The sequence below is a fragment of the Rattus norvegicus genome, chromosome 4 (assembly GCF_036323735.1).
Source record: "Rattus norvegicus strain BN/NHsdMcwi chromosome 4, GRCr8, whole genome shotgun sequence".
NCBI lineage: Eukaryota > Metazoa > Chordata > Mammalia > Rodentia > Muridae > Rattus > Rattus norvegicus.
Window position 1 is genome coordinate 120320151 of NC_086022.1, and position 60948 is coordinate 120381098.

At 46.5% G+C, this 60948-nt stretch overlaps 2 protein-coding genes, 1 long non-coding RNA gene and 1 other non-coding gene across 8 annotated transcripts; 3 read left to right on the forward strand and 1 right to left on the reverse strand.

Moving 5' to 3' along the window:
• Positions 1 to 15919: 15919 nt before the first annotated feature.
• LOC108350725 (uncharacterized) lies at positions 15920 to 30016 on the reverse strand. Of its 2 annotated transcripts, XR_005503690.2 has the most exons (7): positions 29439 to 30016; positions 27236 to 27361; positions 26468 to 26516; positions 22787 to 22885; positions 22298 to 22486; positions 20864 to 21558; positions 15921 to 16434 (listed from the first exon to the last, which is right to left on the reverse strand). It is a non-coding gene; the product is annotated as an uncharacterized LOC108350725 (long non-coding RNA). The 2 variants fall into 2 exon arrangements; XR_005503689.2 differs by having other exon boundaries at positions 15920 to 16434; positions 20864 to 22486.
• Positions 30017 to 42412: 12396 nt separating this feature from the next.
• On the forward strand, positions 42413 to 48329 carry Fam136a (family with sequence similarity 136, member A). The gene is made up of 3 exons (NM_001106605.1): positions 42413 to 42548; positions 43344 to 43484; positions 47000 to 48329. The coding sequence occupies exons 1-3, from the start codon at positions 42462 to 42464 to the stop codon at positions 47186 to 47188; spliced, it is 417 nt and encodes a 138-aa protein (NP_001100075.1). The 5' UTR covers positions 42413 to 42461; the 3' UTR covers positions 47189 to 48329.
• Positions 48330 to 49525: 1196 nt separating this feature from the next.
• On the forward strand, positions 49526 to 57113 carry Snrpg (small nuclear ribonucleoprotein polypeptide G). Of its 4 annotated transcripts, none has more exons than NM_001135085.1 (4): positions 49561 to 49662; positions 53907 to 53929; positions 54749 to 54873; positions 56944 to 57110. In NM_001135085.1, the coding sequence occupies exons 1-4, from the start codon at positions 49631 to 49633 to the stop codon at positions 56992 to 56994; spliced, it is 231 nt and encodes a 76-aa protein (NP_001128557.1). In that variant the 5' UTR covers positions 49561 to 49630; the 3' UTR covers positions 56995 to 57110. The 4 variants fall into 4 exon arrangements, with proteins under 4 accessions (XP_063142753.1, NP_001128557.1, XP_063142751.1 ...); XM_063286681.1 differs by having other exon boundaries at positions 49587 to 49662; positions 53877 to 53929; positions 56944 to 57113; XM_063286682.1 differs by lacking the exon at positions 49561 to 49662 and adding an exon at positions 49669 to 49774 and having other exon boundaries at positions 56944 to 57113.
• On the forward strand, positions 53160 to 53295 carry LOC120102639 (small nucleolar RNA SNORA2/SNORA34 family). Its single transcript, XR_005504264.1, has one exon. It is a non-coding gene; the product is annotated as a small nucleolar RNA SNORA2/SNORA34 family (small nucleolar RNA).
• Positions 57114 to 60948: the final 3835 nt, after the last annotated feature.

Consider the following 60948-nt stretch of genomic DNA (forward strand, 5'->3'; position numbering starts at 1 on the left):
CAAAGGCATCATCGTCCTCTAAACTCGCACACTCAGGAAAGGAGAGCTAAACCTTTGAGATGGTCCAAAGCCTCCTGCCACTTAAGGGTGACTCATTACAACCTCCTACAGACAGGTGGGATGGAGAGCCTGACTCAGTCTTCCTCACGCTGGAAACCAGGCTCCTTGACACGGAAGGACTCCTTGCTTCCCCAGGGCAGTCGGCCAAGGACTCATCTCAGAGGACTGTACTCAGAACCACTGAGCCAAGTCTCCAGCCCCAAACTTCACACCTCAGCTCTCGGCTCTCAGTTTGCTCGCTGTAGAGTTGTGGTTCTCAACCTGTGGGTCACGACCCCTATGATAGTCAAACAACCAACCCTTTCACAGACACCCATTAGCAGATATCCCAGCCATCAGGTCTTTTTTTTTTTTTTTTCTTTTTTTCGGAGCTGGGGACCGAACCCAGGGCCTTGCGCTTGCTAGGCAAGTGCTCTACCACTGAGTTAATCCCCAACCCCCTAGCCATCAGGTCTTTACATTACAATTTGTAACAGTAGCAATATTACAGTAGCGAAGTAGCGGTGGAAATAATTTTATGGTTGGGGGTCATCACAACATGAGGAACTGTATTAAAGGACCCCAGCATTGGGAAGGTTGAGAACCACGGCTGTAGAGTAAGAACTTGAGTAATCATGCCATGATCTGAATGGCATCCTGTCTTGGCATTTCCTCTACCAAAGAAATGAGTGCATCGTTTTCAAATTCTGCCTCAATCGCGTTCTTTTCTTTGCTAAACTAGAATCTGAATGGGGACTCGCCCTGCATCACCTGGTCTTCTTCCCTTCTAAACCTCATGAGCCCTTCCCTCAGTATTCCGGTCTTCACACTTTCAAGGAATGCTCTGTCGACCTCTGCTTATAGCATCGTAGGGTGCTTCTAGCCCACGGCTCCAAACCTGGGCACATTCCTTCCCCAAGTCAGTTCCTAGAGCCTATGCAGCGCATGCTTGTAGGTTGAGGTCTATGCAGGTGAGGGCTGGCACAGGTTAGGTCAAGGCCATGATTGGACAATAAAAAAGTAAGGCAGGGACAAAGTTTTTGTAGGGCAAGAGAGAAGGGAAAGTGGAAGACCAAGATGGAGAGGAGAAGGACGACCCAGATCCGGGTGGTCCCCAATGGCCCTAGGTTTATTTCTTACCGGATGGATTTCTATAGGCCAATTTATCTTATCTAGGTGGGCAACTTATATCTTTATCAGTTGATGGTGAGTTTACTATGTGGCTGTATCGTGGATTGAGAATTTAACACATAACTCTGATTGTTAAATTACAGTTTATTGAGTCCTTATTTTGCGGGGCGGTTGGGAGTTTATACCTTAACTACCAGGGGGCGGTTGCTGGGAGTGTGGGCCGAGTCCGTGGCAGGGAGCTGTGCTAGGCCAGCCGCTGCTCGATTTCTAGAGCCATGGTTTTAGGTTAGTTCCGGGCCCTCAGGTGCCGGAACTAACTCTAGGGAGCAGCATGGGAAGGGGCCACACTGGAACGGCTACGGACCGCCTGGGTCAGAGAGTACTCCGGGGCAGCGTGGAGCCGCTGAGATAAAGATCCCGCAGTGCCATGTGGCCCTACAGTGCGGGCACTAGCAAGGGATAAAAGGTTACCCATATTTAATATTTACCGCAACACATGCTCAGATTTATTTTATCAGCCAGTCCTCGGTACCAATATTCTGTATTGGTTTTGTCATTGCTATGTTAAAGTATCTGATAAAAGAAATAAAATTAAAAAAAAATAAAAAGGGTGAGTTTTTGCCTCACAATTTGAGGGTTCTGTCCATCACTGCAGAAAGGCCTGCCAGGAGACAGTTGATCACACTACATCTTCAGTCAAGCAGAGAGCCATGGAGCTGATGTTCTTTTCTTTTTAATTTAGCGCAGGACCCAAGCCTGTGGACTGGTACCACCCATATTGAAATAAGCCTTCTTACCTCACTTAACCCAATCCGGATGCTTCCTCCCAGAGGATGGTCCCCTAGGTGGCTCGATCTCGCCGAGTTGGCAATATTAACCCTCACACAATGTGTTGCTACTGGAAACATTCAGTGGAACAGGTGCTGGGAAAACAGCCTGGCCATTCTGCACACAACTCCACATGGAGTTACCAAACAATCCAAGAGAAATGAAGCATGCCTCTCCTGGGGCAAAAGAATGTGCACAGCCAACATTATTCAGCAGACAAGTGTTAGAGGCGAGCTGGATGTCCAACAGGCAACTTGGTGAACAAATCATAGCACTCAAAAAAGAAATAGCAGAGCTGGAGAGAAAGGTCAGTGAGTAAGAGCACTGACTGCTCTCCCAGGAGATCCGGGTTCAATTCCCAGCATCCACATGGCAGCTCCCAGCTGACTGTACCTACAGTTCCAGAGGATCCAACATCCTTACACACACACACACACGCGCGCGCGCATGCAGACAAAACACCAATGTACATGAAATCAAAATAAACTTAAAAAGTATTTAAAAGAAGGAAATGGCAGTGAGGCACGAAGGAGAGACGTGCTTACGGATGCAGGGGTGACACCCTTACAGACACTGCTGCAGGGCCATCCCTGGGAACTCTACTCTGAGTAACAAGAGCCATGTGCAGAAGCCTGTGCTGTACAGGTCTGTCCCTGTGTAAGCCCAGGTCAGGAGAATCTGTAGATTCGTGGTTGTTTAGGGTTGGTGTTGGGGTGGTGGGATTTCTTTCTGATGTAACAGTATTCTAAATTGACTGGGGTTGGGGCTGGAAACAGCTCAGCAGATCGTATCTATTCAGTTCCAGCACCCACATCTGGTGACCCACAACCACCTGTGAGTCCAGCACTGGGGGACCTGACACCCTCTTTTGGCTTCCTCAGGCACCTCACTCAGGTGTAAAACCCCACTCACAATAATACACATAGTTAACTGATTTTTAATCATGGCCTAGAGAGATGACAAAGTGGTTAAGAACATTTGTTGCTCTTACAGACAACCCATGGCAACTTAAAACCATCAGTTACTCCAGTTTCAGGGAATCTAGTGCCCTCTTCTGGCCTCTGTGAACCACGGACACAGACAGACAGACACACACACACTCACACTCACACACACACACACACACACACACACACACACACACACGTGCCAGGAAAACACTCATACACATATAATTAAAAAGTCTTTTTATGGGGTTGGGAATTTAGCTCAGTGGTAGAGCACTTGCCTAGCAAGCACGAGGCCCTGGGTTCGGTCCCCAGCTCCGGAAAAAAAGAAAAAAAAAAGAAGAAGAAAAAAAGGTCTTTTTATTTTAAATAGAGTCTTCAAATTCTTTTAGATTTTGAATCGACTATGAGGATGAGTATATAACTCTGTCATATACTAAAGACCAGTGAACTGAATGTTTCCATTGGGTGAATTATACCGTGTGTGAACGCCACCCCAACCATACTGCTCTTTTCAAAAGACACCATGCCCCCTGATACACACCTCACAGTGCCAAGCTGCCTTCAGATCCATGCCTAGAATGTGTCCGTTCTCTGGCTTTGGGGGAACTGATCCTGGCTTGAGATTTCTGGGGCCTTTCGACAGTTTGAGGTAATTGGCCGTTTATGTGCATGGGCAAAGTTCTGCTTTGATCATTGCTAAAACCACCACACTGAGTCACGGGAGTTAGGAGTTTAGAAAAACATCCACCACCCAACAGCCAGGTTTCCAAGAAAGGAGGCTCAGTTTGGTCATCTCAGGCTACTCCTAGCACACCCACACTTGGCCTTCACCTTTTCTCTTTGGCACCACTCCGCCCCTTTCCCAGCTCTCCTGCCTGAGCCCTGACTCCTCCTTCTGACAAGGAGCCCTTACAGTGAAGTTTGAAGCTCTGTATCTCACCCTGGCAAGCTGGAGAGGTTGCTCCTCCCGCCTGCTCCTCATATCTACTTTCCAAGTGGACCATCTTTGCAAGGACCCCTTCCCTCTACCTGAGGTTAAAACGGCCATGTCTTTTTTAGAAGATTTACATAGTGTGGTGTAACACTTGGGTCTTGGATCTTTATATCCAAGAACTCTAGGCTGAGGTGGATTGAGCAGGGGGTGAAAAGTTTTCCTATTGAATGAAAAGGATAAATACTTTATACTTTTATTGGGTTTTTCTTGAAGAACCTAGCATGGAGCCCAGAGAATGACTCAGCAGCTGAAAATATTTGCCCCACAAACCTGACGAACTGAGTTCAATCCCCAGAACCCAAAAACAAACAAACAAACAAGCAGATGCAGCCAGACATAGTGAGTGGCACACACCTTTAATCCCAGCACTCAGGAGGCAGAGTCAGGCGGATCTCTGTGAATCCGAGACCAGTCTGGGCTACATATTGAATTTCAGGTCAGCCAAGGCAACATAGATTTTTCTCAAAACAAAAACAACCAATAAAACTCAGATGCCTATCTTATAATCCCAACAATCCTGAGAGACAGGAAGCAAAGGCAGGAAAATAGAGCCAGAAACTCACAGGCTTCAGTCTTCACTCAGGTTGGCACAAGAGAGAGCCTTCTTCAACAAGGTGGAGGGGAGAATTCACTCCTAAAGGTCATCCTCTGACCCCCACACAAGTGCCATGGCACACAGAAATTTACATACACACAAATGCGCACACACACACACACACACACACACACACACACACACACACCAATCAAATAAAATTTTCAATTTAAAACTCGCTAATTTTAAAAAGAAGAACCAACATGCAGCATGTGGTCTTTTTCCTCTTGTCAAACCCATTTCACAGATACAGAATGGATATAACAAAGAACCCAGTAGCTTTCCCAACTTCTAAGTAAGCTCTTAGCTGCAGACTGTACCAGCAGCGTGTCTCCCACCTTTGTGGGCATGTTCTTCCTGACGTCCATGCAGAGCTATTCCAGCCCAGCTACTGCTTCTCCTGACCTGCCTTCTTGACACCCATGCAGAGCTATTCCAGCCCAGCTACTGCTTCTCCTGACCTGCCTTCTTGACACCCATGCAGAGCTATTCCAGCCCAGCTACTGCTTCTCCTGACCTGCCTTCTTGACACCCATGCAGAGCTATTCCAGCCCAGCTACTGCTTCTCCTGACCTGCCTTCTCCATGGCATAGCCAGCAAAGCCCAGCTTTGGCTCTTCCAGAGTCCACAGGACCGAGTCACTACCTCTATTACATCCTGTCACCTGCCTCTTTTCATGAGGGTACAATGCTCTCCCAGAGAGATATCCTCCCAGAAAGTTAATTTATAGGTTTTTTTCCTTTTCTATAAAAAATGCCTAGTTTCCTCAAGACCTTAGTTGTGAGATGAGATAAAAATAATCTTAATCGATGTGGCCATTATGGAAAATAGTACAGAAGTTCTCAAAAATATAAAATTAAGGAACCGGAGAGAGGGCTCAGTGGTTAAGATCATCTACTGTTCTTCCAAAGGGACATTGGGTGGCTCCCAATCACCTTTAACTCCAATTCCAGGAGAGCCGATGCCCTCTTCTGGCGTTTGCGGGCACTGCATTCTTTGTGCACACACCCATCCAAAGGCACACTGTTAGCCTCGGGCGCATCTGTGTACAAACAGTTCCAGTTGCCATGGCTACGATACTCGTCATCTCTAGGCGACAACGCTGCCCCCATGTCCGTTGCCATAGCACCCGTCACACATCCCTTTTGTGCATGCCTCACATACATCAAGGCCCTGATAAAAGAAGCATACCCTGATCCATAGCCCATTTTTCCTTCTCTTCTCCCCTCTCACCCTCTCAGAGGCCGTCTCTACTGATAAAACCTTCCACATGAGACCTGTAGCCTGTGTGTAGTACAGGACACAGACATACACATAAATAAAAATAATATATTTGCTCCATCGACGGCTACTTCTTGTGCATCATATGCATGTGTGTTAAAATGTTTACTCCAAATACTATATTGAAATCTAGGTCAGAAGAAAAGTCAGTACAAAGATGAGAACATTTACAAACACTCAGAATCCACACAGCAAAAATTCAGAGTAGTCTTAGAATCACAGCAAAATTTTCAAATCTACATGGAATAACAATGCCTGTTTGGGCTTTTGTTTTTCTCATTTTATATTAGTCCTTGATAATTTCACACAGCATCTTTTTTTTTTTTTTTTTTGGTTTTTTTCGGAGCTGGGGACCGAACCCAGGGCCTTGCACTTCCTAGGTAAGCGCTCTACCACTGAGCTAAATCCCCAGCCCCCACACAGCATCTTTTAATTATATTCATACCCATCTCCCAATCCCCTCAGATCCATTTCCTTACCCACTCACCTTTGGGTCTCTCCTCTCTACTTTTTTAAAACCAATTAAGTATACCGTGTGCTGCCCGTGTACTATTGGATGTAAGGCCTTCCGCTGATGTGCAGGCAACTTTCCATTGGTTCCACTTTTAGAAAGACTGGCTCTCTAGTCAGATATGGTGCTGCAGAAGAAGGAGAAGGAAGAGGAGAAAGAAGAAAAGAGAAAGAAGGGGAAGAAGAGGAAGAGGAGGAGAAGGAAGAGGAAGAGAAGAAGGAAGAAGAAGAAGAGGAGGAAGAGGAGGAGGAAGAGGAAGAGGAAGAGGAGGAGAAAGAGGAGGAGGAAGAGGAGGAGGAAGAGGAGGAGGAGGAAGAAGGAGGAGGAGGAGGAAGAGAAGGAGAAGGAGAAGGAGAAGGAGAAGGAGAAGAGAAGAAGAAGAAGAAGAAGAAGAAGAAGAAGAAGAAGAAGAAGAAGAAGAAGAAGAAGAAGAAGAAGAAGAAGAAGAAGAAGAAGAAGACTGACTGTCCCTCTCCCTTCAGGTATCCAATGCCAATAGTTCCTCAGTGGTAGAGAGACAAACTTCAAACCTGCCTCCCCTCCCCATGCTGGAATTGTGTCTGGCTTGAACTTGCACAGGTCTTGTGCATGCTGTCCCAACCACTGGAGTCCATCTGTGCCTGTCCTGCTGGATTTAGAAAGCACAGCTTCCTCGTAGCTGTCCATAGCCTCTGGTCTTACAGTCTTTCCGATCCCAGTTCTACAATGAGGTCTGAGCCTTGGAGAAGGTGTGATGTGGATGTTCCTTTTGGGACTGAGCATGCCACCAAAGGCCCTTGCTCTCTGCACCTCAACAAGCTCTGTGTTAATCATCATCTACTCCTAAGGAAGCATCTCCAATGAGCGCTGAGGGCTGCACTAGCCCATGGGTACATGGATGAGTCATTCCAAGTTACTTTAGTATTGTGCCCATTAAGCAGAGTAATATATGGCCTTCTAAAGCTAGCCCAAATTACATAAATAATTTTAATTAAAAAAAACATCATGTGTATGGTCATTTTGTCTGCATGCTTATCTGTGTATTACCTTTGTGCTTTGTGCACAAGGAGGCCAAAGGATAGCAACAGTGGTGAGCTGCTATGTAGATGCTGGGAATTGGACCCAAGTCGTCCGGAGGAGTAGCCAGTGCTCTCATTCGCTAAGACATCTCTCCAGCCCCGCCCAGCTCTTTCATGAAGGCAATACTGGTTCCAAAACCATACAGAGGACCCCAAACAAAAGGAAATTATTAGGCTCACAACTGATGACCATGAACACAAAAATCCTCAACAAAATATTTGCAAACTCAATTCAGGAACACGTCGAAAGGATTATCCTCTCTAAGAAAAACAGCTCCGTCCAGATGGCTCAACATCCATAACAATTTTTAAATAGAATCACAACAACCACACTGCAGATGCAGAGCCAAAGAAAAGGAGATCTGTGGGACAAGAGACGCCTGCACCCATTGCTCACAACAGCCAAGGTGTGGAGTCAACCCAGATGCCCCATGACTAGAAGAGCAAAGACGTTAGTTTCATTTCTCTACAGAAGCAGCCCAAGGAAGGACTCGCATTCCGACTCATGGTTTGAAGCTATGGCCCGTCGTGGTGGAGAAAACATAGCGAGGGGCTTGGGGCAGCCGATCACACTGGACCTACAATCAGGAGGCAGAGAGTTGAACACTGCGGCTCACCTTGCTTTTTCCTTGTGAGTCAGTCTGGGCCCCCAGCCCATGGGATGATCTTTCCACTTCAGTTAAACTCGCTAGAAACACCCTCGAAGACTCACCCCGTGCTGTGTCTCCTAGGCAATCCCATCGAGTTGACATCACCCCTAATCATCACATAGGTCAATAAAACACTGCAGAACCCCAAGTGATTGCTTACTATTTACTCTGTTCTATCGGGGCTGCTCTTAACTCCAATTGGGCAGCCCTCAGGGCCATGTTCTCTAGACCTTGAACCCATGGCGGCTTCTCCTGCCTCCTCTTCCACACATCTTCTTCTTCTTCTTGGTCCCAAGAACAGATTACCTAAACCCCACCAATGTCTCTTCTACCCAGATATTGGCTGTTGGCATCTTTATTTACCAATTACAATTCATGGAGGGCAGGGTCACTTAGCTAGCATATAATTTGAGACTCTCTTGTCTCTGGGGCGATCCATTTGGGGGGCTCAAATTAACATTAGACTCCAAGCAACCTCAGGCCAACCCACTACTTATACAATGGACTGCTAGGCATCCACAGAAAAGGCATAATCCTGTCACTTATGGCAGCAAGGATGAACCTCAAAGACATTATGTCAAGTGAGATAAGCCAGGCAAAGAACGGCAAGCATGAAGTCACCCACATGAGGTGGCTTAGGATAGCGGGAGATGGAGATGGGAAAGGTCGCTCAGCATCTACCATGCTCCATTTAGACATGGGGAGTAAGTTCTTGGACTCTACTGCACTGTGTACTTCAAATAGCTGGAAGAGATGATTTTAATTGTTATTACAACAAATAAATAATAAATGCTAAAGATGGACAAAGATAACAGTTAGCTTGAGGTGTGTGTGTGTGTGTGCATGCGCACGTGCGTGTGTGTGTGTGTGTGTGTGTGTGTGTGTGTGTGTGTACAATATATTTGTGTTTCAAGGCACACATACTTATCTGGACTGGAGAGATGGTTAAGCAATTAAGAGCACTGGCTGCTCTTCCAGAGGACCTGGATTTGACTCCCAGCAACCACATAGTAGCTCACAACCATCTGTGACTTAAGTTCCAGGGTATCTGCTGCCCTCTGCTGACCTTCCTGGACAGAAGCACACATGGAGTACATGGACATATATGCGGGCAAAACATCCATAGACATTAAATTAATTTTTTTAAAGCTGGGAAATAGTGGTACATGCCTTTAATCTCAGGAGGCAGAAACAGGCAATTCTCTGAGTTTGAGGCCATCCTGGTCTACAAAGCGAGTTCCAGGACAGCCAGGGTACACAGAGAAACCCTGTCTTCAAACAAACAAACAAAAAGGCAAAACAAAAACAAATAAAAATTTAAGGGAAAAAACTATTGTGCCAGAAAGAAAATTTATTTAAGGACCAGCAAATAACTTAAAGATGGTTGCTGTGCAAATCTGATCACTTGAGTTTGATTCCAAAATCCCACAAACACGTGAAAGGACAGAACCGTTTAGATTCTGTTTTGAAACATTGCTCCTGTGTGCTAGGATTACAGGAAAAGCATCACACAGTTTTGGGCCAAATCCCCTCCATGAACCCAGCCTCAGCCAAAACCTCTTCCCAGGCCCTCGGAGTCCCCCGCACCAGCAGTCTGAAGCCCCTTCAGTGCCCCTCTCATAACGCTGCCTCCTGGCCTTATTCAGCTGCCCTGTAGCCCCAGCCCTATGCTGCCTCCACTATCGATGAGTACAAAATTACTAAAAAGCAAACTACTGCTTCCCGAGTGGATCGTGAGAAAGTTCCAGAAAGTAATGGTTCTTAGTGTTTAAGTCTACCTAGTGTTTAACTATAACTATAACTAATGCTATATAGTTATAGTGCTATATAGTTGGCCTTGAACTCCTTATCCTCCTGCTTCCAACTCCCAAGAGCTGGGGTTAACGGGCATACCTTTGTGTGTCTTACTATCTCTGAGTGGCTGTCTCTTCTCTCCTGTCAACAACTCAGTCAGGAAACAAGTGCCCCCACTCCCCTGAGCCTTCCTGGAGAAGCTGGGCAGGTCCAAGTCTTTGTCTACCAATCACAGACACTGTTGTGTTGCCTGAGACAGGAAGAGGGTGAAGGAGTAGGACAGATGACCTCTGATATTCCTGGGGGCTGCATCAGAACATCCAGGAGAGCTGGAATGCCCCGTCCACTGCTTCTACTGCATCAGACAGAGATCAGAGGATGGGTGTGTGTGTGACTGTAAGATGAGGCCACAGGACTGGGAATCTGGTTGGGGTAGACCTCTCTCTTTACTTCATTCAGACAGAAGTGATCTGTGTGAACACCGGAAAGCCCAGTACACCATGGGCAAGGCTGCTTTTGTTCTCCTTCACCTGCCCTCTTTACATTTATTTATCTGGCAAAGAGTCTGGCAAAGACACGTTGTCATGGTACAAGTGTGGAAGTCAGAGGACCACTTCTGTGCGTCTGTTCTCACCTTCTGCCATGTGCATCCCAGACACGGAACTCATGTTGTCAGGCTTGGCAGCCAGTGTCATAACCCACTGACCCATCTCTCTAACCCTACTTTCACTTCCTTACCATTAGAATTTATTTTAATGTTTTCTTTTCTTTTTTCATTTTCTTTTTCTTTTCGTTTTTTGAAACAGGGGTTTCTCTGTATAGTCCCAGCTGTCTTTGAACTCACTCTGTAAACCAGAGTAACCTTGAATTGATGGGCCTGCCTCTGCCTCTGCCTCTGCCTCTGCCTCTGCCTCTGCCTCTGCCTCTGCCTCTGCCTCTGCCTCTGCCTCTGCCTCTGCCTCTGCCTCTGCCTCTGCCTCTGCCTCTGCCTCTGCCTCTGCCTCTGCCTCTGCCTCTGCCTCTGCCATTGCCCCTCTGCCTCTCTGCCTCTCTGCCTCTCTGTCTCTCTTTCCCCCTCTCTGCCTGTCTGCCTGTCTGCCTCTCCACCTCTGTCCTTCTGTCCCTCTGCCTCTCTGCCTCTCTCTCTGCCTCTCTGCCTCTCTGCCTCTCTGCCTCTGCCTCTCTGCCTCTCTCTCTTCCTCTCTGCCTCTCTCTGCCTCTCTGCCTCTCTCTGCCTCTCTGCCTCTCTCTCTCTCTCTCTCTCTCTCTCTCTCTCTCTCTCTCTCTCTGCCTCTTTGCCTCTCTCTGTGCCTCTCTTTGTGCCTCTCTGTCTCTGTCCCTCTGTCCCTCTGCCTTTCTGCCTCTGCCTCCCCAGTGCTGGGATTAAAGGTGTATACCACCATCCCAGCCTGTTTTAATTTTTCAACCAGTATTATTTGGATCATTCACTTATTCTTATTGTGGTAAAAACACATACAATAGAAAAGTTACCACTTCAATCATTTCCAATCACACAAACCCAGGACACTCACACTCATCACCTTATTCTGCTGCAAAACATTCCTGCCACCCAAAAGGAAGCTACTCTCCCACCATTCCTCCCCTGCCCCTGACAACTGACCTGCCCTCTCTTCTCTATGGATTTGCCTATTCTGGATTTAAGTCTTATATAAATGGGTTTGTAGAATACATGGTCTTTTGTGACTGGTTTCTCCCATGTAGAAATCATGTTTTCTAGGTTCGTCCATATTTACTGTAACATGTGGCATGTCTCCATGTTTGTGGCTATGTCATGTGCTGCCTATCCCTTCACTGGCTGCCAACCACTTGAGTTGATTCCAACGAATACTGCTGTTGCGATCAGGAAAAAGAAATTATTTGTGCCATCAAATCCCTTTTATGAGATAGAAGAAGGTTATGTTCTAATTGTTTTTTTCACTATCAACCAAAGGCAAATATATTTTCTGAATTCTAAGATTCACGGGGTTGTTGCTGTTTATTGTAGAGAGAATATCTTATGTCTGTATGGATGATGCACCTGTCAATCATAAATCTGATGGCCTATGGCTTAGGCAGGAAATAGGAGGTGGAACATCCAGGAGGCAGAAAGGATCCTGGGATAGAGCCAAGCACGGGAGATTCTCCTGGGAAGACATGACGAGATGGATGCATGGTACCTGAGCGCAGGTAACCAGACACATGGCAGAACGTAGGTTAAGAATAAATGGGTTTTAAGTTATGATCTAGTCAGAGAAGAGCTTAGCTATATGGCCAAGGTATTTGTAAATACATAATGAGTCTGAGTCTTATATCTGGGAGCATGGGACTGGGAGGTAAGACCAGACGTAACTTCTACAGTTTATTTCTTAGTTTAGGGTTTTTTAATATATGTATTTCTGGGTATGAGGAATTGGCTCTGTGGTTAAGAGGATTTGGTAGCCTTCCAGGGAACCTGAGTTCAGTTCCCAGCACACAGTTCTCAGCTCACAATCATCTACAGCTTCAGGTCTGGGTGAGCGGACAGCCTCTTCTGGCCTCCAAGGACACCTGCACTCGCGTGCATGTATACTCACATATGTACACACCTACACAGAATTCTAAAGGTAAAAAATAAATAAAGATAAAACACAAAATGGACTCATCAGTAGAAAGTGAGACATATGGATGAGGTTTTACTGTAGTTTGTACCATTCTGTACTGGGCATATTTTCAGATAAGCACTGCTTTCTCTGCCCCTCCTTTGGATAGAAGGGACCACGTGGTAGAATAAGGCAATCCGTGGAGGAGGCAGGGGAGCAGCCCTTACTAATAACTTTTCTCTCTCTAGAGTTTGGCAAACCTTGGGTCACGTTTGCTAAGTGGAAGGCTAAGACCTCTGGGCTAAAATAGAAAATGGCCCTCTGCAAGGAAGGCCCAGCAAGCAGCATGGGTCCACTGTGACTACTGATGGGGTGACAGGCCCTGCCGCAGGGACTATGAAAGTTTAAAATCCACATTAAGAGGGGTGGGGGAGGGGGAGATTGCTCAGCCAGTAAAGAATGTGCCTCTCAAGCATGAGGACCTGAGCTGTATCCCCAGCTCCATGTGAAAAGCCGGCACATACCTATAACCCCTGGGCTGGGGACAGGTAGGATCACTGAAGCTATTGCCCAGCCAATGGAGCCTAATCAGCGATCTCCAGTTTCAGCGAGAAACTGTCTCAAAAATTAAAGTGGAGGGGTTAGAGGGATGCCTCCATAGTTAAGAATGGTTATTGCTCTTGCAGAAGACCCAGGATCAGTTCCCAGTACCCATATAGCAGCTTAAAACTGTAACTTCCGTTTCTGTGGGATCTGGTGCCCTCTTCTGGGTTCTGTGGGCACTGCAAGCACATGGCATAACGCAACCCAAACACCCATATACACAAAATAAAAATAAATAAATCTTTTTTTTTTAATTAAGGTAAAGAGCAATTGTAACTCTAGCTCCAGGGGTTCCAACACCCTCTTCTGGCTTCTGAGGATCTCTCTGGGAACGTCTCCAGCACCCTTACTTAAGGTTTTTTCTGTTACCATGCAGTTTTTGAGTGATCTGAATGTACAGGGTCACTAATATAAACAGATGGTGGCTGCAATAGCTGTTAGAGACAACCTGGTGCTGTCCCCACATCTGGAAATGGTTTTGGCTGTTGACTGGATGCTTTGGTGGCCTCTTTTTATTTTATTTTTCCAATTTGATAATGATGTTTTCTTTTTTTTTTTTTCTTTCTTTCTTTCTTTTTTTCATAGACCTGGCTGTCCTGGGGCTCACTCTGTAGACTAGATTAGCCTTGAACTCAGAGATCTACACTTACTCCCAAACGCTGAGATTAAAGGTGTGCACCACCTAATATAGATGCTGGGTACTGCACTCTGGTCCTCGTGATAGAGTAGAAGTGCTTTTAACCACTGATCCATCCCTCCAGCCTCCTAATTAAAATACTCTTTTTTAAAAAGAAAAAATAGATATGTAGGTAGATAGATAGACAGACAGATAGATATGTACACACACACACACACACACACACACACACACACAGAGTGAGAATTTTGGTATCTTTAAAAACACAAAAATGTTATGGGAATGTTTTTGTTTTAATCCCAAGTGTGAGATATGGGGCTGCTTCAGACTGTCCATAGCAACTGACTATGATTTGCCTCGTGCTCTGGCAGAGGTGTGATTTTGTCAGCGGTAGATAATTTATATGATGTTTGAAATTCAGAGAACTCTTGAGAGGGTGTAAAAGTGCTAAAGCCCCAAGAGGGGTGCCATGGTGGAGGCTGCTGCTGCTGGGTGCTGGTACTCATTACTGGTTGCTCATTGCTGGCTGAAGATATCCTGACTGCAAAGATCAAACTTGATCCAAGGAACTCAACACCCTAATTAGCAGGAAGTAGTCTAACAATATCAACACCCTCTTTCTTTGATAACCTGGTTTCCCTCCTACTTGGTGTTGAGGGGTGGAGGACAGTGGTAGAAAAAGGGAATGGAGGGAACCCACAAAGTAGCCAGAAGTCTGGCCACACACACACACACACATGCACACACACACGCATGCACACATGCACACGCACACACAAGCACACACACACACACACACACGCATTTAAAATACATAGTATATATTATATATAATAGTATATATTATATCTATTATATATTATGGGAGAGAGTGATCACAGAAGACTCTAACATCAACCTCAGGCTTTACCATGCATGTGCACATGTATACATGTATACACCAAAAAAGAAAGCAGTAATGGTGGCTGTGTGAAGATGTTCAGCTTTGGGGTAGTTTATTCTGCAACAATAAATAATTAAAATCATCTCTAGCTCTCACTCACCTGTTCAGCCCTGGCTCCTCCCTTGCCCCATTCCCCAGCCCAGGATACCTTATCTACTCATGACTTTGCTTTGATAAGACAAACTGTCTCAGAACACACGTCAGACCCACGAGCTTGTCCCTTGGCAAGCCTGCCACCATGGACTTGTCACCAGGAACAGCAAGGCCAGCTGCCCTCTTGGCTGAATGCCGTGAACATCACCTACTTCCTAACTTGGGAAATCTACTTATTGGTCAGCTTCTACCTGAGTCACCTCGAAGTTTACCACCCAACTCAGCCATGCCTTAATTTGCCCATCAGTCTCATGAACTGGTCTCCAGTGTCTACCCACCTTACAGTGTCCCACTCAGTTCATGTCCCCACCTTTTCCCCAGTGCATCTTCTTGTCTTGATAGCTTTTGGCCATACCCTGAAGATCCACTGTTTGTAATGTAATTATACATTAGCTGCCTGTCTTCACAGCTGTGAGCTTCTCCAGGACCTGAAATGAATTATATTTGTCTTTGAACCTCTAAGCTTTTCAGTATCAGAGAAAGAGAAGGTAGGAAGGAAGGACTCAGTAGGAATGGCTCCAGCCCATCCAGGTCTCACAATGTGATGAGACACACAGGCAAAGTTGAGTTCAGCATGACTTGACCAAAGCACACAATGTTTCAGCATCTCCCCCAGAGTCTCTCAGATGGGGCCTGGTATCAGGCAGAGCAGAGAGAAGGGGCGTGAGGTACAAAGTGCCCCTGAGAGCTGTCAGTCTGCTTCTGAGGCACTGTCCTACAGAAAAAGATCTGAGAGCTTGATTTTCCTTGAACAAATACCTGTCCTGTCAAATGTGATCACTGTGAAATACCAAAACCAAAACCAAGCCACCGCCTAATTACATCTCAATAAACTTTCTGAGATGTATTCCAAAAACCAATTTGCTTTTTCTTTTGGCAAAAAAAAAAATGTTATATATGAAAATAACTTTGTTACATTGTAATGTCCCATAAAAATGTTAGCCAATGAATTTCACACCTTGGGTCAGATGGAGCACCATCTACAATAGGGTGGTCGTCTGGAGTTGTGGGATATGGTACAGTGGCAGAGTGCTTGCTTAGCATGCAGTCCATCATTCCACCCCTGGTACAGCAAAGCAAATAATAAATAAATAAATAAATAAATAAATAAATAAATAAATAAATAAAAAAAAAAAAGCTTTGTGTAACTCTCTCTAAAGTCATACAGATCTGGACATCGAATCCAGTCTCTCCCTTAACTGGCCATGGATCCTGTCTTAGGGTTTCGTTGCTGTGAAGAGACACCATGACCAAGGCAACTCTTATAAAGGCAAACATTTAATTGGGGCTGGCTTACAGTTCAGAGGTTTAGTCCAGTATCACCATGGTGGAAAGTGTGGCAGCATCCAGGCAGTCATGGTGCTGCAGGAAGAGCTGAGAGTTCCACATCTTGATCCAAAGGCAGCCAGGAGAAAGATCTCTTACATGCTGCACAGAACCTGGGCATAGGAGACCTCAAACCCCACACACAGAAGCACACTTCTTCCAATGAAGCCACACCTCTTCAAATAAGGCCACGCCTAATAGTACCACTCCCGGAGCTGGAGAGATGGCTCAATGGTTAAGAGCACTGACTGCTCTTCCAGAGGTCCTGAGTTCAAATCCCAGCAACCACATGGTGGCTCACAACTATCTGTAATGAGATCTGATGCCTTCTTCTGGTGCGTCTGAAGACAGCTACAGTGTACCTATATGTAGTAAATAAATAAATCTTTAAAAAAATAGTACCACTCCCTATAGCCAAGCATTCAAACACATGAATCTATGGGGGCCAAACCCATTCAAACCATCACATTCCACTACCTGGCCCCCATAGGCTTGTAACTATAGCATAATTAAAAATGCACTTAGCCCAACTCCCAAAGTCCCCATAGTCTATCACAGTCTGAACAATGTTTAAAAGTCCAAAGTTCGAAGTCTTTTCTGAGATTCATGAAATCTCTTAACTGTAATCCCTATAAAATCAAAACCAAAAAGCACATTACATATTTCCAACACCACAGGACATACATTACCATCTAAAACCTCCTAGTGAGGAAATACTGGACCAAAGCAAGACCAGAATCCAGCTAGGCAAACTCCAAACTTTGTATCTCCACATCTGATGTCCAACTCCTTTCAGTTTTGTTGACTGCAACACGATTCTTTTCCTTAGGCTGTTGCCACTCCCTGTTAGCAGCTTTCCTCAGGAGGTATCCCACAGCTCTGGCATCTCTAACATCTTTGGGTCTCCAGGCACCTGCAACTTCACAGCTTCTTGTTCCAATGTCCGGGATCCACACATGATCTTCCAAGCTCCTCCAGAGGACTTGGGTCATTTCTCAGCTCTGCTCTCTGTAGCTCTTCTAGGCTCTGGCTGACTCCACTCCACTGTTGCTGCTGTTCTTGGTGGTCGTCCCATGGCACTGGCATCTCCAATGCCCTGGGGTCTTCCACTGCAACTGGGCTGCACTTTCACCAATGGCCTCGCATAGGCTCTCTTCTTGGTGCCCAGCCTCAACTTCTGTGCATGACCCCCGCCCCCCAATTCCAGGCCTTCAACTGCCATTGAGGCTGCACCTTCACCAATAGCCTCACATGGCCTCTCACAGTGCTCAGCTGCTCTTTATGACCATTTCATGCCTTCAAACCAAGTACTACTTGGGTGATTACCTAGTCCAGCTGCAGCATAAGGTACGATCTTGGCTGCCTCTGGAATAGTTTCTTTGTGCTATCAGAAAACACTTACAGAGGATTTCACCTCAGTGATGCTGGTCTCTTCTTAATCATCACTAATTTCTTAGCTCCAACTAGCCAGCATCAATTGTCCCAGTTACCCCATCTCTTCTGGACTCTAAAGCCAGAGTCACATGGCTGAAGTTGCCAAGTTCTGCTGCTTGCTGGATCTGGAACATGCTCCCTCTTGTTGTATTACATCTTCTGTTTCTGTTTTTGATTATTCCTTCATTGCCATGGGCAGGAGAGTTGGTTCTACCTGTCGCCTGAGTAAAGTGAGAGAGCTGGCCCTGGGTGCGAGCACAGGAGAGCTGGGTGGTGTGGGCACAGGAGAGCTGGCCCTGGTGGTGTGGGCACAGGGGAGCTGGGTGGTATGGGCACAGGAGAGCTGGGTGGTGTGGGCACAGGAGAGCTGGGTGGTGTGGGCACAGGGGAGCTGGGTGGTGTGGGCACAGGGGAGCTGGCCCTGGTGGTGTGGGCACAGGGGAGCTGGCCGGCTGACCAACTCAGCTACCACCCAGGTCCCCATCCAGGACTTTGAGTTGGCCCACCCCAACATCTACCCCATCAATCAACTGCTGGAGTGTGTGAAGGGGGCCAGTCCTGTAGATTCAAAGCTGCAGAATCTCCATGACAGAGGACAGCAACAGGATATCTGAAAGGAGTCCCAGTAAGAATCCAGGATTGATGCTGTCACAGAAGCCTCATACCAGACCAATGACTCACTGCAATGAACATTTGCAAGTAAAGCTGTTTGGATAAAGGGGTGCACACCGCAGCTTTCATGGGAAAAGTTTGTTTGTTTGTTTGTTTGTTTGTTTGTTTGTTTGTTTTCCTCGGAAGGGGTAAAAGGGTAAATGGCAGAGGAGAGATGGGAAGATGAGTGGGATTGGGGTGCATGATCACAAAGAATCAATAAAAGGTTGAGAAAAAGAATGAAAGAAAGAAAAGCAATCCCCTTGAACTGACATCACAGACAGTTGTGAGCTACCATGTGGGTGCTGGGAACTGAACCCAGGTCCTCTGCAAAACTGATAAATTCTCCTAACCATGGAGCTGTCTCTCCAGAACCGAAACATGTTCTCTAGGGATATATGTTAGTGCACAGAAAAGGCGCACAAAAATGTGACAGGAGAGTGGCTGTTTACTCTTACCATAAATTAGAAAAAAAAATGATCTGTCAACGTCCACGGGTGTCTCTGTCTGTGTGGATGCCTGTGCACCCATGTGCGTATGGAGGTCAGAGGTCCGCCTTGTGTGTTGTTTCCTAGAAGCCTTCTGCCATGTTTTGTTTTCTTTAAGATTACTTATTTTGCCCTCTCTGTCCCCATTTCCAGTACTGTGTGGATCTCCCAGAGCTTCCTCTCCACACATCCCTTTGTCCCAGTCATTAGCCCCCACAGGCATTCCCTGGGAACCCATCAGCCACAAGGGCTGAAGCGGATAGGCTAACTGCAGATCTTCCCCTCTCTCTTTCCTCTCCTCCAGATCAATCCCCCAGACTCCTTCCCAGCTCTGAAGCCGGCCACCTGATGAGGCTTCCCCTTCCTCTCTGGCCCCATCTCTAGCAGATCACACAGATCTCCACAGCCTCCCTCATTACCCACCCCTGTGTCTCATATTAGCAACAACACACAGGAAAGTTCTAGAATAGAAAGAAGAAATAACACCCAACAATCATATATGGCAAGAGATAACCAAACTCGGGACTGAAATTAATAAAATGGAAACAAACAAACAAGAAGTCAAAGAATCCATGTAACGAAAAGTTGGTTCTTTGAGAAAATCAATGAGACTGTAAGGGATCCAGCACCATCTTCTGACCTCTGTGGCATCAGGCATGCGTGTGGTGCACATCCATACACGCATGTGGTGCACATCCATACACGCATGTGGTACACATCCATACACACATCTAAGGAATAATTATAGTAATAATATAAGAGCAATAAAAAACAAGCAAATTGGAATATGGCAAGCCAAGCAAACAAGATGGTTGTGAGCCACCCTGCAGTTGCAGGGAGCCAAACGTGTGTCCTCTGCAAGAGCAGCCAGCGTGCTTCACCCTAAGTCGTCTCTCCAGCACCTCTATTTTGGGGGGAAGGGAGATAGAAGGTTTGAGATCTCTGGGACACTATGACCAGACTAGGCTGCCTGGTCAGCCAGTGAGTTCCAGGTACCTGCCTGTTCCCACCTCCCTGGCACAAGGCTTACAAACATGAAACACCCTCCAGCTTTTTAATATGGGCTCTAGGAGTCCAGCTCAGAGCCTCATGCTTGTGTGGTAAGCTCTTCACTCACAGCCATCTCCTCGGTTCCTTGCATAAGAAGAATATAACCACATATTATATAATTTAACATTGATAAATGTATATGCAAAACTTCTGGGAAAAAAAAAGCACACCGAAGTAAAAAAGAACAAAGCAGCATCCAATCCTGCCTGAAGTGCCAGCCCTTTGGAGAGGATCAAACGTGTGTTCCAGGGCTGGAGAGGGCTGAGCACTTAAGGGTTCGTGTGGAGGACCTGTGCTCCATTCCCAGGACCCACATGGTTCCTCACAACCATCTGTAACTCCAATTCTAAGGAATCCAAGGCCTCATTTTGACCTTTTGACCTTTTGATTTTATCCAGCACTGGGCACGCATGTGGTATAAATACATGTATGCAGTCTAAACAGTCATATAGGTAAAATAAATCATAAAAATGATTAAAATTAAAGATAAAATCTCTACCCATCCGGGGGGGAGGGGGTATGTCTGTTAGGGCCACTCACAGCCTGCTTGTCAAACCATCTCCTGCCCACAAGGGAATCCCAGCACCAGTAAACCCAGTAGCAGTCCTAGCCCAGGGCTGGGGATGTGACCGTTGGTGGAGCACTTGTCTAGCATGTACAAAGTCCTGGGCTCCATCCCCAGTGCAGCATGAACCGGACATGGAGGTGCACCACTGTAATCCCAGCAGAATTTCAAGGTCTTCCTTGACTGCACACACTCATAATCCACAACGTGCCTTCGCCCTGTGGAGTTCATGAAGCCCACCTACCATCTGGAACTCCAAACATGAAACACTGAGGAAAATTCTAGATTTGCCCTTAGAGACTTCGAAGTTTCCTTTTAAGCAAAGAACTTCAAAATCTTTCCAAAGAGATGCCTCCCGCCTCCCTTTCTTTGTTTGGGTGTTGGTTGTTTTGTTTTGTTTTGTTTTGCTCTGCTTTGTAAGGTGGGGAATTTGTGGCCCTGGTTTGGGGTGTTCTCATCCCACCCATGGACTGACTGCCTGTTGACTAACCCTGCCCTGCCCCTCTACACACACACACCCCCACGAAAAGCCGGGGTTCGAAGAGAAACGCCTAGTCACTGTACCCACCCTGCCCCCCTCTGTCTCCCCTGCCTCAGCCTCACCATTGTGTCCAAGCCGCTGCAGAACAATGGATTCTTAGCAGATGATGGAGTCGCCCATCTCATCAGCCCAGCAACCCCAGCTATGCCTGGCATCCGTCTGAGCTCAGCATTTTATAGGCTTCTGTGACATTTGCAGGCTGGCCTCCCACTTCTCTCAGTATTTGGGGAAAAGGAAGGAAAGAAGGCCACTCTTGTCACTAGTGAGCTCATCCTTCTCTGAGAAGAGGAAGAAAGATAAATTTCATCTCCGAGCCGAGAAGCCTGAGCTGAGGTCCTGTGCTGGGGTAGGGGGTGTGCGAGGGGGATGCAGTCCCTGCTGCCTGACCTTTCCAGCCTCCCAGAGGAAGGTAATTAAAGGAGGAGAGACAACTTAATGGAAAAAGTGCTGCCCACCATCCCCTGAGGCGTGCTATTCCCACATGCCCTCCAGAGCCGAGGCATTTTTCTGCCAGGCCTCTTGGGTCTGAAGCCTCAGGCTTCTGAAAGAGCCTGCCCACCTTCAGCACGATGTATACTGTGGCCATCAGGTGGGCTTTGCCAGTGTTCATCTGTGAGCTGAGAACACACCCACTCTTTAACCCTCCGGCAAAATGCTCACCCCAGAGAGCAGTCATGGCTCAAAACGGTGGTGGTCGTTCACCTGACAGGTGAAGGGTACCATCGAGAGGCTGTTGGAGCCTCCATGACTGTGCCATCTGTGGAAGGGTAATATAACGTTATGACAAGGCTTCTAGAGACTACTGCCTCGGCTTAACCCTTTCTCTGCCGGCTGGCAGCAAGCCGTCAGTGGCTTCTCAGGTTTTTCTTAGTGCCTTCTTATTAAAAGGGAGAGCTGAGGGAAATAACACCAGCTAGGGCTGTTGTAAAAGTCAGTCAGCCTTTGCCAACTGAGCCGCCTGAGGTCTTTTCCCTTCCTCCTGGTGAAGGGGGTTTTGGTGGTTTGAATAAGGATGAGCCCCCATAGGCTCATAGATTTGAATGCTTGGTCACCAGGGAGTAGTGACACTATTTGAAAGGATCAGGGGTTGTGGCCTTGGTGGAGAAAGTGTATCACTGGATTTGAGATTTTCGAAAGGCGAAGCCAGGCCCAGTGTCTCTCCCTTAACCTGCTGCCCGTAGATCCCAATGTAGAATTCTCAGCTCCTTCTCCCACAGCGCGTCTACCTGTGTATAGCCATGCTCCCCACCATGATGAAAATGGACCAACCCTCTGAAACTATAAGCCAATCCCAATTAGTTCTTTTATAAGAGTTAGTGTGGTCATGGTGTCTCTATCCAGCAAGAGAACGATGACTAAGACCAGGGTTTCCCAGTTCTCACAGCAGGTGTTGAAGCTGGTTGAGTTACCACCACCTCCCGAGCTCCTCAGACCTGCTTCTGCATAGAAGATCCAAGGAAGGATTCTGCTTGGCCCTGTTTAGATCACACACTCACCTCCAGCCCACTCCTTACTGTGGGCAAATGAGTGCAGCGTCCTGATTGGCTAAGCATCTGCTTTGTGTTCCTTCCCACCAGACTGCCCAGCATCAGAACTGCTCAGCAGGAAGGAGCGGGTTCAGAGTCTGTTACCCGTGAGCATGAAAGACACTAACCACGGCATCAGACGTCCAATCCAGTCAGCACCTAAGGGATTGGATCCAGCCTTCAGTCAGATGGATGAGCATGTGTGCCCAAACATGCTTATAACCCACACCTAAGTCCCCCTGTATTCCACAGCTGCACGAGTTCAATAAAACCCTCAAGGCTTTACAAAAGCATCTTAGGTTCAGTGTTAAGTGTCACGTCCAAGAGCACAAAGCTAATAAGAACCAAAGGCCAGCCAGAGGCAATGCCAGAGCAGTTAAAGCACTTTCTACACAAACGTGAGGACCAAAGTTCAGATCCCCAGATCTCAGTAAAGTCTGCACGGGCATTATGACCCACCTGTCATTTCAGCCAGGAAGTTGCAGACAGGGATCCCTAGTGCAAGCGGGCTAAGAGGACTGTATCAGTAATTTCTGGGTGTGACTTGACACCCTGTCTCTGTGAATAAAATAGGAGGATTATTAAGAATAATCCCAGCAGCGGGGCTGGGGATTTAGCTCAGTGGTAGAGCGCTTGCCTAGGAAGCGCAAGGCCCTGGGTTCGGTCCCCAGCTCCGAAAAAAAGAACCAAAAAAAAAAAAAAAAAAAAAAAAAGAATAATCCCAGCAGCAACCTGTGCCTCCAAACCCATCCATGTGACCACACTTCCACACACGTGTCCCACACACATGCAAACACACACACATACACACACATGCTTGGATAACATACATTCACACACACACACACGCTTGGATAACATGCATGCACATTTACACACACACAAACACACAAGCCATATCATTCCACTGCACCATCCAGCCCCAGTGGACCTCCTCAATCCCCACATACAACTACCCAGCTCCCACCATCCTTCCCTCCTCCCTCCGCTATTCCCAGGGCAACACTCATCAGGACACACTCTTCACACCAGCCTCTCCTCCCAGACATGCAGCGCCACAGCTGCTATTTCCCTTTGCCTAGGCACCGTGACTCAGCAAAGCTCCAGCCCCGTGATGCTCTGAGCTGCAGGACTGACCCGGAATGTCTCCCCTTCCCTCACAAACACATTCTTTTCATGCCTCTGTGAAGCAAGGACCTCAACCAGAAAGTGGCCAGGGCCTCAGATAGCCCTGCCTTCTCGTCTCCATATTGTTGTTAGGAGAAAATAATTTGTGTGGAACCACAATGGAATAAGCATTAGCAAAGTATACAGAGCCGGTGTGGACCGAACCTGCGCATGTCCTGGGAGGGACATTTTCCTTCAGCACCCATGCCCTCCCTGCACTGCTCACCATGCACACTTGAGCTGGCTCAGCAAACTGCCTGCCCCCACCCCGCCACACACACGCACACACTCACACACTCACACACTCACACATTCACATACACACACTCACACATCCACATACACACACTCACACGCACATTCACACACAGTCACACACACTCACACACTCTCACACACACTCACACACAGTCACACATGCACACTCACACACACATGCACACTCACACACTCACACACTCACACATTCACATACACACACTCACACACCCACATACACACTCACACGCACATTCACACACTCACACACACTCACACACTCTCACACACACTCACACACTCTCACACATGCACACTCACACACACATGCACACTCACACACTCACACATTCACATACACACACTCACACACCCACATACACACACTCACACGCACATTCACACACATTCACACACACTCACACACTCTCACACACACTCACACACTCTCACACATGCACACTCACACACACATGCACACTCACACACTCACACACTCACACATTCACATACACACACTCACACACCCACATACACACTCACACGCACATTCACACACACTCACACACACTCACACACTCTCACACACACTCACACATGCACACTCACACACTCACACACTCACACATTCACATACACACACTCACACAACCACATACACACACTCACACGCACATTCACACACACTCACACACTCTCACACACACTCACACATGCACACTCACACACATGCACACTCACACACTCACACGCTCACACGCTCACACACTCACATACACACACTCACACATACTCACACGCTCACACACTCACATACACACACTCACACATACTCACACACTCACATACACACACACTCACACACACACGCACACACTCACACATCTCCAACTATTCCCAGGCTGCAGCTCCTTGAAGGAGGACCATTCAACCCTCCTAAGGCTCAGGCCTTCACCTGATATTAGACTCCACTTCTTCCCAGGCCAAAGCACCTCAAATGTTCCTCTTCCAGCCTTGACTTCTCGCCCTGACCCTTCCCTTGCCTGTACCGAAGCTCAGTGTTACCCAAACCTTTGTTTTATGTTTAAATACATTTTAGTTACATTTATTTGTTTATGGGGTGGGGGTGTGCACATATGGAGGTCAGAGGGCAGCCTGTGAGGACTGAGTCTTTCCTCCCACCATGTGAGTTCTGGAGACGGAACTCAATTAGTCAGTATTGGCAATGAGCACTTCATCCACTGGGCCATCTCATCAGCTCTTACCCAAGACTTTAAAACAGTCATCTTTTGTGTCTGATGTGATGGTTCGTGCCTGTGATCCTAGCACTTGGAAAGCTGAAGCAGGAGGATTACTGTGACTTTGAGGCCCTCGTGATTTACATAGCAAGTTCTAGGTCAGCCAGCATTGCAGAGAATCTCTCTCAAAAAAAAAAAAAAAAAAGTAAACAAACAAAAAAGCGATAATAGCCCATAGACCTTGACCCTCCTTCCTTCCCTACCATCCTTCCCTATAGTCTGGCTAATGACTACCTGCCTGGTTTCCTACAAATGTCATCATCGAAGTCATCAGTGACCTCCTTGTTTTCAGATCTTCTGCTGTTCTTCTGAGCCTGGATCTGGTGCAGCCCAGGTTTGGCCTCCAAACAAATACAAGGCCAAGGACAACCATGAACTTCTGATCCTCCTGCCTCTATCTTCTTGGGGGAGGGTATACCAGCACTACACCATCGTACCTGGTTTACTATGAGGTACTACAAATTTAATCCATGGCTCTGTGCATGTGAGACAAGAACTCTACCCACTGAGCCACACTGCCTTGACCGTGAGGACCACCCCCTCTTCCCAGAAACTGACTCAGCCCTAGTCACTGATCACATGGTGGCTTCCTTCCACTTCTCTGACAACACCCTCTTAAGTTTAAGTCTTCCTTTCCAGCTCTTCTCTACAAACATTAATGGCCTCTGGCTTTCTCTCTGTGGCCCTTTTCCTTCTGACTTTAGACCCTCAGTAGACAACCTCATCCACTCACTGTCTCCACCAGTCTTCCAAGCCGTCCTTTCCAGCGATGGTGCTACGGATTGTGGCTTCTGCAAAAATACTAGTACATCCTACCCAAAGCTTGGGCCTCTGCCTGGGACCAACAGGCACCACTTGCCTAGCTTTCAAAGTAGATCTTTGTGAAGAGTCCCCTTACATGCATGCTACTTGCTGGCTGAGTTCTCTTCCATCAGGACACACACATGGCCACATAAGTTGTTCCTGTCACCATAGGCTACACGGAACAGGAAAGATGACCAAGGCCAAGTCCAGCTTCCTCTCTGCCAGTCTCCTGAGCTAGAATGATTGATTGTCTTGGGACAACAGTGCCCTCTTGAGGAATGTCTTTCAAACACACTGCTGCCCTCGGTGGGTGGGGCTCTCCCCCATCCTAGCCTTCAGCTCACAACAGTGCTGTGTCATCCATCCACTGTGAGATGCAGTTGCTTCCTCTTGTCTGATAGGTTTGAGGTCATGGTGGAAGCGATGCTATGTGACTTCCAAAGCTTAGCTAACTTTTGCTGGGTTCTTGGGGCCCTGTCACAGCTTCAGCAGTGGCAGCGCCCTTAGGCTGGCATTCTGTGAGGAATGCAACCATGCACAAAGCCTGCAGAAAATGCCAGTGGAGAGAGACAAGACAATTCAGGCCATTCTGGGGCAGCCCCAGTTTACTTACTAAAGTGAAGAGACCATCAGAACAGTCCAACTGAGTCCTTTTCAAAGTCCTGCCCCACGGAAAACATGAAAGACAATAAAATTACTGTTTAAAGTATTAATGTATGTGGGTGGGTGGGTGGGTATGTCTATGCTTGTGTCTGTTTCTGTGTCTGTGTCTGTGTGGTACATCGAAAGGCCAGAGGTCAGACAAAGGTATTATTCCTCAGTGACTCCTTAGCCTTTTTTTTTTTTCTTGAGACTGGGTCTCTTACTGGGACCTGCAGAGTCACCAGTTTGGCTAGGCCTTGTGGCTATCAGGCCTCAGGGACCTGCTGGTCTCTGTCTGTCCAGAACAAAGAGCACACATGCGCATCACAGTGACCATCGCTTTCAGCTACACTCGGAACTCAAACTCAGAACCTCCTCGAGTTTGTGTAGCAAGCGCTTTACCAACTGTGCCATCTTCCCAGCCCGTGAGCTGCTACACTGTGAGGTTTTGGGTTTTTTGTTTGTTTGTTTGTTTGTTTGTTTTTCATCTACCCAAGTACTAACCAGGCCTGACCCTGCTTAGCTTCTAAAGTCAAACAAGTTTGGATACACTCGGGGTAACTTATCTGTAGACCAAGATGTTTTGTTTTGGGTTTTTGATTTAAGTGCATGTGTGTGTATCTGTGTGTAAGTGAACATTTGTGTGGGTGCCCAGAGAGGTGAGAAGGGAGTGTTGGATACCCTGGAGCTGCAGGTACAGGCAGTTGTGAGCCATCCTCTGTGGGTGGTGGGAACTGACCTCGGGTCCTCTGCAAGAGCAGTTTGTGCAGGTAACTGCCGAGCCGTCTGCTCAGCCCGCAGAGGAGATCTGGCGTGCAGCAACCAGCACTGAGAACAGCGACCGTGAAACCAGTTCTCTGTGTGCCTTGAGGGGAAGCGGAAGGGAGAAGAATGGGATGAAAATGGAGTGATCGAGGTGATACTGAGAGACTGTCAATCAACATTTGCTTCCGTGCATGAGTCCCGAAACCATTGGTGAAACCCACCCACTTAAGAAGTAGGCTAGGACAGAACACTTGAAACTCAAGACCGATGATCAAAATGCGAATGCTTCACTCCTTCTTTAAAAGGGGAACAAGAATACCCTTGGCAGGGAATAGGGAGGCAAAGATTAAAACAGAGGCAGAAGGAACACCCATTCAGGGCCTGCCCCACATGTGGCCCATACATATACAGTCACCCAATTAGACAAGATGGATGAAGCAAAGAAGTGCAGGCTGACAGGAACCGGATGTAGATTGCTCCTGAGAGACACAGCCAGAATACAGCAAATACATAGGCGAATGCCAGCAGCAAACCACTGAACTGAGAATGGGACCCCCGTTGAAGGAATCAGAGAAAGGACTAGAAGAGCTTGAATGGGCTCGAGACCCCATATGTACAACAATGCCAACCAACCAGAGCTTCCAGGGACTAAGCCACTACCTAAAGACTATACATGGACTGACCCTGGACTCTGACCTCATAGGTAGCAATGAATATCCTAGTAAGAGTACCAGTGGAAGGGGAAGCCCTGGGTCCTGCTAAGACCGAACCCCCAGTGAATGTGATTGTTGGGGGAGGGCGGTAATGGGGGGAGGATGGGGAGGGGAACACCCATATAGAAGGGGAGGGGGGGGTTAGGGGGATGTTGGGCCCGGAAACCGGGAAAGGGAATAACATTCGAAATGTAAATAAGAAATACTCAAGTTAATAAAGAAAAAAAGGGGGAAAAAAAGAAGTAGGCTAGGAATCTGAATAGAGAGTTCTCAACAGAAGAAATAAAAATGGCTAAGAGGTACATCAAACCTGTTCATCATCCTGAGTGAGCAGGGAAATGTGCATTAAAACAACTCTGAGATCTTGTCTCACCCCCATCAGATCAGCAAAACAACTGACAGCAAATGCTGCTGGGTTGTGGAGAAAGAAGACGGACCCTGGTCAACTGTCGACAGGAATGTAATTGGTCCAACTACTCTGGAAATCACTGTAAAGAATCCACGTCAAACCATCGTATGATCGGGCTGTGCCACTCCTGGGCATCTGCCCAAAACACTGGACGTCCTACTCCCTAGGCCCTTGCTAAGCAATGCTTCCTCCTCCCCTATTTATACTATCTAAGAAATAGAAAAAAAATTAAATATCCTTCAACGGATGAACGGACAGTGAAAACGTGGTACATGTACACTGTGGAATAATGCTATTCGTCTGTAAAGAAAAATGTAATCATGATGCAAATTAATAAACATGGAATGACCGCGGAAACCAGGAAAGCATAAAGGGGCCGTGCTGTTGGGGAAGTTTGGGAGGGAAACAACAGAAACGGCTGACCCTAAACCCCGGTGTGTCCCTCCACCACATCTGTGGGTGGCCCATCATGACCTGCAGCAAGCCTCAGAGGGTAGATCGCAGCTCAGAGAGTGAGCAGCACAGCACCAACAATGAAGACGACAGGGACAAGCATGAGTCCCAGGCCGGGATCCAGAATACTGAGGACTACAACGAGCTCTTCCAGCCCAAGGACAGCATCAGTCGGACACCACACTGGAGAAGTGAGCCCTTCCCAGTATTCCCAGACAATGACACAGTCACAGCAAAGGAGGCCTCAAAACCCAGCCCAGGCATGGATGTGCAGTTGCTGGGGCCAGATCTCGAGGTCCCAGCCTGACCTCCAGTCATGACTTCCATTCCTGCACCTAAGAGTGAGCCATCACTATCCCTGCCATTCAGAATGAGCCCATTGGCCTAATCTGACTTCTTGCCTGCTGTGAAGGTTCCCCAGCAGGCAGAGCTAGTAGATGAGAATGACACGTCACAGGTAGGTAGAGGCCATGATACCATCTCTGTGCTGCTCACCGGCCACCACAAGGATCTGAACACTATATATGCCATGTGCACCACAGGATGTATCAAGATATCAGAGGACAGGGGCTGGGGATTTAGCTCAGTGGTAGAGCGCTTACCTAGGAAGCGCAAGGTCCTGGGTTCGGTCCCCAGCTCCGAAAAAAAGAACAACAACAAAAAAAAGATATCAGAGGACATCAGTGGACTCCAGTAGCCATCAATGACCCATCTGTGGTGGTGGATCTCCTGTACATTGTCAAAAGAAAGCTTCCCTGTGGAAGCTGAACCTGTGCACCGCCTTGCTTCCACAGATGGAGAAACTTCTACAGATTAAGTATGAGCGTATGTCCAGACTGGGTGCACCTCCCTGAAACTGATTCTGCAGCCGTTTCTGGCCCTATCACTGGCATTTTGGCAGTCCCGCCCTCTGTAGGTGTGGACACCAGCCAAGAGGAGAGGCTGCACAAGTACCAAGTCTGCTTCAAACAACTCAAGAGCAGTAGTGCCCTTGTCAAGAGCAAGTTGGGTCTGAAAGGCCTCAACGGCAGTGCCTTTTGTGAGCTGCTCCTACTCATAGCCAGTTTGGACTGAGGAACTCATAGTGGGAGCACCAGCACCAGCAGCCCTCATTGACTTAGCCTCACACTGTAGTTTGCTGTATGCCCATGGCCTGTGACCCTTAGCCTGGCCTCCACTCTTGCCCTGACGGCCTTCACAGTCTTTCACAATTGTGGACTCAGAGCTTCCTCTCCAGCAGCAGCTTGAAGTCTTTCACAACCCTTGCTTCTTGAGACAACTTTGGTCTCAGAGCTGCTGCTATAACTTATCGGTCACATTTATTAAATTTATAATTGTTTCTCACTTCCTTTTTTTAAAAAAGAATGGCAGCCACCATGCCTGGCTCTAAATCCTAGTCTTACACCACAGGTAAATGTAGCCACCATCTCTCATTAGAAAAGCTTCTCTTTACAACAAACAGAGCCCACCACAGAAAACCACAACTCAACAGAGTGCAGAGATCAATGGATCGTGGGAAGCCACGCCCCAACATTTACATCTGCATCACAGCTCCAGGATTTATAGTTCAGGGAACATGGTAGGAAAGGGAGTGGAAAAATTCTAAGTCAAAATACCAGGAAATCTGCTGTGAAAGAGTCTCTCCTAAAAATGACTACAGAAACAAGACCAGAACAACAGCAACATCAGTGAGCCTGTTAACGTGGAAAATCGTATGGTGTCTCCTGGACAAAAAGCAGCAGGCAAGCATTGACAGCGGGGGGGTGGGGGGGGAGAGTTAGCATCTCCCAGGGATGAGCCCTTTAATTGATTGTCCAATGCAGGGTGGTCAGCCTGGAAACCATATACACACAAACAACAAAAACAAACACAGCAGGTCCTGATATATGTATACATGTATGTAATATATAGAGCAAATAATCAAAGATAAAGGAGTTATCAACTCTAGGAGAGAATGGAGGGTTCGAAGGAGGGTAACAGGGAGGACTGGAGGGAGGAAAGGAAGAACGGAAGTGATATAATTCTATTCCAATTTAAAACATTTCTAAAAGAGTACTAAAGGTAACAAACTAATGTAAAATGACTAAAAGTGAGATGTCATATAAATAAAAATTGTAAAAGAGACATTTAAAAAAAAGTGGGGCCCGTTAGACTAAGCATAGCCATGGTAGAGAAATCACTCAGCATGCACAGGACCCTGAGGTCAGTGCCCAGCCCACAAAAAGGAAATGTACTTGTTTCTATGAATTATGTAAAAACTTTAGAGTTCTGAGAAGTGAAATTGTTGTTACAATCCCAGAAGTTACAAAAACCAACCCCTCTAAGGCTAATCTTGGTATTATCTTAGTATGCCAAGGGGCTGTGAACCCAAGGACCCTATATTACTTAATCTTCTCAATACTGAAGCAATACACATAGCCAAGGCTACTGAAGGAAGAGTGGGAGGAGGGAGGGAAGGAGGGAGGGAAGATGAAGGGAAGGAGGGAAGGAGGGAGGGAAGAGAGGGAGGGAAAATGAAGGGAAGGAGGGAGGAGGAGGGAGGGAGGGAGGATTTATTTCAGCTCACAGTTTAAAGATATCGTCCATTATGGTGGGGAGGCCTAGCACCAGAGGCATGAGGCAGCCCCCGGTCACATTGTTCCATTCAACTTGCTTTCTTCTTTTTAATTCAAGCTGGGAATCCTCCCTGTCAAGTGGGCTCACCTCCAGCTGGGTTGGGTCTTCCTACCTCAGTTAACCTAATCTAGATACTCCCTTAAGGACAAATCCAGAGATTTGTCTCTTAGGTGGTTACAGATCCTTTCAAGCTGACAATTGAGGTTAACCATCAGAGATCCCAAGAGCCAGTCACAGGGAGGCTCTCCAGCTTTGTCCCACAACTAGGAGAGGGTAGGAGTTCATCTGCCTGTGAGAACAAGAGCGAAAGCGACTCCCATAACAATGCTTGCTATGGCTCTGATGTATTCTGACTATAGAGGGTGGCACTGTGGACTTCTCCGAGCTAGCTCTGTCACATGAATGGGACTTCTTAGGTATTTTCATGGTACGTTTCTCTTTGAGCCTCCTATCTCGGAATCACTTGGAACATAGCTGAAATGCAGATTATCCGTCCACTGTTCAAACTTACAGGATCAGAGGGCTGGGACCCAAAGCTTCACTTTAGCCCTTAGCCCAGAAATCATGGGAATCATGGATTTGAAATTCACTGGGCCGTCTCAGTGGTTCGCATCACTTTTTAAAGGTGCATCTCATTTCTGTTTTTCTAGAGACTGTAGCCATGATGATCTGTCCAGGACCAGGAGAGTGAAAAGCAATTATCCTCCCACTATCTGTCAGGCTCTTCCTTTGTTTCTTATTTGTCTTTTTCAACAAGGCAATCTGCAATCAAGATACAGAATTCGAGAAGTATAGAGAGAGAAGAGACTAGAACGGGAAGCCATGGTTGGATGTCGCTCTGATGGTAGAATGCTTGACTAGCATGCTCAGAGCCCTAGCTTCCGTCCCAGGGGGACATAAAACTTGGTGGCACATCCCGGTAATACTCAGTACTCAGGAGGTAGAGGCTGGAAGACCAGAAGTTCAAGACCAGCTTGGGCTACACAGTCTGCCTCAAAAAGAATTAGCAGAGGCTGGTGAGATGGGTAAAAGTGCTCACAGCACAAGCCTGATGGTCTGAATTCAAGGCCCAGAACCCACTTTAAACAGCTGGACTTAGCTGCACACACCTGCAGCCCAGCATTCCTATAGCAAAATGGGCAGTGGGGACAGGAGAATCACCGGGAAGCTGGTAGGCAGCTAGGCTGGAGTATCCAGTGCAGGAGAAACAAAAAAGACCCTGCCTCAGAAGGAAGGAGAAAAGCACCTCCCAAAAACTGTCCTCAGACTTTGGCTTTACTCACACATGTGTGCGGGCTATAATCACCAGTTCTAGACCAGCCTAGGCTACAGAGCCAAATTCTCTCAAAAAAAAAAAAAATCAAAAGAAGCTCTTTCCCATGAATAATATCCACCCCCTCATAGAATATATATGTGTAAAATGAATTTATAATTCTAGCTAGCCCATATAAAAGACAAGCAATCCAGGCATTTTATTTACAAACTGTAAGCTGAGATTGGGCAGGTTTGGAGTTATTCTGACCTATTTCCCAGCCATAATGTCCCTTATTATCATGTGCTCGTGCTCCATCTCCTCTCACGCAGCCTCCTCTACCGCCATGCCTTCTCCTCTCTCTCTCTCTGCACCCCCTCTCCCTCTCCCTTTCCCTCTCCCTCTCACTCTCCCTCTCACTCTCTCTCCCAGCAACCCCTCACTTGATTGATCCCCAAGTCCCACCTTTCTCTCTCTACTGCCCAATCACAGGCTCTAGCCTTCCATGACCAGTTAAATGGGTGAGCAAGGTTTACACAGAATCGCTTGCCTTACATGAGGACCTACTCATGGGGGCAGCCGGGTTTTGACAGCCAGTATTTAGCATCAGAATACACACGGCTTCAGAGCACCATCTGTGCACAGACTAAACTCCAGTCACCTGCTGAGATAGCTACGCTCCACTAAACAGGAACAAGAAATTAGACCAGGGATAAATGGATAGTGATAGGAATAGAAACCATTTATTAAGAAAGATAAAAGGGGGGCTGACGAGATGGCTCGGTGGTTAAGAGTAAATGCTGTTTCTCCAGAGGGCCCGAATTCAGTTCCACCACCTATGTCCTATTGTTCACAACTACCTGTAACTCTAGCTCCAGAAGGTCTGACACCTTTGGCCTCTGCAGGCACCTGTATGTATGAGCATAATTGCATATGTACACATATATGCAAGTTCACATATGTGTCTACACACACTCACAGAAGGGGAGGGAGGGAGAGAGAGAAAGAAGAAATTGGGACAGAGAACAATAGAGCAAAAAGCATTTCTAAAAGTGGGAGTGGATGATCAGGGTAAGTCCAAGACTCAAAGGCCTGTGTCTCCAACTTTTATAGGTCGTTTACGTAGCCCCTCCTTCCTTGACCTTTGGAGATTTGGTGGGAGTTCTCTCTCTACACATGCTATTGTGACATGTACAATCTGTGATGGGTGAGGTTGTCTGTCTTCCTCTGCCGTTGTTTTTATCTCCCTCAAACGCCAGCCTCGATACCTCCACTCTATTCCTCTCCACTGTTTCACCTTAGAAAGGCATCCCTGTTCAACTGTCCAGTGTTCTCTGTGCAGGGCGCAGAGGAGTGGGAGACTGCTTGCTTCAAGCTGAAGGTGGTAAGAAGAAAAATTCTAATTACAGCAGTCAGATTGTCAGCACCAAAGGCTGCGTGAGTCAGGGCTGGAGGCTGGTAAGTGGACTCTGAGCTGGTGGAGACCCAACAGCGTTCTATGATCCAAGTGGAAAGAATGTGTCACAGAGCGAGCAGGTGAGGCCCGTCATCGGGACAGTCGGCTGTGACTCGAAGCAGTCCACCTGCCAGCATGGAAAATAAATCCACACGGCTGCTCCCTGCCGTGGGTTGTCTTTCCCATGCCACCCCCTGGCAGGCTGGTACATCTGGGCAAGTGACAGAGCCATGAGTATTTGTGGAGAACCTGATTGCTAGCAAAAATAATAATCATTTTAAGGTTGTTGGGTGAGCTGTCGTTTCACATGAACCAGTCAGTCCTCACTGTCCTCCGTGCTCGTTAATTAGGATAGGGTGCTCTGAGAAAAGTATTTATTTCATTGCTAAGGTTAGAATTCAGGGCCTCGCACATGATAGTAAAGTGTTTTACCAGCCACAAAAGAATTTGTTCATAATTAAAGGATCTGTCTCAGTAGATAAAGTCGTACATAGCAAGCATGACAGAGTTGGGAATCCCCGAAACCCATGTTTCCACAGAACGTTGGGCAAAATGGCTGCCTGTAAACCCAACACTCAGGAGGCAGACACAGGGGGTCCCAAGGCAAGCTGGGTAATCAGACTAGTCAAGTCGGTGAGCTGTGGGTTCATGGGGAGGGCCTGCATTAATAAAGTGGAGGGTAATTTAGGAAGACACCAGTGTCATCTTCACTACACGTGTGCCCATGCACATGCATGTACCTATTTGCATCCAAACACGCATACTCAGACCACACACACATACACTTGCAGAGAAAAATGTTAAAAGAATGTCCACCTAGTCGGCTTAGACTCGTTTGTTGTACAAAACTTGGAAAGCCATGTAAACATTTGAAAGAAAAGCATAATTGCTTATAATACTAAGACCCATATACAGTGGTAACACAACACATTGCTGTGCGGTGTAACTCTAGGCTCTTCGTCCATGCTATTTAATAAACGTTTGTCTCCATTTTTTTCTGAGCCAGTGTCTCCTGTGGTCCAGGTTAGCCTCACACAACCTATAGTCCCAGCACACAAGAAGTTGAGGCAAGAGGAGCAGGTCCAACCTGAGCTAACACCAAACACTGAATAAATAAAGGTTCGGTGAGTGAAAGCACTTGTGTCTGCATAAGGATCTGAAATCCAATCCGAGGATCGCACAAAGAGTGCTCACTGTTGGAGCTAGAGAAGTGGCTCAGCCAGTTAAGGTCACTGACTGCAATTCCTGTCACCTACACAGTGGCTCACAACTGTCTGCAACTCCAGTCCCAGAGGCTCTGATGCCTTTTTCTGGCATGCCTGGGCACCAGGCATGCATGTGGTGCACATACATGTAGATGAAATACCCATATAGAGAAATAAATAAATAATGTTTTAAAAATTAAAAAGCCAGATGTAGCTGTGCAGATGCACACACACACACACACACACACACACACACACACACACACACACACACACACATTTTATACTTTCTTTGCCCTCTGCTAAGTACCCTCCATGCTGCCAACAGGAAAAACAATCCCGCCCTTGTCTCCAGGTTCAGGTCTTCCACTGTTGAGTAGAAAAGCGAGCCTGCTAAGCATGTAGCTGGGCCGAGGTAGTCCTGCCTGTCTGGGGTTCCTGAGCTACACGCTGAGGCTGTTTGTCCTAAGGCCCAGAGTTTGACAGCAGAATTTCTCACCCCCTTTATTATATTTCACCCTCCCCAGCACAGACCATCAGCATGGCACCTCTTCCCACCCACCGCACACCCCAGAGCTCCAGCCACAATGACTTAATGACACAGATTAATTGACATATTATCAGAAGTGAAAGGCAACTTTCTATTTCCTATATGTGACCCACAGTCGTCCTGGCCCACGTGGGGTAGGAGCTGTTCACCTGCTGTCTAAGCAGAAACCTCCTGCAGTGTGAAGTCACTGACATCCTGTGCTGCCTCCAGCCCTTCTGTTGCTCTTCCTGTGGACCCGGGTGTGTTCGCGCCATCTATACTGTACACTCGATAGATTGAATGAGTCTTCAGCCACTTCGGGTCCCCTCGAGAGATCCCACTGCTAGCCCCTTGAACCCAGGACTCATCCAACTTCTCTGCATTCATCCAACCCACTGAGGGGGTCTCTGCAAGTGTCAGACAGGAAAGTGACCTCGAAGAGATAAGAATGAAAACCTGACTCATCCGGGCAGTGGTGGCAGCCCACGCCTTTAATCCCAGCACTTGGGAGGCAGAGGCAAGTGGATCTTGTGAGTTCAAGACCAGCCTGGTCTACAGAGCTACTTCTAAGACAGTAAGGGATACACCTGTCTAGGGGGGAAAAAATACAACCAAAGAAAGAAGGAAGGGAGGGAGGGACGGAGGGAGGGAGGGATGGGGGAGGGAGGGAAGGAGGGAAGGGAAAAAGCAAAAGGAAAAAAAGAAAACCTGGTTCAGATTGACTTTGTAACCTGGATCAGACTTCAAGGAGTCTAATGCCAGGCAGTTCAATGTCAGCATACTTAAAACACAGTACAATTTGGGAAGAGGTTTCCAGGCAGCAGTCTTTCCAATAGTGGTGCACAATAAAGCTTAAGGTGAGACAACTTAGAAACTCATTTACAAGTACATGTGACCATGAGGGTGAATTCTATAGCTAAAGAACTAGAATCTAATGTGGTCTCATAAAGGTCAGCAGGTTATAAAATACATGTGACATCTCCCGTAAGGATGGCTATCGTTCTAGGGACTTGGAGAAAGGACTGCCTCTATAGCAAAAAAAAAAAAAAAAAAAAAAAAAAAAGGTGGGTGAGGTCTAGTTCTACAGATAACAAAAAGGTCACCAGGTCGTTAACAAGATCCATGCCCAGCCTTCTGGGCAGGAAAACAGGTATTTTATCTCCTCTGTTGAGAAGAGGCCCTGTGTGTTTAACATTCTTGGTTGCCCTAGTGATCTGTGGGAGCAAGGACCTTTGTGTCCCACAACACCTTACCACACCCGTCCAGTCTTCAGAAGGACCCTGTTATGGTTTGGATCCATGTCCCCCAAAGGCCCCTAGTCTGTGGCACTGCCAGGAGATGGTGAGGCCCAGTGGGAGGAAGTTAAGTGTCCTTAAAGGACTCCAGCTCCTCCTCGCTGCTTCCCAGCTGCATGCTTTGCCACGGTATGCTGCCTCCCACGGGGCCAAAGGTGGCAGGCAGTTGGCCTTGAGTGGAAACCACCAAGTCCTTGAGCCAAAGCAAAGCGTTCCTCCCATTTGAGTTGATAGGCTTGGCTGGCCCTCACAGTCTCTGAAGCAGTCTCCCGTTCCCTCCAACACTTCCACATTTGACTCAAAGGGGGCTCAGCCACTTTGATAGACCATATAGGGAGTAAAGTTAGTGAGCATCATAGAGATGGGCGAATGGTTCATTATGCGGGTAAAGAAATTAAGTCTCAAACAGAGAAAAGCGTAAGGTCAGCCCAAAAAAAAAAAAAAGGCTTCTGCCAAAGCTCCACAAACAGACCTTGCTGCACTGAGAAGCACAAGAGTGCGGCAGACGGGCTCAGGTGTTGAGTCTGCAGAGGCCAGAAGAGGTAGCCAGATCGCCTGGAACTGAGTTATAGACAGTTGTGAGCCAGGTGTGGGTGCTGGGAATGGACCTGGGTCCCCCGAAAGAGCGGTATATGCCCTTGGCTGCTGAGTCTTCTCTCTAGACCTTGGTTTCCTCTGTTAAATGATGGGACTAAACAAACCTTTCCTCCCTTAGATTGTTCCTTTAAGCTGTATTCATTTTATTTCATGTCTGCGAATGTCCTCTTGCATGTATGTCTGTGCCCTGTGTGTATACAGTGCCCAAGTGGGCCAGAAGAGGCTTCTGATCCTCTACAACTGGAGTTTCAGAGGTGCGTAGGCCTCCATGTGGATGCTGGGAATCGAATCTGAGTCCCGTGCAAGGGTGGCCAGTGCTCTCACCTGCCGAGCCATCATCTCCCCAGACCCACGGCTCACTTCGTGCCGGGTATTTTGTCACAGGAACGAGACTGGTAACCTATATGCTGGGCACAGCTGGCTCCACAAACAGTTATCCAGACATCGATGTGTTTGCTATGACAGCCACAGTAATAAGAGAGTGAGAGGAAGAAACACAGAATTCCCAGCAACGATAATAACTGTTTACCTTGTTTCTCACAGACACAATCTCAAAGCCACCGCCACACCTAGGAATTAATCATGCCGTCCACACTCTACAGAGGGAGGAAGGGTGGCTCCTCCATCACTGGAGGCTGCATAGTTAGAGGTTGAGAACACGACAGCAGTTTGATGCTAAACCCAAGATGAAATCTGCAGACTGTGTTTCCTCAGCCCCAGACTTCATTAACTCTCCTGACCATAATACACAGTGAAAGAGCATTGACCAGGGGCTGGAGAGATGGCTAAGCAGTTCAGAACGCTGCTCTCACAGAGGACTGACTTCAGCCCCCATTACCAACACTGGGCAGCTTACAACCACCTTCAGAGGATCCAACCTCCTCCTCTGGCCTCTGCAGGTGCCTGCACTTCCACACACGTGTGTGTATGCACACGCGCACACACACACACACACACATGCACACACACACACACGAACACACACGCACACACACACATACACACATGCACACAAACTTAAAATTCATTTCAAAAACAATCTTAAAGGGGTGGTTGCTGGCTCTTGCAGAGGATATAGTTTAGTTCCCAGGATCCACACAGTAGCTCACAAATGCCCCTAACTCCAGTTCTAAGTGATTGATCCATTGCCCTCTTCTGACCTCCAAGGGCTCCTGCATGCATTTGATCCACATATATGCATGCATGCTCACATGCATAACACACACACACACACACACACACACACACACACACACACACACCTGGAATAAACTCTCTTTCACAAAACAGTTATTTGACCATGATGGACTAATTCAGGGCCTTTGCTCCACCATGATCTGTCCTGCTTCCATTCCACCAGCACTAACTACCCTAAATAAGCCTTGGGAACCGAAGACCCCTCACAGAGGCATCAGAAACACTGCCTGCTTCCTGCTGCTGTGTGGCTTCCTGCCACTCACACTGAGTCTTGGAATGCTTTAGGGCTGTCTAAGCCTCTCTGTGACAAAGCACACCACATGGCCATTACCCTCTGAAGTCTGGTCACCTTCTTAGGACTGTAAATATGCCCCTTCCCTGGAGTATCCAACCTAGCTTAAGGTTCTGACGATTACCCCCTCCCTTCCCTAGGTCTTGCTCAAGTCTTGATATTTCATTCTAATCTCATTCCTCTTCAATTTTCTATGCAGTCACTGAATATATGGGTGTCGTAGAGACCACATAACCCACCCCAAGAAGAAGAGCAGACTTCTCTTTAAAACCTGGAGAACACCAGGGTGGTGGTGGCACATGCTTTCAATCCCAACACTCAGGAGGCAGAGGCAGAGGCAGAGGCAGAGGCAGAGAGGCAGAGGCAGAGGCAGAGAGGCAGAGGCAGAGGCAGAGGCAGAGGCAGAGGCAGAGGCAGAGGCAGAGGCAGAGGCAGAGGCAGAGGCAGAGGCAGAGAGGCAGAGGCAGAGGCAGAGGCAGAGAGGCAGAGGCAGAGGCAGAGACAGAGACAGAGAGGCAGAGGCAGAGGCAGAGGCAGAGGCAGAGAGGCAGAGGCAGAGAGGCAGAGGCAGAGAGGCAGAGGCAGAGGCAGAGGCAGAGGCAGAGGCAGGGGCAGAGGCAGGGACAGGGGCAGGGGCAGGGGCAGGGGCAGAGGCAGAGGCAGAGGCAGAGAGGCAGAGGCAGAGGCAGGGGCAGGGGCAGAGGCAGGGGCAGAGGCAGAGGCAGAGGTAGGCAGATCTCTGTGAGAGTGAGGCCAGGTTGGTCTACATAGTGAGTTCCAGGACAGCCAGGGCTGGTACATAGTGAGACCCTGTCTCAAGCAAATGAATAAATGCTAAAAATAACTAACTAAATAAATAAATATTAGAGAGGTGCTTTATTGTGAGAATAACATGAGATTGGAGAGATGGCTCAGTGGTTAAGAGCACTACCTACTCTTGCAGAGGACCCAGGTTCAATTCCCAGCACCGGCATGGTACCTCACAAACACCCCTAATTCCAGTTTCAGAGGATCTGACACCTTCTGGCCTCCACGAGCTCCTGCATGCATGTGGTGCACATACATATAATCAGGCACACACACATACACATAAAATAAAAATAAATATATTTTAGAAGAGAATAAGCGAGGGAAAGAAAGAGATGGGTACCATGAGAAGAATGGGTGGGGGCCAAGGAGCCTTTCCAGAGAAATCCCAGAAATAAAGGACACATGAGATTTTTATATAAATTCTGAGGAATATTTCACACCTGTGATTCAGCTCAACATAGCATCCATGGCAGAGAGCACAGAGGAGCCAGGTGTGAGTAGGACCAGTAGTCAGGGAATACTCTGAGACCACAGCACAGTTAGCTTCTTAAGTCTTGGTCCTACAAAGAGCTGCAGAGAGGCATGGCCTGTTGTCTTCCGGCTGTGAGATCCAGTCTTTAAAAAGTGACCACTGTCTCAGGGAGCGGACCCATGTCTGACCCATATCAGGAGTCACTTTCTGTATCATTGAAGTACCTCTAGTCTTGCAATTCTGAAGCTAACAAAGTTGTCTTACCAAAGGCTTCCAACCGGATCTCAGTATGACTAACAGCATTACTGTAGAAGCTGCCGCTGAAACTCCATGGTACATGTTAGGAATAAGGGGGAAAGAACAAAGTGTTAAACTGTGCTTTTATTATAAAGAATTTTCTGTGGGATCTGGAACGATGAAGTCAGTCTCTAGAGAGGTCTTCCCACAGTCAGGTGTCGGCGCGGCTGGGGCAGGCATCTTGCCCTGCTAGGATTTAAATATTCCTGAGTCTTCACCTCCCTCTGCTTTGATTTGTGCACAGTGGGAGAAAAATGGACAGTGAAGGGCCTGCTTCATACCCCATCCAAAGTTCTCGCAAAGCACCTAGTCTGTTGGGTCACCGCTGCCATCGCCCTGGCTTCAGCTACTCCTGGAAGATCCATGTAAGTCTGGCTTGAAGTAGTGAACACATCTTATCCCCAGCCCTAGTATTTGGGAGAGGGAAAGCCCAGCCATGGAGAAACACAGCTTCCCTCAAAGGACAATAGATTGTGGCTTTTCCTACTCTCAAAACAGAGTTAGCCTGCCATCTAGTGGCAAATTGCAGCAAGTGCTAAAATCTCCAGCACTCTCACATGTTAATCCTTTTTTCGTTCCGAACAGCCGCTGTTTCCACAAAGCTTCAACCCTTTTTTTTACCCCCGTTTTGTCCACTGCAGCTTCCCGTGTCTGTATAGCATTCTCTTCCTTCTCCTGAGTGCCAGGCAAGGACCTTCTAGCTCAATACAAAGATTCAATTCAAGATCGCCGCTTACGGGAGAGATTTCCTGAAACACTCGAATTTTCCCGCCCCAAGCTCTTCTAATACAGCCTGCAGCCGCCCTCTGCACCCGGCCCATGGGTAGGGGAACAGCGACCACGTGTGTTTCACAGATAACTACATACGACAGTAGAAATGGGAACATGAGAACACATGGCTGACGGAACCAATCCAGTTCAAAACAGCTCGCCGCTATTCCACAGTCTCGCTATCTATAGTCTCTCCATATTCCCACACTACTCTTGAGAAAAAATCTAGAGCCCTGTACCCTTTACTCACAGTAACTAGCAACTCGACAAAAATGTTCACCAACTGGGGAACTGACTAAACAAATTGCGGTATGTACATTTAATGAAATTCTGTTCGGCAACAAAAAGAAACCAAGACCAAAAATAACAATAATAATATCTGATCAAACTGTACACACAAGAGCTGCTAATTACATTCGTTTTTTTTTTTTTTTTTAATTGGAAGGGACAGAGGGAGAGCGAGAAAGCGGAAGAAGTCAGAGCAAGGAGATCTTTGGCCACCAAAAAGCCTGGCTCCGCGGAAGAAGCTGCGGCGCGCTTCTCTTGCCTGCAGTTGCTTAACCTGGACGCCAGGGGGAGATGAGGGTGCGGGAAAGGGAATGCTACTGAGAACAAGGGCGCAATGGCCCGGGGACAGGGCGAGGTACTGGGTAGGACGTGCGGTGACCAGGCTGGGGAATCCGGTTCAGTGGGCGGGACTCAATCGCTGGGGGCGGGGCTAAGACCAGGGCGGGGCGAGAGGGTGGGACGCTGTGGTTTGAGAATCCCGCACGGGCGCAGGGGGCGGGGCGCGGCGAGTACACGCGGGCGCTGGCGCGGAGCAGCTCAGGGTCGCCATGGCGGAGGTGCAGCAACTTCGAGTGCAGGAGGCTGTGGACGCTATGGTGAAAAGTGTGGAGAGAGAGAATATCCGGAAGATGCAGGTAGCGGCGCGGCCGCGCGCCCAAACGGGATTGGAAATTCGGGCGGGGATGGCGGGGTGACGTTCGAGCCCCGGGCCTCGCGTGGGGCGGTTTCCTCCCGCCTGGCCTCGGTTAGGAGTGTTCGGCCGCCCCCTGAGGTGACCAGGCGCGAGGCTCGGAGGGCCCGGCCCAGGAGAACCACCAGGTTGAAATCCCTTCGGGCTATCCAGTGTTGATTCAGACGCCACGAACCCCGAACGCCCTCAGGCGTGGGCCCCGCCTACTTCACCCTACTGGCCCTGCCTAAGTTTACCCCTCAATCACCCTCTACTGTTTCGATCGCCTTGTGGGGCGTTGACTAGCCAGGCCGACCTCTGAACTCTGCTACAGAAACTGGTTTTCAGCACGTGGTTTCTTCCGGTTCAGTCTTGGATGCATTATAATAGCATGAGAGCTAATAGCAACAGATGGGGACTCCAACTTGGCCTCCAACCCCTGATCTTCCTGCCTCCTCCACCTTTGGTGTGTTAGGACTACAGGCATGGGCCACCACCCTGGCTTTGTGTGGAGCAGGATGGAACACAAGCCTGTCTTAGAACTAGGAAAGCGCTCTACCAAGAACATACATCCTCAACCTACAAATGTTAGGCCTGGTAATCGTCCCAGTCTTCTGAAGTCCTGATGATATTTGCGGGAAAAATAAAGCAAAAGATGTCTAGGAACATACAGGTAGAGAAGCATGGCCTCCAAACACTTGTCCTTCGTGGACTGCCCTCAGTCTTTCCAGTCTAATCAGGCCCTGTCTTCCCTCCCCAGGGCCTCATGTTCCGGTGCAGTGCCAACTGCTGTGAAGACAACCAGGCGTCTATGCAGCAGGTGCACCAATGCATAGAGCGCTGCCATGCACCTCTGGCTCAAGCCCAGGCCCTGGTCACCAGCGAGCTGGAAAGGTTCCAGGTGAGGAATGTCTCACAGTTCCCGAGTCCTTGAACAGCTCCTTGGCTGGAGATGAGAAGCATTTGTTCTGCTTTAGGTCCTTGGTTCTGTTAACTCTGGTGGGAGCCCTGGTATTTTGGGGGGTTGATATTTTTAAAAAGCCCTGGAAGTTGGGTGCTATTAAGTTGTGCTGTATTTGCCATAGAAACAGCAATATAAAAGAAAGATACCAAAGGATCTTATAACCAAGCAGCTTGCCTTTTTGATGTATTGCATACCAAATACAATTTATGTTGTGTAGTATAAAATTCCTTAAAGTGGAATTGGGGCTGTAGAGATGGCTCAGCAGTTAAGAGTGCTGGCTGCTTTTCCAGAGACTCAGTTCCCAGTACCCACCCAAATGGTGGTTCACAATTATCTGTAATTCCAGTCACAAGTGGTCTGAAGCCCTCTTTGTCCCTCTATGGGCACTGCACACACATGATACACAGACATATATTTAGGCAAACACTCAAATACATAAAAAAGAAATCTCAAAAAAAAAAAAAATCATGGAGCTGGAGAGACGGCTCAGCAGTTAAGAGCACCGGTTGCTCTTCGGAGAGTCGGGCTCAACTCCCAGGACCCACATGGCAACTCACAGCTGTCTGTAATCTCAGTTCCAGAGGCCCTGGCACCCTTACACAAACAAAACAGACAAAACACCAGTACATATAAAAGAAAAAGTAAAGGTCTTTTAGTTATATTTCTTCTTTGGCTGTTTCTTACATGAAATGTATTTTGGATTTAATTAAGGTCGCTTTTGTGGGCATGAATGTGGGGTTTTTCACTGCAGCTTAGGCAATTAAGAGTGGTCCCACTCTGAAGAGAAACAGCTCTCCTTCCTGCAGCAGCCTTTACCGGGTCAGGGCTGGAGAGATGACCCATTGCTAAAGAGCACTTACTGGTCTTTAGACCCAGGTTGGGTTCCCAGCATCCACATGGGATGAGACAACTCTTCTGACCTCTGCAGGTTCCCACACACACGGCGCACATGCACATATTTTGGAACGCAAACATAAAACACTTTTTTTTTTAAACTGCCAGTAGCACCTCAGCTAGGAGTGGGATCTCATTAGTTCTTCCTCTTTGATTTTTAAAATAATGAAGTTTCCTGGAAAGTGGACTGAGGTATTAGTCTTAAAGAGATGCGGATTAATGGCTAGCTCAGGACTTGCCACACAAGTCTGACGACCTCAGTTTGATCCCCAGAACCCACACAAAGATGGAAGGAGAGAACCGACTCCACGGGTTGTCCTCTGACCTCTGTAGGTCTGCCGTAGCAGACGAGGTGGTTATACATCCACGCACAGTTTAAAAGGTCAATAGCGGGCTGGAGAGATGCTCAGCGGTTAAGAGCCCCGACTGCTCTTCCAGAGGTCCTCAGTTCAATTCCCAGCAACCACATGGTGGCTCACAACCATCTGTAATGGGATCTGATGCCCTCTTCTGGTATGTCTGAAGACAGCCACAGTGTACTGATATATAATAAATGAATAAATCTTTTTAAAAAAAAAAAAAAAGGTCAATATCAGGGCACTGCCTTAACGGTTTTTGTGGACTTTTAAGGCATCCCCAGAACTTCCCATTTGGAAGACCTGGAGAGAGGTTTCTACGACACTGAAAGTTCAGTCACAAAAAGCACTACTGGAGTCTTTTGAGACAAGATCTCAGCTCTGTAGCTTAGGCTGGCTGGAAACTCACAGCAATCCTCCTGTGTCTGCCTCCCAAGTGCTGGGATTACAGACCTGTGACACCAAGCCCTTACTATAAAATCTTCTCTTCCTTCCTGGAAGAAGAGATATTCATACTTTTGTTTGTCCAAGTGTATTTTGTGGGCTTGAGAAGCAAGCACTTCTGATAGCCTGGGGTTCCATCCACCTCCAGTTACACCTGATGTGAGGTAGACTTCCACACTCCGATGTGCAAACTCTTCCAAGTCACTGCTGCCAAGTAACAACAGCAGAGCTTTTCTCCTTTTCTAGTTTTGAGAAATTTCTAGATCGGATGTGTGAAAAGTTGGTTCTTGGGTTGCTATGTAAGTGTCTCCTTGCCGTCGTGTACAGTTGCTCCAGGCTACCTCATTTGCAGAACTGCTGGCAGTGGTAGTGAGGAGGGTACCCATGATGCTAGGACCAGCAGTCACTGCTCAGTCCTCTGCCTTGACTTGTCCTCACATAGTTCCGTCTCCTCCTTCAAGCACTTTAACCATTGAGCCGTAGGTACCTCACATCCTGGTGTTCCACACCCCAGGCCATTTATCTTTGCCACCCCCCTCATTTTCAGCCTCTGACCATAAAGTATACACAAACTGGCCCTGGCTCTTTTCTCATAACAGCTAATATATAGCAGAGGTGCCCATCCTGTGGCCTGTGGGCCACATTCATGCCAACATAAAATTACAAACCTGTTTAACTATTTTTGAGGGGTGGGTGTGTGTGTGTGTGTGTGTGTGTGTGTGTGTGTGTTAGCTATTTTTGCTTCCCCCCCCCCCCCCCCCGCTCCTATCTTTTGTTTTTTGAGACAGTTTCCCTGTTTGCCCTGGCTGTCTTGGAACACTCTACGTAGACCAGGCTAGCTTTAAACTCAGATCTGCCTGCCTCTAGCTCCCAAGTGCTGGGATTAAAAGCGTGTGCCACTACACCTGGTTGTTGTAGATGACAATGTGGCCAAGGGAAGCCAAAATGTTAAATACCCCTGACAGAGCTTGCATTCGTTCAGACCTTACTCCTGAACTCCCAATTCACTTCCTACTCTTTTCATAACACTCTACCCTACTGGTAATTCCATATGAGCAGGGACACTTGTGCTTTGTTCATTTCTGTATTCCACACTAGAAGAAAGCCTGGCACATAGTAGAAGCTTGACAAATGCTTGAATTGTTTTTCTGTAGCAAGGACAGACAGTAAAGAATTAAAATGTGGGCTCAGGAAATGGTTATGGGGATTAAAGCACTGGCTAGGTGAACACCAGGCCTGGAGCTGAGATCACCAAAAACCATTGTATCTTGAGCATGGCAGCCCACCTGTAATTCTAGCCCTAGAAGGCAGAGGCAGAATCTACAGCAGGCTGGCAAGCAAGACTTGATCTGGGTTTGATTGAGAGCCCTGCCTCAGTGACTGTGTGGGAGAGCAATGGAGCATGGTCCCTAAAATGTACCTCAGGCCTCCACATCCACAGCCATAGGTCTAAAAATCCACAGCACGACACATGTGAAATGGAAGAATGGGAAAAGAATCAAGGTGTTTGTAGGTCCAACGATAGTCTTTTGTTTGCTGCCAGCATCTTGTATAAAGTTTTTTTTTTTCATTCCTCTGCTCTGGGTGCTTAGTCTGAGCCTTCCCAGTGGCACCTCCTGTTTGAGCTAAGCAAGTATTACACTTAGAACTGGCAGAGACAATCTGTCTCAAACCTGTAGCCCAAGGCCTAACATGGGACCAACACTCAGACAACAGAAGCCAGCCTCTCAGCCCTCTCTTTCTTCCTTCTCATCACAGGACCGCCTGGCCCGGTGCACCATGCATTGCAACGACAAAGCCAAAGACTCAATGGATGCAGGAAGTAAGGAGCTTCAGGTGAAGCGACAGCTAGACAGCTGTGTGGCCAAGTGTGTGGATGACCACATGCACCTCATCCCAACAATGACCAAGAAGATCAAGGAGTCTCTGTCATCCATCGGGAAATAAAATTGTTTGCCAGTGACCATTGGGGCTGAGAGCAGGCTGTTTAAGGAAGAATGGAAGTTTAATATGTTAAGCAATGTTTACGAATGAGGAAAACTTAGGACACAGCAAGTTCCAGGCAAACGCGGCTCACTACCAGACACTGGTTCCTTTACATCTGGATCTTAGAAGGTGACGTGGAAAGAAGCTGGTGCTGAGATTTGGATCGCAGATAGCTCAGAGGAGAAGTCTAGATCCTAAATATTTATGTGCAATGTTTGTTCTGTAGTAGAGATCAACCTTGTACCAAGGGCTGAGATTTCTACTACAAACATCCAGGCTGGTGGCTCTCTCTTAAACCTGGTAAAACCTGAGGAGAGGTGGGTCTCCTCAGAGAAGCTTGGCAAATCCTGTTCACCACAAGTAACACCACACCACCTTGCATATGTTATGAAACAAAACCCAGTAGGCTAGTGATTTAGAGAGAGGAAAAGATCTCCTTTCCAAATCTATAGTTTGCTTGGTTTTGTCTTCTGTGCAAGGGCACACAGTGGATTTAAGATACAGGAGGGAGAGTGGTTTAAATAACTTCTAAAGGTTCCTAGTATTTTCTGGCCATCAAGATGGGAATGTCCATTTCTTCAAATTCTGTTATTCTAGAAACCCCAGAAAAGCCAGACAGTGTCACAGTGTACATGGGAAACAGCTTTCTTCACTGACTTGTACACCGAAGTGACACATCCTCACGAAAAGCAAGTGGGGTTGGTTGTCACTCACACGCCAGTCGCTAGAATAAACAGGAGCTGTTGAGAAGTATTGGCCTTGGGTTCACAAAATAAAAGTGCAAACCCAGTATTAATCAGCTCTGAATTTACAGAGCCTTGTAGCCACAAGGAGGCCTAAAAGTAAGCAACTTGGGCCAAGGAAAGCTAGGGCCACTACAGCAGGAGAAGCACACACCTTCTTACCAAATGCCATTTTTACTGGGGGTTTTGCAGTGCAGTGTTGCTGGCCCAATGTGGCACCTTATCTATTGGATGAGTACTATATTGTATTTATACCAATTTAATTACTTGAAACAGTGATACATTTGTCTGTTTGCTGTGTTAAGCCTGCAATATATTTTCCAAGTGGTTTGGTTTTTAAATAAAGTTTCATTGTCTCCAGCTTTTTCTTAGTGGGTAGTGATATATCATCAGTAAATGGGAAACACTAAGAGAAAGCCAGAGCACATCATAACTTGAAGGCTGTTAATGTTGAAGAGATACCCATGATTAAAGGCACATACCTGTAATCTCAGTACTGTAAGGCAGAGCTGAGGATTGCCCTCCTGCTTTGAGGTCAGCCTGTGCTAAAGGCTATTAATATTCACGTCCGTTTCCTAGTTTCAACCAGCACAGCCAGTGTTGGGAAGAGTATACAGTTGAGCAGTCTTGTTCTAATTTTTGTTGATGACACAAATAATCATGGGAGAATTCAAAGAACTGCCTCCATCTAGCAGGGGTCTGGACAATATGTCTGTGGGTCATTTTCTTAATGACTACTATGAGAGCCCAGTGCACTGAGAGCAGTGTCACCACCCCAGGGAGGGTGCACAGGGGCAAGCTCAATACCTCAGAACTTGTGTAGTACTGCTCACGTTCTATGTATGGACGTTTATGTATGTGTGCTAGGCAGGTTTTGAAGGCAATGTTAGAACTGCTGAACGATGAATCAAAAATACTCCAGACTCTGAATTCACATCCTCAAAAGAATCAGCCTAGCTACCTTCCCACTACTGGTGCAAACTGTTCGTTAACTTGGATGCTTCAGGAGCCCTCAGCCTTGCCTGGATATGCTTAGGAAATTAAGGACCCGTGGTGCGGCTACCCGTAATTCTAACACAGGAAGCAGGGGTTTAAAGCCAGCTTTGACTACACAGTGAACTCGAGGCCAGCATGAATTATGTCAAAAACTGAGTGAGAAAAGGACAGGGGAAACGACAAAAATGTAGAAAGTGAAAAAAGGTGACACACAGGCTGGTAAGATGGTTCAGCAGTTCAAAGCACTGGCTGGTCTTGCAGAGGTCCTTAGTTCAATTCCCAACAACCACATGGTGACTCAAACATCTACAACAGGATCTGAGATCCTCTTCTGGCATTCAGGTATACATGTAGAGCACTCATACATAAAATATAAATAAAGGGGTTTGTTTTTAAGCGACCTGCCACTTCAATTTTACACAAAGGAAGCTCAGCGTAGCACCACTTCTCTGTCCTGGCCAGTCACTGACGACGCAACCGGAAGCGTGGCTCTGGTCCGCACGTTCAGGCGTCCCATCAGTATCGCGAGATAAAGGGTAATGTTATCGGAAAGCAATTGGCTCGCGCGGTAGTGACGTCAGATACCAGCGCCAAGCCTGCCTCGCGCGCGTTTCTGAGGCCGCTCACTCCTTCGCCGTTGTGCTGAGCTCACTGAAGAGTCGCCATGAGCAAAGCCCACCCTCCCGAACTGAAAAAGTGAGTAGAGTCGGCTCGATCGAGACTCGCCAGCCGCGGGAACCCTTCTCCTGACTTGCCCGTGCTGCTGCTGCTGGTCCCGGTGATCGTGAAAGCCGGAAGTGGCACTGAGGTCCGGTCGGCATGGTTACCTCAGTGCCTGTGCCTGTCTTCCCAACGCTGGGCTCTGTTAGGCGGGCGGCCAAAGGCTATCTGGATAGGGACCAGAGCAGCGGTCGAGGCGCATAGTTGTGAAGAGCTGGAAACTCACAGGCTTAAAATGATCGATTGGAGTGGGGCGTGGTTGTCTGTGATCTATGGAGCTAATACTGAGGCAGGAGAATGACTGCGAGTTCCAGACCAGTCTAGGCTAAAAAGTGAGACCGTGTCTCAAAACAAAATGTTAGTGGTGAGGTAACATGTTGTGTTTCAATAAACAAGTGCATTCTATTGCGTTCATCGAAAGAGCTAGTTAGTAATTTCCTTTTTGATGCTCACAGACGTAATTTAATTGTGTGTTTGTGTACGTGGATGCAGTTATTGCGGAGGACAGAGTGGGCATTGGATCCACTGGAGCAGGACTTGTAGGAGGTTGTGACTCCTCTGGCGTGGATACTAAGAGCTGAATTCGGGTGCTATAGACAAGCAGTAAGCGCTGAGCCATCTGTAGCCCCAAAAACTAGGTTTCTGATACACTGTCCTTGTATTCAAGTTAAATTTAAATGTCGTGTAATATCTTGCTCTGGTAATAAATCCATGGAGGAACATCCGTTTTCTAATTGTAAAGAGCTAGTTTTTTGAAGAATTTTTTTCTGTACCCAGTAAAATCAGGCAGACCCTTTGGTCTCAGACACTATTGATTGGCCTGAACCTGTAACATATGCACATAGTCTTTGGACTACTCAGGGTACAAGATTAATACTGGGTCGTTTTTCTGTGTATAGCCTGTTAACTGTAAAGTTCTGTCAAGACACCATTGCAGGGAAAAGGTCACATTTGCTAATTTTGTATTTGAGTGCACATTTTAATTAAAGCAGCCTCTGTGTGAAACCCCTGCTTATTTGGATCTGTTAAAGATTTATTAAACCATAAGTCTGACATTTTAAAAAGAAATTATCCTGTTTGTTTTGATGATGAGTTAATGAATGAAGTCTATATATGTGGTCTGGATTCGGCAGGAATTGGCAAAATGGCATTGGTTTTTAACAATTGGTTCCCTACCTGTAATCTTCAGTGTTCTTGGATTCTTTTTTTTTTTTTTTTTTTTTTTTCCTTTTCTTTTTCTTTTTTTCGGAGCTGGGGACTGAACCCAAGGCCTTGTGTTTGCTAGGCAAACGCTCTACCACTGAGCTAAATCCCCAACCCCGTGTTCTTGGATTCTTAACAGATATACTTGGGCCTTTCAGAGACAGGAACTAGTGATTGTGTCCATATTTTTGTTGGTGTGTTGGTGGTGTTGTGCTTGGAGCAGAGCCTGTGGGAGCTACTCTGTTCCCTGAGTTGATACCTTTTTCTCATCCCTACTTTTTAAGAAATTTGAAATACTGCTAGATCTTCCTCCTTTATTTTCTCATAAATACTTCCTCCTTTTACAGCTATTCACTCCTAGTTTAGTGTAACTCAGTGGTTCTTAATCATTTCTGGCCCTGAGTCTCAGTTTCAAAGCTGAGCCCCCCACCTCAGTCTTAACCACTAATTAATTCTGCATTTATCACCACAAAGTCAAATCCAGACTTCTTAGCCCAGCTTTGAAGCCCTGCCATCTGCAATCCAGCAGCCATATTTTACTTATATAACTAAGAACAATTGTCTTAATTATTGTCTCTTGCTGTAAAGAGACATAGTGAACCAAGACAACTCTTATAAAAGAAAGCATTTAATAGGGGACTTGCATACAGTTTTAGAGAGTCCATGATCATCATGAAAGAAGCAGGCAGACAGTAGTTGAAAGCTTTATGTCCTGAACTTAAGCAGCAGACAGGACAGAGAGACACTAGACCTGGCGCTGGCTTTTGAAACCTCAAAGCCCACCCCCAGTGCCACCTCCTCCAAAAAGGCCATACCTCCCAATCCTTCCCAAACAGTTCATCTGCTGAGAACTAAGCATACAAATATGTGACTCTGGGGGCAATTCTCATCCAAACCTCCACACTGAACATCAGTTCTCCATCTGTATAATATGGTAATAATAGTACATAAGTCGTGAGTATTTTAAACATGCTCCTCTGTTGCTTTACAAAATAACTCCTATTAAAATTTAGTGTTTTAGAAATGTAATTTGTAGATCTATTTCCACCTTCCTTCAGACTCTTATGGCTTAAATTTATATTTGAATTCTATGATGTGCTATACATTAAAACTCAATGAAGCCAGGCCTGGTGACATAGGCCTATAAAATCTGGTACTTGAGAAGCTGAGGCAAAGAACTGCAAGTTCAAGACCAGGGTAGCTAAGAAACACTGTCTCTAAACTGAAAAATAGAAGAGAGACGGGGTTATAGCTGAGAGGTTGAGAATTTGTCTAGAATGCTTGAGGCTCTGGGTTCAGGAAAAGGGAAGGAAATGTTTGTATTTTCTAGCCTGTTACTGAAAGGCAACTGATTTGACAGGCTGGTGAGAGTGCTCCAAAGGTAAAGGCACCTGCCTCCACGTCTAATGACCTGAGTCAGCCTCAGAGACCATATGGTTGAAGAAGAGAACCAATACCTTGAGGCTGTCCTCTGACTTCTGTATTGGCACCATGGTGAACCATACAAACAAAATTAATTTTTAAAAAATGTAGGCACTAGAGAGATGGCTATGAGTGCTTCCTGCCTTTTCAGGGGATCTAGCTCCCCCTTTTCTGTCCTCTTTGAGTTCCTGCCTATACAGCATACATTCACACAGACACAAACATACTCCAAGTAATAAAAATATCTTAATGACCTTATATGTCTTTCTGTACTGAAATTCTTATGTTTGATACAAATTAAAGTTTCAAAGTATGGACTTATTTCACTAACATGGGTTGAAATCTATCCTGAACATTAAAAGCTTAATGCTTTAATGTTAAATAAGGCACTTTATTGTCATGTATGTTGGCATACGTCTGTAATAATACGTACACAAGTCTTTGTAATCGTATTAGTATAAATTCCCTAACCCATGACAATACAGAAAGATAACTTGGCAGTTAGGGGCCTGAGTTCATTGCCCAGCGTCTATACTGGGCAAGTCACAGTCGCCCATGATAACTTTAGGGTATCTGATGCTCTTCTGGCTGCAGACGACAGCTGCCCTAGTACACATACACTCACACAAACAATAAGAAGACTTACTGTTTTAAATGTTGTGTTTTGTTTTTTTTTTTTTTTAAACGTTGGTTTGTGTATGTGTGTACATAAACCCAAGTGTGGAAGTTAGAGGACATCTTAAGGAATTCATTCTCTGCTTCCAACAGTGAGTTCCAGGAGTCAACATCAGGCTTGGTAGTAAATGTTCTTCCAGCCCAGATTTTAGCAATTTAAGAAAAGGAAAAAGATGGCTCTCACTGAAGACCAGCAGTCGTGCTGTAGCTGTTGGTTTCAAGCAGACGCCTAGAGAGCTGTCTTCCTGTGGTTTGTTGGCTCTTCTGGACTTCAATAGAGAGTGACTATTCCATCTGGAAGGAACAACCCCGTGTTGTGTCTGGTTTGACAGCCTCAGTTATGACGGATTCTTAGGAACAGCAGAGTACTGGGAAAGTACTGGGAATGACCTAATAACTTAAAAAAAAAAAGAAAAGAAAAGGAAAAAGACTTGCTTTGCCTGGTGACACACCTTCAATTCCTCACACTGGGGAGTTCAAGGCCCAGCCTGCTCTACACAGTGAATTCTGGGATACCCAGAGCTACATAGAAAAATCCTATCTCAAAAGAACAAAAGCCGGGGTTGGGGATTTAGCTCAGTGGTAGAGCGCTTGCTAGGCCCTGGGTTCGGTCCCCAGCTCTGAAAAAAAAAGAAAAGAAAAGGAAAAAAAAAAGAACAAAAGCCATTTTATTTTATATATGCGTGAGGATATGTGTGTTTTGAGTGTAGGTGCCCTGGAATATCCTAGAGCTGAAGTTACAGGTGGGAGTGACTCACCTAGCTTGGATGCTAGAAAGTAATCTCAGGCTCTCTAGAAGAACATGGATCCCTCTTAACATCTCATCCCAACCCAAACAAATTATTTTAATTTAACTGATCTGTGCGTGTTTGTGCTTTGAGTCTCTTTAGGTAGTCATAATTTTCCCTCTTGCTTTCCAGGTTTATGGACAAGAAGTTATCATGTAAGTTTGCCACCACCTCGATTCCTTAGTTTCTTTTTGTTGTCTTAGCAATAGAAATTTGTAGAAATTTAATACATACAACATGTAATTCTTCTCTGCCGACCAGGTGTCAGAGTTCTAACTAGACTTTTTACTTTGCCTTCTAATGGCCAATACCTCCTACTTTAGAGTCTATCATCTGGGCCTTCCTGACCTTGACAGAATTAGGAGTTTCCTGTGTTATATGTGAAACTTTGTCCACCCCTTTTCCTTTAAATACGTTACCAAGGAGTTGGGCAAGCAGTGCTTGATATTTCTTGTGAATGTGTAGGAAAAACAGATTTAACTAGAAACCTCCTTACCCATGTAATTGAAGAATACTGAAATTTTAAAATACAAGCCTAAGGGTTTTAGGGTTTCTTTCTACCATACAACAGCTCTTAACCTTGAACTCTGTTACTTGAAACGTTGGTTCATTTGTATGAAGATACTATATAAAATTCCTTACAAATACATTTACGTATAAACGTTGAAGCAGTTTTATTGGGGGAGGGGGGGGTCATTGAGACAGGATCTCGTTATGTGGCCCTATCTGGCCTCAGAGTCCTTGAAGCAGTCCTCCTTTACTGTCGCCAAATCTGGGATTACAGTCAAGAGACTCACATTAATGTCTCCAGGGTCTTAAGGCTAAGCTGTAGGCAAAGAACTGGAATGTTAGAATAGAATTAGCCCAGGTTAGGCAGATAGTAGGGCTGGGGTCACACACACACACACCCCTGCTCTGTGACGGATGGTTGAAACCTTGCTGACGGCTTATTGAAACTTACTGTTGTCTTATAGTGAAGTTAAATGGCGGCAGGCATGTACAAGGAATACTGCGGGGCTTTGACCCCTTTATGAACCTCGTGATTGATGAGTGTGTGGAGATGGCGACCAGTGGGCAACAGAACAACATCGGGATGGTGGTGAGTAAGGGTGGAAAGACTGGGCGCTGGCATCCCCTCTCTCCTTTTACCTCTGAACACATTGAGCTATGGGATTTGATGATCTCACCTCTGCAGAACCTCCTCAGCCTAGATCTTGAAACAGCTAGCTGTTAGAAGTTCGTGTTGAGCTTTGTCCTATAAGGATGGGCACACATATCTAGGCTTTGACTACAGTGAAAAGTTTCTAACATGCTTATGATGCCCCGGGATGGCTTGTTAAGATACAGGTTTCAAGAGTGGGAGAAGATGGCTCAGCTATTTTTGTTTGTTTAATTTTATGTGGGTGGGTGTTTTGCCTGCATATGTTTGTACCATGTATGTGCCTGGTGCTTATGAGGTCCAGAAGATGGTGTTGGATCCTCTGGAACTGGAGGTATAGATAAAGCTAGTGCTATTAATCCCTGAGCCATCTCTCCAGGCCCAGGCTCAGTGATTAAGAGTACTTGATGCTCTTGTAGAGGTCTGGGGTTGGATTCCTGGCATCCACACTGCAGCTCACAACCATCCCAAAGCCTAGTTCCAGGGAATCCAACGCCCTCCTCTGACCTCTTTGGGCACCAGGCACGTAGGTGCATGCAGGCAAAGTTTCCATACATATAAAATAAATAAATCAGAAAAAAAAGGGTGCAGGTTTGGGCTAGAAATGTAGCTCAGTGCTATTATGCTCGCCTAGCACACAGGCACTACTTTGCATTCTTGGCATAGGCGCTAAACATAATGACAGCAGTTCATGACAGAAAATAAGATAAACCAGAAGGAGAGACAAGGCTTTGTTTGAAGTAGGTCAGGCTATATGGCCTGCAACTTGGGGAAGTCCTGCTTCAGGCTTTGCAAGTGCTGGTACAGCCTTAGGCAGCTGAGCTTTCACGTTAGACTTTCTTTCTGCAGTCATTAAGCAACTGGTCTATGGCCACAAAAGGAAGGTTTTGTATTCCACAGTAAGAACCAGATTCTAAATTGCTGTCTCGGAAGAAATGTATGTCTTACATACCATAATCTTTGTAAAGTGGTGAGCCCAGATTTATTGATAGGATTAATGTAAAGACCTTGTGGTGAGAAGTCATATTCTCTCTTCCCATTCATCCCTGAGCTGAGTGCCGAACACCTTAGACCTTTTGGGTTTGTTAAGGTTGATTCTAGAAGGGTAAAGATAGACCCTTTATTATTTTACTCAGGTATGTGTTTTCTCAAGACTGGTCTCTGTGTAGCCCCAGCTGTCCTAGAAAACATTGTAGATCAGGCTGGCCTAGAACTCATAGAGATTTATCTGCCTGCCTCATCATTTCAATTCAAAAGTTTATGGTATTACTTTTTTCAGAGTTAAGTATGGTGATGTACATCTGTAGTGCCACCTCTCAGAATCTGAGAATGAGAATAATAATAATAGTAGTAGTAATAATAATGGCTATTCTCTATAGAGATTTATAATCCCTGTGTAAAGATCAAGAAACACTGGGCTGGAGAGATGGCTCAGTGGTTAAGAGCACTGAATGCTCTTCCAGAGGTCCTGAGTTCAATTCCCAGCAACCACATGATGGCTCACAGCCATCTGTACTGGGATCGGAGGCCCTCTTCTGGTGTGTCTGAAGACAGCTACAATGTATTCATATGAACAAAATAAATAAACCTTAAAACACACACACACACAAAAGATGAAGACAGACAGCACATACCAGTAACCCTGGTTCCCAAAAGTAGGTCACAGTGACTTGGCATCTTATAAAGTTAATCATTACTTTTCAGTCGTGATACCAATCTTTTCTAATAAGCCTAGGAGACGACTTTTTTCTTTTTCCCTAAAATGGTATTTCCCTATGCAGTCCTGGCTGGCCTGGAACTCACAGAGATCATTCTGCCTTTGAGTTACTAGAATTAAAGGCATGTGCCACCATGCCTCAATCATGCCTTGATTGAAAGATTAACTTGGTCCTTGTGGCTTGTTGAGAAAAAGGTCCTTGTGGTCCTTGAGAAAAGCCTTACTGGCGTGTCATGTTGGAAAATTATGATTTGTCTCTTAAATGAATCATTTTCATCTGACTTCTTTTCTAGGTCATCCGAGGAAACAGCATCATCATGTTAGAAGCCTTGGAAAGAGTCTAACCAGTGTTCAGCAGTGTGTCCACATCCCTCCCCAAAGCGTGCTTGATTGTGATGTAGAACTAGGTCATGTACATTTTCATATGAAACTTTTTGCTAAATAAACTTTTGTGATATCAGAAGTGTGTTTCTGGTGTTCTAGATGTAGAAGTTGAACAGTTACTCTCTCACCAAGGGTTCTTGGCTGAACTGTTTCAAGGAGTTTTATACATTCAAGTGGAAGCTTCTTCCTTAGTGTGAAAGGAGACAAGAAAACATTGAGATGGGCTACAGACGTGTGGCTTTTAAGCATTGGTTTTAGTGCCTTTGACCTCCTATGACTCCAAACTTAAGTCCCTGATATGGAATTCGTGGAGTGGGTGGGGGGTTAAGTTTTAGAATATTTATTTGGATGACAAAAGCTGTCTTGCAATAGGATCTGCCTCTTGCTTTTCTATTTCTGTGAAGAGACACCATGACCAAGGCAAGCCTTATAAAAGACAATATTTAGAGCTGGAGAGATGGCTCAGTGGTTAAAACGACTGACTGCTTTTCCAGAGGTCTTGAGTTCAATTCCCAGCAACCACATGGTGGCTCACAACCATCTATAATGGAATCGGATGACCTCTTCTGGTGTGTCTGAAGACAGCTACGTTTTTTAAAAAAAAAAAAAAAACAAAAAAGACATTTAATTGGAGCAGATTGAGAGGTTCAGGAACATGGCAGCATCCAGATAGGCATGGTGCTGGAGGAGCTGAAAGTTCTTTATTTGTTTGCCCTGGGCTTTCAAAATCTCAAAGCCCACCCCTAGTGACACACCTCTACCAAAGCCACACTTTCTAACCCTCCCCAAAGGTTCCATTCTCAGTGCCACCACAGATCCAAACCTAAACAAGTTTATAATAAGCATGTTTCCTTTTGTAACTTTATATATGTTGCCTAGTGATCTATTTTACTCATTCCTGTGGGTGCGTATGTATCTCTGCATGTGTGGAGGTCAGAAGACAGCTCGGCAGCAGTTGGCTTTCTGTTCCACCTTAGGGAGTCTAGGGATTGAACTCAGGTCATCAGGCTTGACACTAAGCATCTTTACCAGTGAGCCAGTCCAGCTAACCCATGCAGCGTTTTAGCATACTTGCATTTTGACTGCAAGCTAACATGAGTTACAGGTTTTGAAGTATTTCAGATTAGAGCGCTACATTGCAAGTGTGCTTTTAATGGGACTGAGGTGTGGCCCAGTGGTGGTGTGCCTAAGAAGCTGAAGACCTTGGTTTCAAACCCCCAACTGTGACTCACTACATAGCTACTAAAATAACCCCAAGCTTAGTACTTAAGTACTAAGCTGCATCCTGGAGGTCTAAACTTAGGTCCTCACACTTGAACGGCATATGCTCTTGTGACGAACCATCTTCCCATCCCCTGCAGTCCGCACTCTCTTTTCTGTTAGCTATTAATCAAGGTCTCCGGGTAACGTGTGTCCAGTGAGTTCGGTGGAGCTCTCCTCCTCCAGGCCCTACCCACTCCTTTATTATGGAGGCAAAGGCGGGACTATTACCCCTTAAAGAGTCAGACAAACCAGAGCTGGCAATAATGTCATTATGTAAACTCGTCATTTAGAGATTTTTTTCCTTGCTTGAGGGATGTGTTGTCCAGCTGGAGAAAATGTCACCAGAACCAGTGTGTACTTTCCCATGGCCTCAGGTATCTGGTATTGCTGATTTTGAAAAGGATGTGGTCCATCACGTTGGGATCCCTGAGCCCTGGGCCCCCTTTTATTGGGGGTTCTTGCAGAGCTAGTATTTGGTTCGCCCCCCATTATTGTCGGGTGGGATCCTGGCCCTGAGGTATAGTTATACAGTCAGTGGGTTTCATCTGTAATAAGTCCTAGTGAGTAATGGTAGCTACAGCAGACAGCAGCTTTCCTGGTGAGATGACTGAGTTTTCCTTTCAATAAGGGTCTTGTCCTTTTTAACTCATGTAAGGTCTCCCTGCCTTTGCTCTTGAACATACAAAGTGATGAACAAGGCCTGTCCAAGGTCTGGAGAGATAGCTCAGTGGTTAAGAACCCTTGTTATTCATTCAGAAACTCAGGTTCAGTTCCTAGAGTGCACATGGGGGTTCACAATCACGCTTAACTCTAGTGTCACAGAGTCATAACATTTTCTGACCTCCACAGGTACCAGGCTTGCATGTGTTATACATAAATTCGTGCAAACAAAAGTAAACACACATAAAATCTACAAAAAAATTTTCAAGAAAAATCAGTTTACATGCTGGGAGGTGGAGGGGCCTGGGGTCACTATGAGGTTTCAATTTCAGCTGACTTTCCTGGTCAACATGTGGACCTCTTGGCCAGTCTCAGTCTCTCTGTCTCCCTATCTCCCGCCCCACCCTCTCTGATTTTTCAAGATGGTTTGTATCGTTCTGGCTGTCCTTAAACTCACTTTGTAGACTAAGCTGGCCTAGAAGTCTTTCTGCCTCTGCCTCCCAAGTGCTGGGATTTAAGATGGATGCCACCACATCCCAACTCAATCTCAATCCCTGTTAACTACTTTTGTGTCACTGACAACATGACAGAAGCAAGTTAAGGAGAGACATCTTGCCTCAACCTAGAGGGTGTCAGTCCATAGTTGCCGGGCTTTGCATCCTGTGTAATAAGAGCATATGGGCAGGAGACAGCTGTTACATCTCAGCAGATAGAAAGCAGAGAGCACCGTGTGATAAAACCTCATAGGCCTTCACCCAGACCTATGCTCAACCCCCGCTCCCAAAGTTTCACAGCCGGCCAAATTAACACTCAGCACTGGGAGGCAAAGGACACACACACACACACACACACACAGGAAAAAGACCTTGAGAAAAATAGTGTGTGTGCTATAATGAGAAAAGGCCTGTGGAAGAAAATTGTCATGAATGCTTAAATGAAGTGTCAGGTTGGAGACAGCACTAATGTGGCGTATACTTGCCTAGAACACACGAAACCCCTGGTTCCATCCTTTGTACAGCACGCAGGGGGTGGAGGCAAGAACAGAATTTCAAAGCCATTCTCAATTATATAATGAATCCAGATTCTCGAAACTCTGTAAGCACATGATGTCTGCTTCATGTCTTGTTTGAGACTGTTATGGTTTGAATCTAAAAATAACGGGATATTTTGAAAAAAATGTCATCATAAAAATAGAATAGTTAGAAAGAAGTCATTTTATCTCTACTGCCCAAGTGTAAGGATTTGTAGATCGAGTTGGGCAGTTACCTTATCTTTACAGTACTTACTTTATGTGGGATATTTTGTCTTCATCTGTGTCTGCTCCACATGAGTGCCTGGTTCCCACAGAGTTCAGAAAAGAACATTAGATTCACTAGAACTAGATTCACAGATGATTGTGAGCCACCATTTGGTGCTAGTCAGTCCTCTGGTTGAGAACCCGTGTTCCTAAAATAATTTGATCATTTCAAAATCAGAAGTTTATGTCATACATTCTTTCAAAGCCAGGCATAGTGGTGCACACCTGTAATCTCAGCCCTCAGGATCTGAGTACCATAGTGACAATAGCTAGTCTCTCTGAGAAGGATGAGGGTTCCTAGTCACAGGTTAAAAACAAAACTGGTGGGGTTGGGGATTTAGCTCAGCGGTAGAGCGCTTGCCTAGCGAGCGCAAGGCCCTGGGTTCGGTCCCCAGCTCCGGAAAAAAAAAAAAAAAAAAAAAAAACAGAACTGGTAAGGTGACAAGTGCAAGTAACCTTGGCACTCAGGAGACTGAGTCACAATGAGTTGGCATCTCATAAAGTTTATAACGCTCCAATCCAGAAGATCTAGAAGTAGATCTCTTCTGTGGCTCCATGACCTATAAAAGGTCTTTGTGCTAGCCTTTCCCCCTCCTCCCACCATTGTGTTCCTATGTTCTGATTGTTCTGTACCAGGACTAGGATGTAGTTCAGAGTACAAGCATAGCCTGCATAAGACCTGGGCTCAAAATGA

What these genes read in the sequence shown, in the direction of transcription:
- Fam136a (NM_001106605.1), top strand. Translation starts at nt 42,462, where the DNA reads ATGGCGGAGGTGCAGCAACTTCGAGTGCAGGAGGCTGTGGACGCTATG. An exon ending in AGAATATCCGGAAGATGCAG is followed by an intron (nt 42,549 to 43,343) that starts GTAGCGGCGCGG and finishes TTCCCTCCCCAG; the next exon opens with GGCCTCATGTTCCGGTGCAG. An exon ending in GCGAGCTGGAAAGGTTCCAG is followed by an intron (nt 43,485 to 46,999) that starts GTGAGGAATGTC and finishes TTCTCATCACAG; the next exon opens with GACCGCCTGGCCCGGTGCAC.
- Snrpg (NM_001135085.1), top strand. Translation starts at nt 49,631, where the DNA reads ATGAGCAAAGCCCACCCTCCCGAACTGAAAAA. An exon ending in CACCCTCCCGAACTGAAAAA is followed by an intron (nt 49,663 to 53,906) that starts GTGAGTAGAGTC and finishes CTTGCTTTCCAG; the next exon opens with GTTTATGGACAAGAAGTTAT. An exon ending in TATGGACAAGAAGTTATCAT is followed by an intron (nt 53,930 to 54,748) that starts GTAAGTTTGCCA and finishes GTTGTCTTATAG; the next exon opens with TGAAGTTAAATGGCGGCAGG.